The sequence below is a fragment of the Eptesicus fuscus genome, chromosome 8 (assembly GCF_027574615.1).
Source record: "Eptesicus fuscus isolate TK198812 chromosome 8, DD_ASM_mEF_20220401, whole genome shotgun sequence".
NCBI classification, from domain to species: domain Eukaryota; kingdom Metazoa; phylum Chordata; class Mammalia; order Chiroptera; family Vespertilionidae; genus Eptesicus; species Eptesicus fuscus.
The window spans coordinates 104,727,641-104,781,853 of record NC_072480.1 but is presented as its reverse complement, the minus strand read 5'-3'; the positions used below and the strand labels follow the sequence as shown (position 1 = coordinate 104,781,853).

The 54,213-nt window shown below is 47.0% G+C and overlaps 1 protein-coding gene and 3 long non-coding RNA genes across 4 annotated transcripts; 3 read left to right on the top strand and 1 right to left on the bottom strand.

Moving 5' to 3' along the window:
* The first annotated feature begins 4,661 nt into the window (after window positions 1-4,661).
* Window positions 4,662-5,973, top strand: LOC103304244 (beta-defensin 103A-like). Its single transcript, XM_008161175.3, has 2 exons — window positions 4,662-4,856; window positions 5,744-5,973. The coding sequence occupies exons 1-2, from the start codon at window positions 4,697-4,699 to the stop codon at window positions 5,887-5,889; spliced, it is 306 nt and encodes a 101-aa protein (XP_008159397.2). The 5' UTR covers window positions 4,662-4,696; the 3' UTR covers window positions 5,890-5,973.
* Window positions 5,974-15,172: 9,199 nt separating this feature from the next.
* LOC129150133 (uncharacterized) lies at window positions 15,173-17,380 on the top strand. Its single transcript, XR_008556863.1, has 2 exons — window positions 15,173-15,319; window positions 17,160-17,380. It is a non-coding gene; the product is annotated as an uncharacterized LOC129150133 (long non-coding RNA).
* Window positions 17,381-20,214: 2,834 nt separating this feature from the next.
* Window positions 20,215-31,838, top strand: LOC114229522 (uncharacterized). Its single transcript, XR_003615550.2, has 3 exons — window positions 20,215-20,296; window positions 29,951-30,095; window positions 31,656-31,838. It is a non-coding gene; the product is annotated as an uncharacterized LOC114229522 (long non-coding RNA).
* A 10,844-nt stretch (window positions 31,839-42,682) lies between these two features.
* LOC129150132 (uncharacterized) lies at window positions 42,683-48,397 on the bottom strand. Its single transcript, XR_008556862.1, has 3 exons — window positions 48,316-48,397; window positions 43,376-43,458; window positions 42,683-42,703 (listed from the first exon to the last, which is right to left on the bottom strand). It is a non-coding gene; the product is annotated as an uncharacterized LOC129150132 (long non-coding RNA).
* Between the last annotated feature and the right edge of the window lie 5,816 nt (window positions 48,398-54,213).

Here is a 54,213-nt window from a genome sequence, read left to right as displayed (position 1 = left end):
AGGCCAAGGGGTGATCTAGCCTCTCTAAATCTTGGTTTTCTCATCTGTGAAACCTAGACTCTTATAGTAACCTTATTGAATTATGCATGAATCAAATGAAGTTAATGCATACCAATTGCTTAGGACAGTGCCTGGCAAATAGTATATGCTCAACTAATGTCAGCTCTCATGATGATTATCATGATTATCATATGATCATCATCATTATCATTGCTATGATAATGTCAAATTCTTGAAAGTGCCCCCTTCTAAGGGCATAGGGTACAGAAGGAGGAAGACAAATGCCCACACAGATAACAGCCAGAAGGATCAGAGAGAAAAATGGAAAATGTTTGCCTTTTACATTACGTGTTACCCTGACAGCATCCATGTCTTTTCGTTATTGGACTGAGAAAGCATGAAAAGCATGGAGCCCAGGGCCTAAATATTGTCCATCTGTGCATCCTTTCTAGTACCAGGTCCCGAGGCCCTGACACCGAGCACAGCACCAAACAAAGTGTTCGCAAGTCAAAGAAACCAATGGGTCAACAGTGTTTGCTGGTGCCTGGAAGATGCACAGGTGCTGCCTGGAGATGCTCTAAGCATTAGTTCAAGCCCAGGTGGTTAGGAGATGGACAGCTCAGGTGCCCAGGGTGAACAAAGCCTGTGCTTGCCCTCCTTCACTTCCCCGTGTTGAGAAGTAGGTTCTGACTTGGGTTTGGAGAGAAAGATAGTATCTTCTAGAGCAAGACACTCAACCTCTCTAAGCCTCATTTTCCTCATTTAAAACTGAGATAGTGCTTACCTTTGCATCATTTCAACTTATAAAATGGTGGAGATGCCATGATTAAAAGGGCTGAGCCACCCTTACACCATGTTAAGGTATAGAGTTGAAACCTTGGGCCCGGCTGGCATGGCTCAGTGGTTAAGCATCGACCTATGAACCAGGAGGTCACAGTTCACTTCCCGGTCAAGGGCACATGCCCGGGTTTCGGGCTTGGTCCCTCCAGGGGGGTCTGCAGGAGGTAGCCAATCGATGGTTCTCTCTCATATTGATGCTTCTATCTCTCTCTCCTTCTCCCTTCCTCTCTCCAAAATCAATAATAAAATATATATACACTGAGTGGCCAGATTATTATGATCTCTGAACGCATAATCATCTGGCCGCTCAGATGTGTGTGTATGTGCGTGTGTGTGTGTGTGTGTGTGTGTGTGCATATATGAATATGTATGTATTACAGGCCCGGTGCATGAATTCATGCATGGGTAGGGTCTGGCCAGCCTGGCCTGGGGGAGGGGATATGGGCGGTTGGCCAGCCTGCCTGCTGGTTGAACTCCTGGTCGAGGGGACAATTTGCATATTAGCCTTTTATTATATAGGATATGCACTGAGTGGCCTGATGATTATGCGTTCAGAGATCATAATAATCTAGCCACTCGGTTTATATATTAAAGAAGAGTTGAAACCTTGGAATCCCTTGCTGGGAGCCCAGGCCACAATCGTTAAACCCCTTGAAACTGAACCAGCCCTCATTCATTATTCTTGCTGAGGGCCACAGGGGTAATCTGTGGGTCACGTGGCAATTTGCAGTTTACAAGTGAATGTCATTAACTCCCAGGGCTTTCACTGTTGGCAACATAAGACAGCTATTACCTCTGAGCTTTACTGCTTAGGGACAGACACTGAGGACTTTAGTCATTTATTCAAGAAAACCCAAACACTGCATGGGAGTTAAACAGGAAAACATTGCACTCCAAACCTACCATTCACCTCTGCATGGTGCTACTCCTTGACCAAAAACTTGGGTCAACCAAATCTCTGCTCCGTATTTTAACAACAGCCTTCAAAAAAATCAGAGCAAAGTCTGACATGAAATAAGCTGAGTCTCTCTTCTCATAACCTAATCAATGTGGAGCAGACACCCACTTGGAGCTGGGAGAAGCCCAGGCCCCTGTGACAGGTGCTTGCAGGCTCTGCTCATCCAGTGACTCAGAGCCCCTGGGCCAGGGCGAGGGACCAGATGGTGTCCTGCCCTCAGACTCTCTAGGCCAATTAATCGTTCAAGAGTAATCCTAGAGCTGCTATTACTTGAGAAGCTAAAAGTATGTTTAATATTCAAATAAAAAAGGGTATGGGAAGGCGGTGGGAGCGGGGTGGAGGGTCAATGGAGTGGGGAAGGGGACATCTGCAATACTGTCCACAATAAAGATAATTTTTAAAGAAATAATATGATCAAAGGAAGGCAGCCCACAGTTCCCAGTGGCCCCCGGGGAAGAGGAGAAGGAGGAACACTGTCTCATTCTTCTGTTTGAATTTTTACCACAAACATGCACAATGTTTATAATAATTTTTAAATGCATAAATGCTCCTTAAAATTCATTTTGTGAGGGCCATAGTCCAATCTTTAACGCCCAGCTTCCAAATCAGCTGATAAGAAAAAGAACCTCTTACAAAGCAGGGGCATTGCCTAGTAATGTGTCCTGGTCTTGCAGGAGCAGGCGAGACCCAGGATCACTGTGGACGGGATTCTCCACCGGGAAGAGTGAACCCTCGCTGGGACCTGAGGCTCCAAGGATCCCAGCCCTGGGCCCTGGCTGACAGTGTGTCCTAACCTTCAACAGCACCCTCCCCACCCTCTCCATTCCATCCATCATTCACCCCACACTCACGTACCTCCTCATGTAAAAATACCTGCTTCCTATCAAATCCCAAACTTATGAGGAAAGTTAGATTTTTTTTTTAATTTTTATTTTTTATTGATTTCAGAGACGAAGGGAAAAAGGGGAGATATAGAAACATCAATGATGAGAGAGAATCATTGATCAGCTGCCTCCTGCACATCCCCCACTGGGGATCGAGCCCACAACCCAGGCATTTGCCCTTGACCGGATTTGAACCTCGGACCCTTTAGTCTGCAAGCCAATGTTCTATCCACTGAGACAAACCAGCTAGGACTAAAAGTTAGATCTTTAAAATGCCAAGTATTTACAATCACAAATTTTTCTTAAATATGTTACTTGAATGCGTCCTGCGGCATGAATTACCTTCTCACTTTTCCATAGCCCTGTGCTTGACCTCTGCCAGGGCTGACCAGCAGCCCCTGAATGACAGATGAACAGAGTCCTCCAACACAGTTTGACTGTGAAAGAGAGGCCAAGGGGCTCCTGGCTCTAGTGTCCAGGCAGCCTCGATTCCCTGCCTCTTACAGCTTTTATTGTAATAGCAGTTCCAGATAAAGTTTATCTTCAGACACAATCGGTGGGGACAATGTGTTTACATTGTCCTCTAGGCAAGAGCATCCAGGGATTAAGCATAAGGATTCCAGTAAACACACAGAGGTCTGTGTGTGCACAAACTTGTTTGGAAAGGTCAAGGAATAATTAGGGACACTGCCTCTGACACTCCCTTAAGTCTCCCCTAAGTTGGAATTTTGAGAAACAGGGCAGGCGGCCTTCCACACACTTCCGTTTTTTTGGAATCTCCTCCTTACAAACTTTCCAACCAAATCTCTTGTGCTCCCCAACAGACCTCAGCTTGACTCTCATCAAACTCCAACCTGTTGGTTTCTTTGACCACATGTCCATCTGCCTTTACTTCTGTGGGAGAGAAAGAACCCTTTGCTTGAGAGAGAAAACCAGGACTGGTCCCTCTGTGTATCTCACCCCCTTCCATTCCCTCTTCAGCCCCAAGCACATGGAACCTTTTCTACCTATAGCAGGTGTTAGGAGTTTGCTTACAGAATCCGACAGGTACAGCAGGTCCCTGAGCCCACACTCCTGAACCAACACAGCCCTGGAGGTCAGCCAAGCCCTGTAACTGCACTCACCAGGCACAGCCAGGGTCTCTTCAGCTCCCACTACACCTATTGAACAATAGCCCATTGACTGGGCTTATTAACATTCAAGTCTAATCACTGATAAAACTGTAAAAAGCAGTCAGCCCACGAAACATTGACTCTGTGTCCGGCGGACATCACCTGCTTCCTGGACTTCCTGGATCCATTCAGCCATGAGTAACAGAGGTCTAAGGGCATCATCTTAAGCCCCTCATTTGCATGGGGAGTGTCACCAACAAGGAGCAGATGCCAGTCCATCCAATACATCACCCACATTCTCTTTCTCTGATGGAGGAAGATGAGACACCTTCTTGAGTCATGAACCGGGCAGTTTTCAGATAATGACAACGTCTAAGCTGTGTTTTGCCCAAGTTACAGGGCCCGGTGATGGCTGAAAGGCAGGGTCAGCGACCCGGGAAGGCATCCCTTTTTCCTTCCTTTCTTCATCACCTGAAAGCTGATCCTGTCTTATCTCAGTTTCAGAGGTACCTGTGCAGCCTCAGGGGTGACCCAGCCCGAGGTCTGAATATGCCTTATCAAGGCTGGGCTGATGTGGTTGCCAGGTGGGCCTCAGAAACCCCAGGACTTTAGGAGGAAGGCAGACGCCTGGAAGAACCATGGGGGGCTCCAGTCAGAGCCCGGCGACATGCCCTAGGATAGCTTCCCAGAGGAGGCGGGCCCTTCCCACCCGTGCCTACAACCCGATGGGAGACCCAAGGGCCTCAGGACATCAGGAGGCTCCTATCAGACTCCATTTCCCCCTTCAGGTTTGCAATGAACATCCGGCTTAGTGGGTGTGGCCTGTGTGGTAAGAGGCTTTGGCACGAATCACTGGGAACTAGTCATGTTGTCATCACTGTGATATTACAGCAATTGCCGCCATGGCTCATGGCTCACCCTCCCCATGGCTGTGGACCGGGAACCTTTATAAAGTCCACAGGCACAGCTTCCCGGCCAGTCTCCCGCGCTGTGAGGCCGTCAGCATGAGGATCTCTTACCTGGTCTTTGGGTTGCTGCTCCTGTGCCTGGTGCCTGCTCCAGGTAAGCTGGGCTGGGGCGCGGGTGGTGAGGGTGGAGGGCATGCCCATCAGAGCCAGCCTCTCCTCATTCCTCAGGACGCTGTAGACCAGGGAGATGCGTTACACCAATTTTTGTTCCTGATAAGGATCAAGAACCTGAAAGCAGGTTCCCCAACCTTTGTTGATCCACTCTTTTTATTTCTGTGTTTTGGGTTGGTTTTTTCTTCTTCAATGTTATTTTGTATTGGTTTCAGGTGCACGAGACAATATATTCTGTACAAAGTAACCCCCTCGATGTTCCCCAGCTGGCACCATCCATACTCATCTAGATTATTATTGATGTTATTGCCTAGGCTTTGCCTGCTTCCTCGTGACTGCTTTGTGCCACAATTTGTGCTTCTCAGTCCCTTCTCTGCTTACACCAGCCCCCAACCCTGCCCCTCTTAACAGACGAAGTAGCTCCCAACACACACCCTTTAATGAGAAGACTGTTATCCCTGTTAATGAGACATGAAGGAAGTGACACAGACATTTTAGAACCAACAGAAAAGGTTGATTAAATCTGAGAACAGAAGCACAGACTTGCATTGTATTAGCTTGGTGGTGGGAGGGAGGGTCTTTGGGCCGTTGCCAGCCTTCCACGTGTCCCTATCCCCCCCCTCCACCCCACCAAGGGCGCTCCCTGTGGTCACACTTGCCAGCGCCACATGGTCTACGGCTGAGCTGCAGCCCTTCGATACTTTGTTGACTGGATGCCTGTTGCTGCTTCTACTTTACTCCTGATTTCATAGAACAAGAAAGAAAGATATTAAAAAAACCAAAACAGTCTACTTGAGGAATTCCCAAAACCTTGCATTTATACCCAAGCCTTCCTGGAACCTTCCCCTGTATTTTGTTTTCTCCTTGCAGGAAACGGAGGGATCATAAGCACAGTGCAGAGGTACTTTTGCAAAGTGAGGAGTGGCCGCTGCGCCTTGGTGAGCTGCCTCCCCAAGGAGGAGCACATAGGCAGCTGCTCGATCAGCGGCCGGAAGTGCTGCCGGAGGAGGAAGTGAAGGTCCCGGACTCATGGAGAATGTCATGTGCTAAGATGCCTGTGTGGAGTTTATAAAAGCAAAATAACAGTAAATATTTTTTCAAAAAAAACCCCCAGAAGTTTGATTGTGTTTATAAAACCCTGGTTTTTGTGGTGGCTCCTTAGAAAGTGTCACTGACTCTCCTTTCATTCAAGTCAAGTCTAACCTGTAGGGGAATCCGCAGGGACCTGGGCTGAGTTTCCAAGGGTCATCCTCTTTTGACAACTTTATGTCCCAGGCGATGGGACTCTGTGTTTGTCTTGACACTCTCTTTGCTTTTTGTCACCCATGTCTGTGAGCTTTCCGTTCCTCTCCCCAATACAGCTCCTCCCCGTATAACCCATCTCTAGGATGTCAGTGCATCCCCGGGGGCCCTCCTAGTCCTTGTGAACACCTGACACCTCAGAGAAACGAGGGCCTGGCTCTCCCTCAGATGCTCCTGTTTTCTTCTCAGCCATGCCTCTGCTCCGGCCGACCTCACACCTGACGGATAAGCTCTCTCCTGGCTTTTCCTCTAGGCCTCAGCCCTTCCCTCAGGAGCCATCTCCAATTCTACCTCCTTCTTGACAATGCAGCTCATTTCCCACCCAGATGGGATCTTTCCTGTGATTTCCCCACAGGGTTCTCACCGGAGGGCTCTATCTAGGAATCTTGACTGATTTTTTGCATCCTGTACGTTTGCATGTTTCCAATCTTTAAGTTCGACACAATTGTTAAAGGAAATAACCTTGTCTTTAAAATTTTTTATATGTTTTTATGATTTTAGAGATAGAGGAAGGGAGAAGTGAGAGAGAGAAAGAGAGAGAGAGAAGAGAGAGAGAGAGAGAGAGAGAGAGAGAGAGAGATTGATGTGAGAGAGAAACATCGACCAGTTGCCTCCAGAATGCACTCAAACCCACAACCTGGGTGCATGCCCTGAAGGAAATCAAACTGGCGATGGTGCATGGGACAACATTAACCCATTGAGCCATGCTGACCAGTGCCAGGACCTTGTCTTCGTCCGCTCTGCCAGTCTAGTAAAGGGCCTTGCACCACAGAAGGATTACCTGCTACGGGAACTTCCTTCCACAGTTCGAAACTGGAGAGCCAGACCCAGGTGCGACCCAAGTGTTTCAGACAGTAGACAGCAAGCAGTGCAGGGCTGTGGTTGAAGAGAGACTGACAATGTCTCCAGCTTGCTGAGTGCCAGGCCCACAGACCAGCAATCTTCTGAGTCAAGGCACCTGAGGTTTCTAGCAGCAAGAGGCATCCCCATTTCCAGGTCAGGAAGCCAGAAAGGGACAGCTGGGCGGGGATGGAGCAGCTGGGGCCTGTGAATCTTGGCCTGAGCACGGATCTGAGCTCTGAGCTCGCTTAGGTAAAACTTCAGGAACCAGAGGAAAACACCCAGCAGGGGTTAGACAAACAAATCCAAGACCACACACAAGGCTGCGAAAATGAATTCCCATCAGCAAAGAGGAGACACCAGGAGAAAGTCCTCAGAAAGCACTGGCATTCATAGCAGGGCTATTGAGCTCTAAATGAAACTGCTCTGGGACTGCTCTGACAACCTTTTGTAAAACCCTCCCTGAAAGAATCGAGCTGATCTGCAAACAACTTAAATGTGAGCCAGAATAAATCTAACATTCTTTGAAGGAAAATAACAAAGTCCATCACTCAACAAGGTAAGCTTATAATAGACTGAATCCAATCAGAAATACTAGGTTTGCAACAAAACAGGACAATTTGGTCTATAATCAAGAGAAAAGTCAGTCAGTACAAACAGACCCGCCCCGTGACAAAGATGATAGGATTAGCAATAGGGGCTTATAAGAATGGTTACAAATTTTATAAATGTCTGCAAAGTTTAGGGAAAAAAACAAAACATCTCATCATAATAAGGAGAGAAATGAACCCTACATAGAACCAAAACTAAATATCTGAGTAAAAAATATACTGAATTGGATTAATGGCATATGACATTACAGAAGAAATGATAAGTAAGCCTGAGCCTATGTTAATACAAACAAATGAAGAAATGAGAGAGAGAGAGAGAGAGAGAGAGAGAGAGAGAGAGAGAGAGAGAGAAGTTCATAGTGACCTGTGGGAAAATATGAAGCAGTTTGTGATATGTGTTTGGAGTCAGAAAGAGGATGGGTGAGGGAGGATATAGTTGAAGAAAAATGGCCTGCTGTTTTCCAAATCTGATGAGACTATTAAACCAAAACATTTGGTGCTCAAGGAAATCAAGCAGAATAAACATAAAAAAAACCATACGAAGCACATTATAATCAATGTAACTAGTGGGTCAAGAGAAAAAACTCAAAAAGTAGCCTGAGAGAAAGATACATTAAAGTCAGAGGAACAAGAGGAGGAATTACAGCAAACATTTCACCAGATTCTACAAGAGCCAGAATAAAATGTGGCAATACCTGCAAGCACCAAAAGATAAAGATTGTTGCTCTGGCCAGTGTGGTTTAGTTGATTGGAATGTCGTCTCTGTACCCCAGAAGTCAGAGGTTCAAATCCCCATCAGGGCACATTCCTAGGTTGCAGGTTCCAACCCTGGTCGGGGCACATGTGAGAGGCAAACCAGTTTCTCACATCGACGTTTCTCTCTCTCCCCCCTCTCTCTCTCTCTCTCTCTCTCTCTCTCTCTCTCTCTCAAATCAATAAACATATCCTCAGGTGAGAATTTAAAAAAAATTCTTATAAAGAAAAAGAAAGAAAAATATTGTCAACCTAGAATTCGATACTAGAAAAATATGTTTCAAACGTAAAGGTAAAATGAGCTCTGGGTGATGGGGTTATTGGTTGCAGCACGTGTAGCATTTGGTGGGGGTATTGATTATGGGGGAGGCTCTGTATGTTGGGGCAGAAGGTACATATGGGAAATCTCTGTATCTTCTCAATTTTGTTGTGAACCTAACACTACTCTAAAAAATAAACTTTTTAAAAATATTTTTTTATTGATTTCATAGAGGAAGGGAGAGGGAGAAATAGACACATCAAGGATGAGAGAGAATCACTGATTGGCTGCCTCCTGCACACCCAACACTGGGGATTGAGCCAGCAACCTGAGCATGTGCCCCGACCGGGAATGGAATTGTGATCTCCTGGTTCATAGGTCAATGCTCAACCACTGAGACACACCGGCTGGGCAGTAAGGTAAAACTTTTTAAACAACAAAAAGAAAGCTAAGAAAATTCCTCATCAGAAAAACCTGCACTATTAAAAAAAAAACACTCTTCAGGCAGAAGTAAAATGATGCCTGATGGGAATTTGGCTCTACGTGATGGAACGAACCTGGCTACTAAGATTCTAGACACTTAAAGGGAGAGGTTGTCAATTCAGTGAAAAATAAGACTCAGATGCACGTTGTTTATTTTTTTAAAAGAACTATGTGAGATATCATACATAAAGAGACAGATTAAAAATGAAAGGATGGAAACAGATATGCTATGGAAATATTAATCTGAAAAGAAAATGGACTCCATTGGCTAATTGGCTATAAATCAAATAGATTTTAGGATGAAGAGTATTACCAGAGATACACAGGCAATTTTTCCCAATGATAAAGTGTTAATTCACCAGGAACACATATTAATACTAAATCAGAATGTACCTAATAACAGAATTTCAAAAATTTTAATGAAAAACTCACAGAAATGAGAGAAGAAACAGACAAAATAACAATTACAAGTGAATGTTTGAACATTTCTCTGCTTGTAATGGAAAGAAAAGGCAGACAAAATATCAGTATTCAGCAAAGGTGCAGAGGGCTTGAACAACAGTTTCATCCACTGTGACCTAATTGATATCCATAAGACACTCCACCCAACACATTAAAATGTTACACAATATAGCCGAAACTGGTTTGGCTCAGTGGATGGAGCGTCGGCCTGCAGACTGAAAGGTCCCAGGTTCGATTCCGGTCAAGGGCATGTACCTTGGTTGCGGGCACATCCCCAGTGGGGGGTGTTCAGGAGGCGGCTGATCGATGTTTCTAGCTCTCTATCCCTCTCTCTTCCTCTCTGTAAAAAATCAATAAGATATGTATATTTTAAAAAAAATATTACACAATATAGATCATGCTGAGCTATATAAAGCAAGTCCCAAAAAGCAAAGCAATTTCAAATCATTCCATGTCTGTTAACATCTACAGTGAAATTTACAAATATATCAACAACAGGAAAATATCTGGAAAACCTCAAAATATGTGGAAATTAATCAACATGTTTTAATGGGTCAGAGGAGAAATCACATGAGAAATTTGCAAATATTTTAAACGATTCAAAAATGAAAAGACGATATATCAACATTTGTGGGACTGCAGCTAACGCAGTGCTTAGGGATAAATTTATACCTTTAAATGCACTTCTAGTAGAAATGAGAAAGCCTCACAAATCAATAAACTCAATTTCAACTTTAAGAAACCATGATAAAAGGCTGCACCTACATCAACAGGAACAGGGATGAAGGAAAATGTGCCCTCAGTAGGGAGTTAAAAACAGCAGCGGATTCCGTGAGAGTACTCATACAACTGGAAGAGCTGTCACTAGGCCGTGCAGGAGAAAAAAGGAAATTAGAGAATGCCTCAGGCAGAACCTAAGCTCTAGGCAGGCGGGGGAAGTAACAGCTCTGCATCTCAGGGTGACTAGACAAAGCGACGCCACAAGGTGGCAGTAATGTGCACCCTCATTCACCACCTCCCTCAAGTCAGACCTTCCCAAAGCAGCTACACATTCAGTGTAATCCCGATCAAAATTCCAACGACCACTGTCCTCTTTGGCCAGATGTTTGTTCAGTTCCTTCGCCCATCTATCAGGTTGTTTTTTGCTCTTGAGCTCCACGAATTCCTTATAGATTTAGGATATTAACTCCTTGTCAGATCATGGTTTGCAAATGTTCCTCCCATTCCATAGGCTGCCTTTTCATGTTGTTGATTATTTCCTTTGCTGTGCACGGCCAGCAGGATACGAAAAGATGCTCAACATTACTATTCACCAAAGCAACACAAATCAAGCCCACAATATTATATCATACCTGTTAGGACAGCTACTAAGGAAAAGGAAAGATAAAGATAACAGCAAGCCCTAGCCGGTTTGGCTCAGTGGATAGAGCGTCAGCCTGTGGACTGAAGAGTTCCAGGTTTGATTCAGGTCAAGGGCACATGCCTGGATTGCACACGCGATCCCCAGTTGGGGGCATGCAGGAGGCAGCTAATCAGTGATTCTCTCTCATCATTGATGTTTCTATCTCTCCCTCTCCCTTCCTCTTTGAAATCAATAAAAATATATTTTTTAAAAAGATGACGGCAAGTATATGGATAAAGGGCACCCTTGTTCACTGTTGGTAGGACTGTAAATGGGTATAGCCGCTATGGAAAACAGTACAGAGCTTCCTCAGTGTTAGATCACCAAAGGAGGAATTTGTGAGGCCAGAGTGGTGAGGGATTACAAATGTATTTGGTCATCCGCAGACCAGTGGCTGAGCCTGGATGGCTCTAGCACCCAGTGACAGGAGTCAGAGGCTTTTAAAGGACTTTTGGTGGGCTTTTTTCTGGGCGGAGACTTCTTTATGCAAACTGGGAGGGGAGATAATGGAATGTGGTCTCCACAGCGAAATGTGGTCTCAGCAAAGGGAATGCCCATAGTGAAATGACCTGAAAAGCCAGTTCCCGGGGGAGGGGAGTATCAATTTAATTGCTCGATCAAACCTAACACTCACAAAACTAAAAATGCAACTTCCATAGGATCCAGCAATCCCAGTTCTAAATACACACCTAAAGGAAATGGAGCCTGGGTCTCCAAGAGCTCTCTGCACCCCCGTGCTCACTGCAGCATTTTTCAGAGTAGGCAAGATATAAAACCAATAGGAGAGATGGGGGGCGGGGCGGGAAGCACACAAGCACAGATGCTCTTATCCGAAGGAACTGAAAACACTATCTTTTAAAATATATATATTTTTATTGACTTCAGAGAGGAAGGGAGAGGGAGATAGAGACATCAATGATGATAGAGAATCAGTGATTTGCTGCCTCCTGCATGCCCCCTACTGGGGATTGAGCCCACAACCTGGGCATGTGTCCTGACTGGGAATCGAACCCATGACCTCCTGGTTCATAGGTTGACACTCATCCACTGAGCCATGCTGGCCGGGCTGAAAACACTCTCCTGAAAAGATACCTGCACCCCATGTTCCTACAGCATTACTTACAGGGCAAAGACGTGGAAACTATCATCAACGGATAAATGGAAAAAGAAAAACGGTACATATACACAAGGGAATCTTACTCAGCCATTAAAAAGAAGGAAATCTTATGTTTACAACAACATGAGGGACCTTGAGGGCATTATGCTCCGTGAAATAAGGCAGGCAGAGAAAGACAAATGATGTATAATCACACTTGTATGTGGAATCTAAAAACACTGACTCATAGATACGTGATTGCTCAGAGGAGGGTGGGTGGGGTGAAATAGGTGAAGGGGGTCAGAAGGTACAAACTTCTGGTTACAAGAGAAATGACGGGGCGATGTAGGTACGGCAAGGTGACTGAAGCCAATGACGCTGTGTGTATATCTGAAATCTGCTGAGAGTAAATCTTAAAAGTTCTCATTATAAGGAAACATATTTTAACTGCTTGTGATTATGGATGTTAAGTAGACTTACTGTGAGAATCATTTTACAAAATATACAAAAATGAGATCTTCCTGTTGTAACCTGGAACAAATAGGATGTGATATGTCAGTTACATCTCCATAAAATGTGTTGAAAATGCTGTGGCCGGTTCTCTGGAGCTGCAAAATGATTGTGGAGGAATGTCCCCTCTTCCAGTAAACTTCACAACGGCAATGCCATGCTATCCTTCTAATTGCAATCAGGAGTCAGGACTGAGCCCGAATAGGAAAAGCATGAAAACCACTCACTCCCTGCAGCTTCCTCTCAGCCCTGAGCAGCGAGTGGCATTTCCTGAAGAATCTTCCTCAAAGCCACGAAGACACCAGCAACCCAATTCAATCCAAAATGGAGCAGGAATAGGACCAACAGCTACAGAGCAATTCCTGGAACCAGTGGGGAAATGTGAGTACTCAGTGTTAGACAGGGTTATGTTTGCCCTTTTTCAATGTGTGTAAATGGTGCTGTGACTTATGTGGGACCGTCCCTGATCTTCAGGGTGCGTGATGCTGTCATTAGGAGACAGGGCCGCAATGTCAGCATCTTCCTTTAAAAGAACAGAGAAATAGCCTGGCCAGGTCCTCAGTAGTTAGAACGTTGGCCCACAAACTGAAGGGTTGTGGGTTCAAATCTGACCAAGGGCACGAACCTGGGTTGGAGGCTCCATCCCTGGCCCTAGTCGATGCGCATGTGGGAGGCAACCAATCGATGTGTCTCTCTCACAGTGATGTCTCTCTCTCTTTGTCTCTCCCCCTCCATTTCCACTCTTTCAAAAAATCAATGGAAACCATATTTATGGGTGAGGATTAACAAAAAAATAAATAAAAAGATCAGAGAAGTACCTTTAAAACTTCACTAACTTAGGCAGAACATACTAGTACATAGTAGGCTCTCTCTCACACTTAATTGTTCCGTCCCCTTACCAGTCAGGAAGGAAGGGCTTTAGAGTCAGGACTGCAGTGACCTGCTCCATGCAAATCTGCTTTCCACACACGGAAACAAAGTGACCACCAGGGCCATGATTCATGTGACTCCTGAGGAGGAGGCCTTGGCCGCCGCCTTGGTCACAGCCATCGAAACTCCCCCTGCGAAGGCCACCGCCATCCCCACACCCAGGGGCACCCCGCTTTCTGGAAGCACATCCTTGCCAGGTGTCACCAGGATCTGTCAACCTGGCATTTAAATGACAGATGGAGGGGGTGTGGCCAGATTCTACTTCTTATAGCGCCAGCCTGTGGACAGAAGGGTCCCGGGTTCGATTCTGGTCAAGGGTACGTGCCTCTGTTGCAGGTTCCTCCCCAGCCTGGACCCTGGTTGAGACATGTACAGGGACAACCAATCGATGTGTTTCTCTCATATTGATGTTTCTCCCTGTCTCTCCCCCTTTCTTCCACTCTCTAATAATCAATTTTTATCCTCAAGTGAGGATAAAAACAAATAAATAAATTCATAAATGGAAAAAAAAGACCCTGGATTAGGGAGTGTTGCCGGCCAAATCGATAAGCAACACCTGAGCGTATTCTCTGCAGGTGATTATAATGTAGGTAACATGTCTATTGCTCTCGAACATCATTGGACTAAAGAGGAAGGACTCACCATGGATGCACCTTCCTTTGCTTCTGAAAAAGCTACCCTCTGAGCGTGGGGCACTGGGCTCGGTCCAGTCCCTGGGCCACTGTTGCCTTCGCTGGGTCTCAGAGCGTGAAGTTGTGGGAGACAGCGGGAGACCTCGCAGAGCCTGGGGTCCTGGGTGCCTTCAGAAAGGGGTCCCACCGACGACGGGGAGGGCCTGGGGCGGCTGCCGTTCCCACAGGGCGTCCCCCAGGATCCCAGGTCTCAGGGCCGTGAGAGCTGATTAACTGGGGAGCCACTGTTTGGGGCACCTCTGCGTTCCGTCTTCCCAGCTCGAAGGTCCTCCGGACATACTCCTGCCGCCGCTGCTCTTGGCTCAGGGCCCAGCAGCCCAGGCACAGTGGCTCTGAAACCTGGATGCCAGCTCTGAGAAGAGCACAAACCATGGGCTCTCAGCACTGACGCAGGGAGGGCTGGCTATGGCCTGAGTGTCTGAGGGACCCCAGGCTGACAAGTGACCCCCAAGGCCGTCCTTGCTTTGTGACATGGAGACTGAGGAGCCAGGTCTGTCCCCATTACATCCCCCTTCCTTTCTCTGAGGAAGAGACACAGGACCTACCTGCCCCCTCACCTGCCCGGGGCAATGCTAAACTTTAGGAGATTGCCCTGAATGTCACCCTCATGGGCACCCAGGGAGGCTCGGGCCCTGCGTCTCCTGTCCCTCCCAGTGACACCAGCCTGGTTCCTGGTGTGACCTGAGACTGTCCCCAGATGCTCAGCAAACGAGAGGCAGGCAGATTCAAAGGCCCTGGGGCTGGCAGTTGAGCTCCAGAAAGTTGCTTCCCACACAGAAAAGCCTGGCCTTGTCCGTCTATCAGTCTATGCCCCACCTGTGCTGGGCAAGATGGAAAGATAGAAAGACAGGTTCCCTGGGGTTTTCCCATACGGACTTGCATGAAATAATGGGTGTGCCCTGTGCTCCGAGGCCCTTCTTGTGACACATAGGACAGGTGAGAGGAACAATTTAATTGCTCTGGGGTTCCCAAGGCTGCAGCCAATCTGGGCCCTTTATAAGGAGTGAAGCGCGGCTCCCTCAGTCAGCAGCTCAGCTCCCGGCTCAGAATGAGGCTCCACCTTCTCCTGCTTGCGTTCCTCTTCGTGTTCCTGATGCCTGTCCCAGGTAAGAGGGTGGATAGACAGACAGGACAGGACTTCTCTCCCTGTGCCTCCCTCTCTCCCTGTCCGTCTCTCTCTCCTCTCTCTCTTCTGCTTCTACACACACTTTGGATCAAAGAGACTGAACTGCTTATGATATGTAAGCACCTCACCCATGGCCACAGACGCAGGTCCAGAGTCTGACCCTGCAGGGCACAACTGCTCTGCACTCCTGAAGGCACTAGCAAGGGCATACCTGCCAGCTCGCCTCTGGGCTCCAGGACCAGGTGCTGCTAAAGGGACACCTCGGTCAGCTGGCTTTTCTTGTTCAATAAAAGCAAGAAATTAAGCCCTAGCCGGTTACTCAGTGGTTAGAGCATTGCTCCTCTAACTGAAGGGTTGTGGGTTCAATTCCTGGTCAGGGCCACATACCACTGTTGCAGGCTCCATTCCTGGCCTGGGACAGGGAGCGTGCAGGAGGTAAGCAATCGAAGTGTCTCTCTCACATTGATGTTTCTCTCCCTCTCTTCTCTTTCTCCCTCTCCTCCCCACTCCTCCATCCCTTCCACTCTTTCTTAAAAAAAAAAAAAAAATTGATTTGGTTCCAGCCCAGAAGTGCAAAGTGTCACTGTACAGTTCTTTATACTAAAGGGGGAGTCTTTGGTAACCCAGAGAATAGCAAGGCCCAGCCTGGACTGGGGAGCCACTGTTTGGGGCAACTCTGCGCCCCGTCTTCCCAGCTCGAAGGTCCTCCGGACATACTCCTGCCGCCGCTGCTCTTGGCTCAGGGCCCGGCAGCCCAGGCACAGTGGCTCTGAAACCAGGATGCCAGCATTGTCCTTGCTCCTTCGTGTTAGGGAAACGGACCAGAAGGAGAGGAGGGAGGGAGAAGCGGGAGGCACAGTGTAGACCTTAACTTATGTTGGAAAGCTCTTGTTTTATCTGTTTTCTTCTTGGCTGTATTCCAAGACAAGCCTTACCAGGGAGGGAGGCGGAGCGGGGACATGGCCTGGGGAGACAGGAGGAGCAGAAAGATGAGAGGGAAGGTGGGAAGAGCCTCCCAGGGAGGGCCAGGGCCTATGAGAGCCGGACCAGGTCAGAGTTCTCAGAGACTAGAGACACCATCACAAAAGAGGGTTCTTTACACATATTTTTATTGATTTCAGAAAGGAGGGGAGGAGATAGAGAGAGACATCAATGATGAGAGGGAATCATGGATCGGCTGCCTCCTGCACGTCCCCCCTGGGGATGGAGCCAGCAACCCAGTCATGTGCCCTTGACCAGATTCGAACCTGGGACCCTTCACTCCACAGGCCAACACTCTGTCTACTGAGCCAAACTGGCCAGGGCATGAAAGAGGTTTTTAAAACTACCCTTATTTTCCACTGTGAGTCACTTAGACATTAAGTTCTCCTCAAGCAATCCTTGTACCCAAAGAGGCATCTCAGCTCCAACTTCACTGAGGAAATGATGGAGTAACACTGACTCCTGCTGGCCGTGTCCCATCCTAAAAGCACTGGCCTGGTGTCACCTTGACTTCCTGGCCACTCTCTCTCTTTGAGGAACGGAAATGGTACAGACTTTTGTCCGCCTGTCCTGTCCCTCAGCCACCACTCAGAGCCTGTCAGTACTGGTTCTGGAAACGTAAGAAACCTCTCTAACCTCAGCAGTTCTAGTCTCTATCGGGAGACTCTGGGGTCCCTCAAGCTGTTCTAATTTCTATCCTAACGTCACAGCCTCACCTCTTGTCACCTCGATGGCGTAAGCGCCGCCCGAGGTTTCACTCCAGGGACTCTGACACTGCGGGCCTCTCTGAAATGGGGCTTTGATGTCCGACTCTCTTACCTTTTTTATTTTCATTTTAGGTTTTGCTCGGCTTGCTGGTCCTAGTTGCAACGAGAAAGGTGGAATCTGCATGGCATTTCGTTGCTCTGGAGGTAGACGACCAATAGGCGGCTGTCGCGTCCCAGGAATCAAATGCTGCAGAATATAGCAATTGAAGATGAAGAAGCTGCTGTCACTGACGATGCCTGAAGCATGTCCTTCACAAAGATGTGACATTTAAATAAAATTAACTCACATTAGACTCAGAATCTCGCCCTCTTGTTCTGGTGGCTACTGCTCGGTGCGTGGTCACACAGGCCCATCTCTGGAGGGCCTGTTCAGGCTCCCCTGCGGACCTTCAGGGACCCCCTTTGAGGGATCTGTTGTGCTTTTCAGGTTTTTGATGCCCTTAGAGTCACCTGAGCTCCCAGTCCTCCCTGTGCATTCCTAAAAGATGCATTCTGCGTTGCTTCTCCCATCCTGCATGCCCTCATCTGCCCCACGCACTCAACACAAGCCTCCCTCCCCCAGTCCCCACCAAACACCTCCTCCTCGGTATACCACTCCTGATCCCCACAGGAAGTGGCCTCTCCATCCTCCATGCTGCCCCATGCCTCTCACTCAATTGCGTGGGTCACGTTCTAATTCTCTATGTGGCTACAAACCTCCACAGGGAATGAACTTTATCTAGTCACTTTGGAACAGTCTTTGAGAGAAGCACTGCCTCAAGCATTGTTATCAGCCGAGTGGCAACGCGGTGCTGGACAGAGTGCTGCTCTCCAGGTGGACAGGATGGGAGTCAAGAAAACAGTACTTGTTGAAAGGAAATGCACTCTGCTTTCTAATTTTATTTCCGGGCACTTCTGCACAGCAACCATCCATCCTTAATCTTCAGGTTTTCACAAAATCTCGTTTCACTCAATGGCTCTTTGGTGATCAAACCTTGGGAACTGGGGGAGCCTCTGTTGTGCTTGGTGCAAAACCACGGAAAGGAGGGTGGTTGCCAGCAGGAAATGGGTGGGAATCGCTGAGAAGGTCATGGAGAAGGTGGAAGTGGGATTTGGACACAATGTTGTGAGAATAAGCACCAATCGGAGATCTTGAGAGATGTGTATTTGCCTGCATTATAGGGGTTGCAGCTTTACTTGAATTGGACATAAAGGCTGATCTCAGGGGTCGTTACCTGGCACTTCTGCCTCCACTCCCCTTCTGCATTTGGGGTACCTTGTGTTTTCCAAATATGCTTCTCCATAGCCCTGCTGTTCTCCCATCAAGAGGCAGAGACCCTGTGCCCTTCTCTGGGAGATCCTGTGCCCTCCCTGCGAGACCCTATCCCCATCCTGAGCTGGCCTTTGAGACCGCCTCAACCAAGAGGATGGCCAAAGTGATGCCAAGGAGACTCTGATGCCCCAAGTTTCCATCTGGCTTTCTCTTTCTCTGGACCCCATGCCACCCCTCTCTCCCTCTGGTAACCTCCAGACCAAGCATGTCAAACTCGTGGCCCACAACAAATATTTTTGCAGCCCAGCCAATATAATGGTATGTAAGAAACGTGTTAATAAAAAGTTTGTAACTTAATTTTTACAATATTCTGTTATACATAATATATATATATATATATGTCTAAGCAAGCATTACGACTGAACGACTGGTTGACCAGTCACTATGATGTGCACTGACCACCAGGGAGCAGATGCTCAATGTAGGAGCTGCCCCCTGGTAGTCAGTATGCTCCCACAGCCAACCTCCTGGGGCCAGCCAATTTCCCAAGTTCCCTCCCCCTGGCCAGCGGGATCTGCCCCATCAGGACTGGGCAAGATGACCTCGATCAACCTGATTGCTGGCCAGGTCAAGGGACCCCACCCGTGTACAAATTCAGTACTCTATTTATTAATAATGAACTGCAACGTTGGCTAATGACTGATTATTATAATTATGTTGTATTCATTTCTCTTACACACCTTATGCGAAGGTGCACCATTTCTCTCCACTAATACTAGCAGCGAATATTTTAGCAGCTGATTACCACGTCATTAGTCTTGGACTGAATTGTTTGGTGTGAGCAACAGGAAATATTTCGCTTTTGGAGAACAAGAAAAATAGGTTTATTTGTGTTAAGCTTATTATTTTGTGCAGTTATTCAGTGTCTGTTAAGTTAATGTTCAAGAAAAAACATTAATTTTTATTAAAATGTTCTATTATTTTATGTTAATGATTACTCATTTATTTAATCCCTTTGTATTCAGCATGTCTCTATTGAAATAAACCTCCATTTCTACGAAAAGTGAAGCTTCTGTTTTTTTGCAGCCACATAACCTTAAACCTTGTTTGGCTCATGTTAGCCTTGGAGTTTGACATGCTTGCACTGTCTGTGTCCATGAGTTTTGGTTTGTCTTGTTTTTGTTGTTTTTAGTCTTATTTCCCACATACCAGTGAAATTCATCTCATTTGGTTTTGTTGTGATAATTAATACTCACGTCTTACATCCCATGTATTCTTTATTTTAGCTCATTTTATTATCACTTAACTAGTATCTGATTTTAATTATAATTTGTTTTGACTGTTTATTTGACATTTATTATATTCTTCACTGGAATTTTACTTATTTGTTCTAATTTCTATCCTACAGAATCTGGTAGTTTTATTGCCAGAACATGCCCAAGTGCCTTATTATGAGTCTCGCATGGGAAAGATGCTCTCCCCACCAGTCACCAGAAGAGGACGTCTTTTCTATGAATCATGAAAAAATGGGCTCATGCTCCAGCCCAAGGCTAACCTTTCATTGAGTCCTGGATCCCTTCTCTTGCTGATGGATGGACGAGACTCACCTGCTCTCTGTAAAAACTAAATACACCTCTTCTTTGACTATCATTCATCAGCTATTGCTTCTTATCTTTGCCTAGTTTTTTAGCAAAACCATTTGGAAGGAGTGTCTGCACCATCCCCACCTCCCCTCATCCAGCTCACAGGGGTTTGATGCCACTCAAGTCTGACTCGTTCCCACCTCTCCACCAACGAGATCATAATGTACCCTTCATGACCTCACTCAGCCCTTCTTCTGCCCATTGTTGATCTGACCTGGCCCCTAATTGTGTGGCCATGGGCAGCTACCTTAGGGGTCTCTACCAGAGGGATAGGCAGCAGACCACCTGGGAAGAGTGAAGAAACCCATTGCAAGGTAGGTTTTCAGGAGAACCATACATGGTAGAAAAAGCGGTGGGACTATAAGCCTAACATCTAGGGAGTCTATAAAAGTGATTGCTTTCAGTTTATGAGCATGGGGAACGAGAATATGGACAAAAGCTTTCCGTCTATACTTTCTTTTCTATTATTATTATTACTAGAGGCCCAATGCATGAAGATTCGTGCAAGAATGGGCCTTCCTTCCCCTGGCTACTGGCACTGCCTTCGCTCTGTCCTGGAGCCACCTTTCCGCTCTGGCCCAAAGCCACCTTCCCGCCTTCCCATGTTGCCCAGAGGCCCAGAGTGGCTGGGGTGGTGCAGAATGCCTGTGTCATCGCCATGGCAATGATGCAAGCATCCCATCCTGCCCCACCCCCACCACTTGGCACCTGCATATGTAAATTAACCTGCCATCTTTGTTGGGTTAATTTACATATCACTCCTGATTGGCTGGTGAGCATTGTGAAGGTATGGCCAATTAGCATGTTACTCTTTTATTAGGTAGATTATTATTATTATTATTATTATTATTATTATTATTATTATTAAAGTATTATTGTTGGGGTCAAGAAAGTAAAAGCCTTACAGTTACAATGTAGAATTAAACAGATTACTACACTTAGTCTATTTCTAGGTGAATATCACCAAACTACAATAGGTCTCTATTTGGTGAAAAATTCAGATGCTGATGCAAAGATTCAGAAGCCTCCTTTAAACTTTGCTCTAGTAAGAGAGAATGGGAGAAATGGTATAAACTTATACATCCATGGTCCCATATAATAAGTGAAGTTTGCTGGGGAATTGGGTGTACTTACTACAGTTCTAGGTTCTTCTTTAGACCATCTTTCCCTTCCATCCCAGAAATGACCAAAGTTGTACTACCAGCTTTTAATTTCATGGGATCAACTAAGGCACAATTTGGTCAAATTCCAGTTTTAAATTGCAGTGGTTTTCTGAGATATTCCAGCTCTTGATGGAAAAAGCTAACAGCTTTGTGATCTCTGGGACGCAGAAGTCACCTTCTTACATTGGGTTGATCCCCTGGCAGAAATGTTAGCTAGACCACAACTCTGCCTGCAGAGGGACTGGCCAGCCACTGACCCCCCTGATTCTGAGACAGGACTCAGGAGAATGGTACTGTATCATCATCAAATGTAAGGGAGAACTGGAGCTTTGAAAGGTTATTTCAAGATCACCCAGCTAATACGTGGCAGATCAAGGACTTTGATCCAAGGTCTATCTGATCCCAAAGCTCAACTATTAAGTGAAATTTCTTTTGTTTTTATTCCTGAAAAGATCATTGCTGACTTCATGACTCAGATTACTTCTTTGATGTCTGCATCTTGGTCATAATATACCTTTCTACTCACCAATATTAGTGGCCATTGTTTGATAAGTAAGGAACTTGAGTTCCCTGTGTCCCCTTCTTTTCTTTTCTTTTTTTTCAATATTTTTTTATTAAGGTATTATATGTGTACATATCTTACCATTGCCACCCCTCACCCCACTCCCATATATGCCCTCACCCCCCAGAGTTTTGCATCCGTTGGTTATGCTTATATGCATGTATACAAGTCCTTTGATTGATCTCTTATCTCCCCCACCTCTCCCTAACTTTCCCCCTGTAATTTGACAGTCTGTTTGATGCTTTACTGTCTCTGTATCTATCTTTTTGTTCAAGTTTATAATGTTCTTTATTATCCATAAATGAGTGAGATCATGTGGTATTTTTCTTTCATTTACTGGCTTATTTCACTTAACATAATGTTCTCCAATTCCATCCAGGTTGCTGCAAATGATGAGAATTCCTTCTTTTTTATGCCAGCATAGTATTCCATTGTGTAGATGTACCACAGTTTTCTGATCCAGTCATCTGCTGACGGGCACCTAGGCTGTTTCCAAATCTTAGCTATGGTGAATTGTGCTGCTATGAACATAGGGGTGCATATATCCTTTCTGATTGGTGTTTCTAGTTTCTTCGGATATATTCCCAGGAGTGGGATTACTGGGTCAAATGGGAGTTCCATTTTCAGTTTTTTGAGGAAACTCCATACTGTTCTCCACAGTGGCTGCACCAGTCTGCATTCCCACCAGCAGTGCACGAGGGTTCCTTTTTCTCCGCATCCTCGCCAATACTTGTCGTTTGTTGATTTGTTGATGATAGCCATTCTGACAGGTGTGAGATGGTACTGCATTGTTGTTTTGATTTGCATCTCTCGGATAATTAGTGACATTGAGCATGTTTTCATATGTCTCTTGGCCTTCCTTCTGTCTTCTTTTGAAAAGATTCTATTTAGGTCTGTTGCCCGTTTTTTTATTGGATCATTTATCTTCCTTTTATTAAGTTGCATAAGCTGCCTGTAGATGTTGGAGATTAAACCTTTATCAGTGATGCCATTTGCAAATATGTTCTCCCATGCAGTAGGCCTTCTTGTTGTTTTCTTGATGGTTTCTTTTGCTGTGAAAAAGCTTTTTATTTTGATGTAGTCCCATTTGTTAATTTTCTCTTTAGCTTCCATTGCCCTAGGGGCAGTGTCAGTGAAGAATTTCTTTTGGCATATGTCTGAGATTTTGCTGCCTCTGGATTGCTCTAGTATTTTTATGGTTTCCCATCTTATGTTTAAGTCCTGTATCCATTTTGAGTTTATTTTTGTGTATGGCATAAGTTGGTGATCAAGCTTCATTTTTTTGCATGTATCTGTCCAATTTTCCCAACACCATTTATTGAAGAGACTGTCTTGACTCCATTTTATGTTCATGCCTCCTTTGTCAAATATTAATTGAGCATAGTGGTTTGGGTCGATATCTGGGTTCTCTATTCTGTTCCATTGATCTATATGTCTGTTCTTGTGCCAGTACCAGGCTGTTTTGAGAACAGTGGCTTTATAATACAGCTTGAAATCTGGTATTGAGATCCCTCCTACTTTATTCTTCTTTCTCAGGATTGCTGTGGCTATTCGGGGTCTTTTTTTATTCCAGATGAATTTTTGGAGAGTTCTTTCAAGGTCTGTGAAATATGCTGTTGGTATTTTGATGGGGAGTGCATTGAATCTGTAGATTGCTTTGGGTAGTATGGACATTTTAATGATGTTGATTCTACCAATCCATGAACATGGTATGTTCTTCCATCTGTTTACGTCTTCCTCTATCTCTTTTTTCAGTGTCCTGTAGTTTTCCGTGTATAGGTCTTTTATCTCCTTAGTTAAGTTTATTCCTAGGTATCTTAATTTTTTTGGTGCGATGGTAAATGGGATTGCCTTTTTAGTCTCTCTGTCTGTAAGTTCACTTATTGGTGTATAGAAAGGCCATAGATTTCTTGGCGTTAATTTTGTATCCTGCTACATTGCTGAATTCATTTACTAAGTCTATTAGTTTTTTGACAGAGTCTTTCGGATTTTTTATGTACAATATCATGTCGTCTGCAAATAAAGACAGCTTTACTTGTTCTTTTCCAATTTGGATGCCTTTTATTTCTGCTTCTTGTCTAATTGCAATGGCTAATACTTCCAGTACTATGTCAAACAGGAATGGTGAGAGTGGGCATCCCTGTCTTGTTCCTGTTCTTAGGGGAAATGTTTTTAGTTTTTGTCCATTGAGTATGATGTTTGCTGTGGGTTTATTATATATAGCTTTTATTATGTTGAGGTATGAGCCTTCTATTCCCACCTTGTTGAGAGTTTTTATCAAGAAAGGGTGTTGGATTTTGTCAAATGCTTTTTCTGCATCAATTGATATGACTATGTGATTTTTATCTCTCAATTTGTTTATGTGATGTATCACGTTTATTGATTTGCGGATATTGTACCATCCTTGCATTCCTGGGATAAATCCTACTTGGTCATGGTGTATGATCTTTCTGATGTACTGCTGGAGCCGATTTGCTAGAATTTTGTTGAGGATTTTGGCATCTATGTTCATGAGGGATGTTGGTCTGTAATTCTCTTTCATTGTGTTGTCTTTATCTGGTTTTGGTATTAGGGTGATGCTGGCTTCATAGAAGGAGCTTGGAAGTGTTCCTTCCTCTTGAATTTTTTGGAATAGTCTGAGGAGGATAGGTTTTAGTTCTTCCTTGAATGTTTGGTAAAACTCTCCTGTGAAGCCATCAGGCCCTGGGCTTTTGTTTGCCGGAAGCTTTTTGATGACTGCTTCAATTTCATCCATAGTTATTGGCCTATTGAGCTCTTTAGATTCTTCTTGATTGATTTTTGGAAGGTTATATTTTTCTAGGAATATGTCCATTTCCTCCAGGTTGTCCAGTTTGTTGGAATAGAGTTGTTCGTAGTATTTTGTAACAATCCTTTGTATCTCAGCGGGGTCTGTTGTTATTTCACCTCTTTCATTTCTGATTTTGTTTATTTGGGTCCTCTCTCTTTGCTTCTTGGTGAGCCTGGCTAGAGGTCCATCAATCTTGTTTATCCTTTCAAAGAACCAGCTCTTGGTTTTGTTGATCTTTTGTACTGTTTCTTTGGTCTCTATGTCATTTATCTCCGCTCTGATCTTTGTTATTTCCTTCCTTCTGGTTACACTGGGCTTTTCTTGCTGCTCTTTTTCTAGCTCTTTGAGTTGTAGGGTTAACTAATTTATTACCATTGTTTCTTGTTTTTTGCAATAGGCTTGTAGAGCTATGAACTTCCCTCTCAAGACTGCTTTCGCTGTGTCCCATAGATTTTGGATTGTTGTGTTTTCATTGTCATTTGTTGCCATGATGTTTTTTATTTCTTCCTTGATCTCTCTGGTGACCTAGTCCTGGTTTAATAGCATGCTGTTTAGTCTCCATGTGTTTGATTTCTTTGGATTGTATTTATTGTAGTTGATTTCCAGTTTTATGCCACTGTGATCTGAGAAGACGCTTGATATAATTTCTATCTTCTTGAATTTGAAGAGACTTTGCCTGTGACCCAGCATATGGTCTATCTTTGAAAATGACCCATGTGCACTTGAGAAGAATGTGTATTCTGTGGCTTTGGGGTGAAATGTTCTAAAGATGTCAATTAATTCCATCTGGTCTAGTGATTCATTTAGGATTGCTGTTTCTTTGCTGATTTTTTGTTTAGAGGATTTGTCCAGTGGTGATAGTGGGGTATTAAAGTCTCCTACTATGATTGTATTGCTATTAATCTCTCCCTTGAAATCCTCCAGGAGTTTTTTTATGTATTTGGGTGCTCCTATATTGGGAGCGTATATGTTTACCAGAATTATTTCTTCTTGTTGGATTTCTCCCTTTAGTATTATGAAGTGGCCTTCTTTATCTCTTTTTATGGCATTTACTTTGAGGTCTATTTTGTCAGATATAAGTATTGCTACCCCAGCTTTTTTTTCATTTCCATTTGCCTGAAAGATATTTTTCCATCCCTTCACTTTCAATCTGTGTGAGTCTCTTGTTCTGAGGTGGGTCTCTTGTAGACAGCATATATATGGGTCGTGTTTTTTTATCCATTCAGCTACTCGATGTCTTTTGATTGGAGCATTTAGTCCGTTTACATTTAAAGTTATTACTGAAAGGTATTTGTTTGTAGTCATATCTATTTTTGTGTCTGTATTCCTTCTTACCTGTTTATTTCTTCTTTTTACAGTATTCCCTTTAGTAATTCTTGCATTGCTGGTTTGGTGGTGATAAACTCCTTGAGCCTTTTTTTGTCTGCAAAGCTCCTGATTTTCCCTTCAATTTTGATTGAGAGTCTTGCTGGATATAGTATTCTTGGATTCAGTCCTTTGCTTTGCAACACTTTGTATACCTCCGTCCATTCACTTCTAGCTTGTTGTGTTTCTGTTGAGTAATCATTTGACAATCTGATGGGTGTTCCTTTGTAGGTAACTCTCTGTCTCTCTCTTGCCGCCTTTAAGATTCTCTCTTTATCATTTATATTTGCCATTGAAATTATGACATGTCTTGGTGTGGGTCTTTTGGGGTTTATCCTGCTTGGGACTCTCTGTACTTGCGTAACTTTTATCTTTCCCATATCCGGGAAGTTTTCTGTCATTATTTCTTCAAATAGATTTTCTAATCCCTGCTGCTCTTCCTGTCCTTCTGGCAGCCCTATTATATGCATGTTACTTCGTTTCATGTTGTCCCGAAGCTCCCTTAGGCTTTCCTCCTGCTTTTTAATTTTTTTCTCCAATTGCTGTTCAGATTGAGCTTGTTTCTGTACCTGATCTTCTAACTCACTAATTCGGTCCTCTGCTTCTTGTAGTCTACTGTTGAAACTTTCCATGGTGTTTTTGATTGTAGCTATATCACTTTTCATTTCTTCCTGATTCTTGCATAAGTTGTTTATTTTCTCATCCATCCGATGTATAAATTCCACGACCATTACTCTAAACTCCTTTTCAGTCATGTTGCAAGCTTCAGTTTCACTGATTTCCTTTCTTGGCGACTCCACATTTTCTTTCCTCTGTGAGTTATTTCGTTTCCCCATTCTGGCTATCACCAGAAAGCTCAAGCTTCCGTTTGTGTGGACCTGGGCCGTGTGCTGTGGGGACTTTGCTCCACCCGAGTTTCACTGAAGTGCTCTGACACTAGGACGTGTGGCTGCCTTTGGTTGGTGGGAACCAGACTTGCCCAGGGTCAGTGTCCCCAGTGTTGCATGTGGTCTTGTGTGCACACTTAGAATCAGGGGCCCTGTCTGCACCACACTGTTGGTATGTGCCGAATATGAGATCCTTAGCATGTGCCAGGAGTCAGAGTTTCCCTGTGTCTGCACCAAGGCTCGAGTGTCAGAGTCTCTGTTGCCTTGTGCAGTTTCTCGTTGGGAATCAGGGTCCCTGTGTGTGCATGCACCAACAATTGGGGTCGCTGGCTCTTAGTGTGAATGTGCTGTGAGTCAGGGATCCCAGGCAGCTGTGTCCGGCATGCCAAATTCCCTGAAGTGGAGCTGCGTCCTGTGTGTGCTCTCTCTACTGAGCCAAACCGGCTAGGGCACACACTCTTAATTTCCTGAAGGTGAGCTGGCTCCGTGCACTCTATCGGAGTCCCGGAAGGGGGGCGGAGTCTGTCCTGCTTGCCAAATTCCCCAAAGGGGAAGCTCCTCTGTGCAAGCACTAAGATTCCCCGAAGAGGGAGCTGTGACCCGCAAGCCAAATTCCCCCAAATTCTCCGAAGGGGAGCCCTCTATGCGCACTGACAGATTTCCCCAACAGGGAGCTGCTTCTGTCCCGCGTGCGCCAAATTCCCTAAGGGTGAGCGAGTCCCTGCGCAAAGCTCTGCAGCTTGGGTGAGGGGCAGGTCTTTCAGTTACTATGGCGCTGTCTGCGTGCCTGCGGGAAGGGGGATAGGCTCTTTGACTCACGGAATTCTGCCGGGAAGTCTGGATTCTTGTTGTTCGTTGGTCTGAAGCTGTGATAGCAGTTCTCTGTCCCCAGTGGCTGCAGGGTCCTGGTTTGTGTCAGAAGCCAGGATCCGAGTCTCAGACAGCTCTGTTTCTCAAGATGGCGTAGTCTCCGCGTCCGCACCAGCCGCCGAGATGTGTCCGCTTTGTGCGCGGGGCTCCGCCGTCTAGGACTGCTTGGGTTAGGCAGCCCCTTGGAAGATGTGCAGAATCTAACTGACCCTAGCTCATACACACACACACCACACACGTCTACACTCTCCTCTACGGGTTCCTCACTCACACTCTCTCTCTCCCTACCTTCCTGCCGGTCGCCATCTTTTTCCCCCCTGTCCCCTTCTTTTCATTCTTTCTATTTTTCAAAAAATATTTTTATTGATTTCAGAGGGAAAGGGAGAGGGAGATAGAGTTAGAAACATCAATGATGAGAGAGAATCATTGATTGGCTGCCTCCTGTTGGCCCTCTACTGGGGATCAAGCCCACAGCCTGGGCATGTGCCCTTGACTGGAATCGAACCTGGGACCCTTCAGTCTACAGGCCAATGCTCTATCCACTGAACCAAACTGGCTAGGGCCTTCCTTCGTTCTCTTCTTTCCCTCCCTCATTTATTTCCTCCATGCATCCATTTTTTCATTCACCCATTAGTTGGTTCCTCTATACTAGCTCTCAGTCATCTATAATAATAAAAGCGTAATATGCTAATTAGCTGGGGTGAAGCCAGGGCTGCAGCCACAGGATCGAGGCAGCCATCTGGGGTGCGAGGGAGGGATCCAGGCAGCCACCCGCAGATGCAAGGGAGGATGGAGGCAGCCTCGGCTGAGAAGGCCTACTCTTGCATGAATTTCATGCATCGGGCCTCTAGTTTAAACATATATTTGACTGCCTTCTCTATGCCTGCCCACTGTTCAAAGTGCTGAGAATGTGAGATAATAACAGGACTATTTACTTAGTAATCCACGGCATAGTGAAACATAGAGTCATGAGCATTATCAAGTAAAACTGAGATGGAAAGCAGAAAGAGATGGAGAAGAATTTCAATGTTTCACTCTGTATCCTTCTGGCTTTACCACAATAATGCCTTGATGTCAAACCTGTATTAAGAAATACTCTGGGCCCAACTGGCATGGCTCAATAGTTGAGCGTTGACCTATGAACCAGGAGGTCATGGTTCCATTCCCAGTCAGGGCACATGCTCTGGTTGCGAGCTTGATGCCCAGTGTGTGTATGTGTGTGTGTGTGTGTGTGTGTGTGTGTGTGTGTGTGTATGTGTGTGGCGGGGGGGGGGGCGCATGTAGGAGATAGCACATCAATGATTCTTTTTATCATTGATGTTTCTATCTCTTGCTTTCTTTGCCTTTCTCTCTGAAATCAATAAAAATATATATTTTAAAAAAATACTCTGGGGAGAAATACTGCCATTTAGGACAATATAGATGGGTCTTGAGAGTATCATGCTAAGTGAATCCAAGGAGATGGGAAAAGAAAAGAACTGTATGATTTCACTCACATATGGGCTATAAAACAGAACGTGCCAATGAACAAACAAAACAAATTAACTCATGGACACGGACAAAAGTAAGGTGGTTACCAAGGAAGCAGGTTGGGGAGATTGAAGAGGGTAAAAGGGTCAACTCTATGGTGACAGAAGGAGACTCGCCCCTGCGTGGTGAGACACATGCCATGTAAGATGATGTTATAGGAATGTCCACCTGAGACTCATGTGATCTTATTTAACCAATGCCAGCCCAATAATTTCATTGTAAAAAATTTAACATAAAAAGAAAAAAAAATACTCTGGTCCCCAAAGTCTCGCCTGGTTGTAATCTATGCAAGAGGCGGCATGGGTAAGAGCTTGTCCAGAATGGATCAACCTTCTCTTAAATAGCAAGCAAAACAAGTTACTGTTTTGCTTGCTATTTAAGCAAGAGAGATTGCTATTTAAAAAAGGAGAGATTATTTTCATTTACAAAATTTCTCCTCCTTACTAACCTTCTAAAAAAGGAGATTTTCTTCATATTCCTGAAAGGGAAGCTGACATGCAATAAAGATGAATGAATAACTGGATGATTTGCAAAGCAACTGTTTTTTTTCATTATTTTTTTTCTCAAACAGAAAAAGCACCAAATCTCAAAGTCATAAGCAGAAGTGAGAATCAGCTAGAAAATACTGACTTACAATAGAGGTCTTTTTCTTTTCATCAGCCACAAACTTGGATCTGTCTATAGAGAAAACATTCTCAAATGACACCCAACCCCTTGCTGAGCATCTTCACTGGGAATGCAAGCGTTTCCCCTCCTGCTGAATGTTTCAAACTCTTTCCCAGGTCACCTGCCTTCGTGGATGTGCACTGAAGAACCAGCCACTGCCAGACACTACCCGCTCATCCCATAATCCCAGGAATTCACTCACGATGAGGCTCCTGTTCCTCCTCCTCCTCCTCCTCATTTGTCTCTCACAGATGGTGTCAGGTGAGCTGTGGATCCGGCTGGTAGGGTGACATGGTGGCTGAGCTTGGAGCCGGGAGCAGAGAGGGCTGCGTGGTTCCTGATCCAAGGATGCACTGACATGTGTAACAACCAACGAGGATCGTAGCTGAATGAAGCGTAGTACAAAGTCCTTGACCTGCCACTTATTAAAAAGATTTTCCCACGGTTGCCCTTCATTACTAGTTGGTAATAAACCCATAACTAGCCATGGTGATAGATAACATGTACAGGGGGCTTTACAGCTTACAAACACTGTTGACTGCTTCTCTTGACCAACAAAACCTTTCCTCTCCTATCCCACTACATGGCAGCATTTACATTGATGGGGCAGGTACTTTAGGCCTGTCTCACAGATGAGAATAAGAAATGAAGTAAGTGCTCTCAATCACACAGATTGTATGAAGTGAAGCCCTTAACTCAAGCCCAAGTGGCTCTGGTTCCAAAGGCCATGTTTTCATTAAATAGTCAACAAGCCAAGAATGTAAATGTATGTATTAAATTACATGAAAACAATGAATACGTTTTAGTATGTCTATGGCCCAGACAATACATGAAACATCCTTGTACTAAAAGATTTGTTGTTGTTTATCTGGAAGTCAAACTTAGCAGGGTCTCCTGTGTCTACCCTGGCGACCTGATGCATTTGTTAGCTTGTGCCAGGCCACGCTGTGGTGACAAGGACACCCGAATCTTGGCATTTCAAAGGAGCAAAGCTCTCATCTTTGTCAAAGAGGTGCTCTGCTCGCTGGAGCTGCTCAGAACCAGCCACCACCAGCCACCACCAGGTCATCCCATAACCCCAGGAATCCACTCACCATGAGGTTCCTATTCCTCTCACAGATGGTGTCAGGTGAGCTATGGCTGGCTTTTCATCAGATGCATAAAAGATCCATAAACCAATAAAGTAGAAAAGACAGCCGCCACCACCATGAATGCTATTTGTCTCCGTGTCTGAGGAAAGCACTCCAAGGAGTCCCACACTCCGGAAGGGCATGTCATTTCTGCTCAAAATTCATTAAACAAGTCTCACAGCCCCACCCAATTACACAAAAGGTAGATCCTACTTTGTGTCAATAAAATAGCTGGGCCTGACCAGCATGGCTCAGTGGTTGAGCATCGACCTATGAACCAGGAGGTCATGGTTTGATTCCTGATTGGGGCACATGCCGGGGTTGCCCTTTTGACAGAGAAGGAGGTGCTTTAGGAAATAAGTATTTCAGGCTTCAGGCCATAAGGTCTCTGTCAGGACAGCCCATCTCTGCCATTGTAGACTCAAGGCGCCACTGACAATATGGAAACACAGAGCCACTCATCTTCCTATAAAATTAAGTCTGTGATGGATACTCACATTTGAATTTCATGCCATTTTCATTTAAAACATGAAAACCACACTAAGCTCAAAGATCACGTGAAGCATGTGGAGGGCTTTTGCCCTGAGAACGTGACTTGCAGTGTCTTTCTGTGCAAGGTGAATTCCGGCAGTTTGGGGCACTATGCCTATAATTCACTTTGTGTTTTTTCTTCACCTCCCCTGCTTTACAGGCTACGAAAAAAGAAAGAAAAACAAGGAATGTGAAGACATGGGGGGCGCCTGCAAGCACCAGAAGACCCACGGGTGCTCCATCCTGCCTGCAGAGTGCAGGAGTCGGAACAAGCACTGCTGCAGAGTCTAGCCCCTATGCCACGGCGCCTGCTGACTCCACGCAATAAAGGCGTACCACTCGCGCGGGTCCTGGATTGGGTCTTGGGGGGAACATTTAAGTTCTACGGTTGCTTACACCACTAACCAGCTGGTTGACCTCAGACAAGGCCATTCGCCGTTCCCTTTTTAAGTCTCAGTCTCTGTATCTACAACTATTGACACTGTTGTTCTCCAAGCCACCTGCAGTCTGTTCATGTGTCTGCATACCTGTGAGCTACGGTAAGAGCTCCGAGGGTGTGTGTGTGTGTGTGTGTGAGATGTGTGTGAGTGAGCTGTGTGGAGAAGTCCCTGAGATTGCGTTCTCATTTTCACATCCCTCAGTGGCTCTTGGCTATCAAGCCAAGGCTCCCGGTTGATGACTAGGAGCCAGGGAAGCAAGCTAGCTTGGGGCCCTGAGGAGCAGAAAGCTTTCATTTGGCACGTAGGCATCACCCATAGAAGCAGAGATTGCAGAACACAGCCTGTCGTTCCACAGAGAACCAAGACTCAGAGACCTAGTGGTTTTAAAAAAATATATATTTTTATTTATTTCAATGAGGAAAGGAGAGGGAGAGAGATAGAAACATCAATGATGAGAGAGAATCGATTGGCTGTCTCCTGCATGCCCCACACTGGGGATGGAGCCCACAACCTGGGCATGTGCCCTGACTGGGAATCGAACTGCAACCCCCTGGGTCATAGGTCAAAGCTCAACCACTGAGCCCACGCCAACCAGATGTAGTGATTCTTTTCTTCTCCCCCAAGGCGCTGTCCAAATAGCGCGGTTCCTTTAAAACCACCATGTTAGAACCCAAGAAATCATCTCCAGGCCGGATGGGATCTGAATTGTAAAGGAGAGCCTGCTGCTCATACTGAGAAACACAATCTTCCGCCCACGGAGACAGGGTGTCCCCCGTTTTGAAATGGTGGGGACATAGTTTCTTGGCAACAGTTATTCTTGTGAATTCGTTTTTTTAACGAATCAACCTCTCACACATTTCACGCTCTTGGAATGCGAAATGGAAAGGCTGCTTTGGAAGACGGCTGGCAAGTGAAACATGCTGACCACAGGGCTCATTCACCCCTCCTGGGTATTACCCTGGAGAAGTGAAATGTGTGCTCTGACTCAAAACCTGTGAGAAACGCTCATGGAAGCCTTTTCATAATAGCCAACAAGGAGACACTAATGGGTATATGTAGGGTGATCAGTGATTCTGGCTTAAACAATCTGGCTCAGGCTGCTCAGAGTGGCTAGAAGAGATGCTTAGTTGACTGAAACCCTAACTTAGTGACACATTAAAGAAAGTTGGGGTGTCAGGACATCTTAAATACACCATAGAGAAAGGAACCTAGGACCTAGGGAGGAACGTGGAAATTGATCTGTTATGTGTGACCACGGAGCATGCTCTGGCTGGCCCTGAGAGAGCCCCAAGGACATTCCCTTCACAAAGGCATCAGCAACTCGTTCATGAGAAAAAGTCTATAGTGCTTGTCCTCTAGAATCATGGGACACGGGGAAATCCCACCACTGATGTCATTGAGGAGGTTAGACTATCAGAGGCCAAAGGACAATATGTAATGGCCCAGATAATGTACACTCTGAATCTAATTAATTATGGAGTTAAAATAAAAAGTCTATTCTAATTATTAGCTTAGACGTGATCCTTGTAATAGACTTTAGGGTTGGAATGGTGATCAGAATGGCTTGAACTCCAGAGACCTTTTGGCAATTTTGAACAGATGAGGGTGTTCCGGTGTGGAACTAGGAGGGCAGTTTACCTGCAGAGGAGGTGCCCATAGGTTGTATCCCAACCCCCAGGCTTCCTTGGAATATCCACCTTCTAGCCTCTCTCATCTCAGATCCCCCTCATTCTCTGCTGGAAGCCTGGCCTCTGGGGCCACAACCACCACCCCATCCCTCCTGATGTCTCCTAAACCACAATCTCCATTCTTGATCTGCAGACTCCTGGAAACCCTCGACATCCCATGAGTCAAATATAACAACAACCTCTTCTCCCTCCCTCTCTACCTCCAAGGACCAACTCCTCACACTTCTACTCCCGAGTGTCTTGTCCATAACTGACCTCCCCTGCTTATCGCTGGCAATGTCTTAATTCCTACCCTTTACCTCCAACATTTCCACTCCTACTGTTGTATAATATCCTATGTGGCCTATGGATTTCTCATTTCTCCATCTCCTCTCCACACCCTCATTTAAAATTCTCCCATGTTTCCCTGCATCTTAAAAAGTAAAAATTGTCTTTAGAGTCCCCCATCCATTGGCCACACTTTCTCTAGTTTCATCTCTTACCATATTCTGGTTTGAACCCACTCCTAACTGGGGGCACATCTCCAGCGCCGTGCCCTTGCACATTTTGTTCTCTCCATCTTGGAACTTATGCCACTTCTCCTTCAATTTTCCCTGCCTAATTCTTACCCATTTTTTAAGATCCAGCTCCTAGTCACCTTGTTGGGAACATTCTTGACCCACCCAACTGGGATAAGACTTCCATGGCTGTGAGTGTCTCAGCAGAGGAGACCTCAAACCCATGTCCCCAGCTACCTACAGGAGCAGGCAGTCATTGGGTAGCAACAAAGTAAATGAAGACTGATGAACAAGAACAGACCCAGAAACAAGGAGGGATCGATCGGACTGTCGAGCCTCAGAGGGAGGGTAGGGAAGGGTGGGGGTAGGGGGGAGAGATCAACCAAAGGACTGTGTGCATGCATATGAGCCTAACCAATGGTTAAGGACAACAGGGGGGTGGGGTGGGGGATGGGAGTGGGGGGATGAGGACAAATATGTGACACCTTAATCAATAAAGAAAAAATAAATAAATAAAAAATAATAAAAAAATAAAAATATCACAATTAAAAAATAAAAGTAAAAAAATCATAAAACAAAAATAAATAAATTCCAACCTTAACTCCATAAAAAAAAAAAGTAAATGAACCAACGAGTGAAGAAAACGCTATCAGGTCTCAGCCTTTCGAATTACTCAGAGCAGAAGGTTATTGTGAAGTCTCTGTTTATTTAACGTAGGGCCCACACATTGCAGGCGGACCCTTCGGCTCACTTCACTCGGATGCAGCAGAAGCTCCTCCCGGGGCAGAGCCCTCGCATTCGGAAAATGCAATTTTTCTTCCTCTTCAGGCACACGCTTATTCTGGAGTCGCAGAACCCGTGCATGTCACTATACCCACAGCCTGAAGAAAGAACCAAAATGTGGGAGGCAGAGCTCCCGTGCAGGGGAAGGAACCATTCATTCAACCAGAAACCCCCAAACTTGACTGCTCACCATTCTGCCCGAGGCACCCCCTCTTCCCATCTGCCCTTTCCTCATGTTTGTTGGCCATGACAGAAATGTTTGTGCTGCCATGGGATCTGGGAGGAGGCACTGCTCCCGATAGTCCCAGACCCTGATGTGCCCTGGCGGCTGTCACTGTGGAGTGGTCAGCCATGTCCTTTAGACGCAAACACGAACATCGGTGTCTTAACTTCCTGGCGAGAATCCCACTGAGAATAAGATGACACTACAACCCCTCCTCTGGGAAAGGAGGAGCTACAGGAGTGTTCATTCCAACATGTAAACACACATGACACGCCCCAGAGCATGTGAGGCATGTCAGCCACCCTCTGAAGTTCACCCATGTTCCTAAGCATAGAAACGCGCCCCCAACCTGCCTTCAGGATGTAACAGATATGCCTTAAAAATGAAATTAAAGACTTAAAATTCATGTCTCTGAAGAAAAAGACCCAGAGGAATTGGGGACAGGAGCCGAGGTCAGAGGTTTCTAAAAGAGAGAAAAACACTGCACTTGACTCAAAGCCTCCTGGAAAAGACTCCTTTTCCTGCCTCTTCAAAGGTGAGAGGGCTGTACTCGGCCCCAAGGAGGAAGGGTCTCAGCAGTCCCCTGTCCAGCCTGCTTGCTACAGGCATCAGCAGAAGTCACCACCTTTGGGACCCAGGCGTCAGAGGTCCCGGGGTGACTCTTGTTGGCCTCAGACTGGCCATAGGGCTAGAGGCTCTTGCTCCCTGACTTCATCCACTCACAGACCTCAGACTGGTGTCCTTGATGGCACTTGCCCTGTTCCACCCACATGCTGCCAGGGAGTGTGAGGGCCAGGCTTTAGCAGAACTTCAGGACGTACTTGTCAGTGGTCCTTGTAGCCCATCTTCCCGCCGGAAGCTGCCAGGAAAGGACCAGCCTGCCAGCTCTTTCCCTGTGCTTCCCCAAAGGGCCCCTGCCTGCCTCCCACAATCAACCTCCCCTCTCTTTGATTGAAAGGCAGCCCAGCGAGGAAGTTGATGGGGTCACTATTCTGAGTGTCACAACAAAACCCATCACAACTCTCAGGGGGTCACAATGAACAGGTTGTCACCCCTCTTTCTGAAGGAACCTTGAACTCGTCCAAAGCCGAGAGGATGTGGCCAGGGACAGGCCCCTCCCTTCAGCTCCTGTCAGCTCCTGTCTGTCAAAGTGAATTAGCACATGGAGCCGTGAGCCCTGAGATGAGGAGTGAAACGTGTGATTAGATGAATAGGTTTCTATTAGTGCAGCACACAGGGGAGGAACAGAATGGGGGGGACAAGGACTAGTGGGTGAGCACAGCGCACATCAGCCCTCAGTGCCCTGCCTAACCCCATGGGCTGAACCCCTCACAAGCCACCTTTCTCTCCAGATCCAGGTGTCTCACACTCCAACCCTGGGCCGCCTGACACTCGGCAGGGAACGGACAGGCAAGGGGCAGACCCCAGCCTCCCTCTCTGCTCATCTCTCCAGCCCTGGAGCATGATACAGAGCAACCTATAACCCCGTTTCTCCCAGTGCCACAGTTCTAAGTATGCAAACTGCCTGCTTTTGCAAAACTTCTAAGCTTCTCTTTCTGCTCCTGCAGCCAGCCAACACGACACCCATAGTGGAGGCAGAAGCTGAAGAGAGTGTGTATGTAAGGGTGCCATCAGATGTGGACCCAGGTGTGGACCTCACTGACAGGCGTCCAGGTGTGGGCCTCAAGGTGCTAACCCGGCCACTCCCTTGAGAGGCTGCCCTTTCCTCACTGTTCCTGTGTGAGCATCCCTACGCTCGCTCCAGGGCCCGGGTCCTTCTGGGAGTGGAGTGGTGGGAGGAAGGACATGGGATTTAGATATGAGAAGGAGGTGCCAGCGAGGGCTTACCTGGTATCACCTGAGACAGGAAGAAGACAGTGAAGATGAGGACATAAACCAGCTTCATGGGGCCGGTTCCGTGGGGACCGCTTTTGGAACTCCTGGGAGGAGAAAACAGATGCATAACCATGCTATCAGATAAAAAGTAGCTCAAAGCTTCTCCGAACAGATCCGACCAGTGCGACTCACTGCGGGAGAGAATGCCCGGTTCTGGCCAGAGCACTTGCTGAATGCAGTGAGCAGTGAAGCCTGTGAAATGAACGGGCACAATGGTGAGCAAGTTCCATGCAGAGCTGGGCGCTGCCCTCTGTTCCCGCCAAGGACCTGGCAAGCGCAGCAGTGGTCATGGAGGTGAAAGAATGGCTGCAATGGTGGACGTTGCCATGAATGCGCTGACGAGTACATGGCTTTCTCCCCATTTACTCTCCTGGAGCTTGGACGATCTGATGCATGAACTTGGGCACACACAGTGCCCATGCCACCTCCCATCTTCCCACTAAGGGCTCCGGCACTCGGCAGAACGAAGCCGTCACTCACCTCTCAGACTCACCTCCCAGCTCCACTCCCTCCTCAGATCCCTGCAGCCTCTTGTATGCACAGAGAGGCCGTGCCACTGGGTCATGTGTTCTGACAGGGGCCTAGTCCTGCCTGGTCTGACCAATGACATCGGCCTTCCGTCCCAGGTTGACCCTGCTGACTCAGGTCGTGTCTAGGCCACCATGAGATCTCATGACCCACCAACCTCGTGGCCATGGCCCTTGTGTGGGATGCCTGGCTTAGCTCTGGGGAGGTGCAGGCAAAGGGGCTTTCCTCCTGACCCAGAGGCAGAGTCAAACCCAGGCCTCCTCCCACGCCAGGCCCTGGTCTGCAGGCCCCTCATCTGACTTCATCTGCTGTCTGTTCTCTGTCCCAGGTGTGCCCGCCGACCCTACCTTAGAGACCCAGGGAGTTGGAGGTGAGATTTCTCTTGTTTTTAACCAGAAAATTCTGGGCTCCTCATGAGAGGTGACACCCCTCTTTCTGAAGGAACCTTGAACTTGTCCATAGCAAGCATCTTCAGAAGTGGCCAGTGCAGGCATTCTGTGCCTTTCCTTCTCATTTCCAGGTAATGGTTGATGTCTGACGTGTGTTTCTGTAATAAGAGGCCGACCGAGATGAGCACACGGAGGGGCGTCTGCCTTCCTGCAGCCAGAGGCCCACCGTCTACTTCACTCAGGCGCCCACGCCATTCCCAAGTGTACACGTGAGGAAGGGAAGACTGGAGACCCTTGTGTGGTGGTGAAGTTTGCATGTGGCAAAGCCCACATTAGAATCAGGAACCAGGCCCCAGACCCGAGCTCTAGCCTGGTCCCCTGCGGAGGGGACTCCTAGTCTCTCACACGGGGATCAACTTCAGACCACAATGGCTATCAGTTCATATCTAAGAAGAATAAATTGGTTGATAATGTTCCATTGACTCATGAGAATTTAGAAATTTGAGGTTCAAAATAAAGGTTTTTGTAATATTAATGAGCACATTTAAAAATTCACTGTAATGGGGAAAGGTGCAAGAATAAACAAGATTATTTTTATAAAGAGGAACAAATTGTGACTTCCACCATGAGGTATAATAATATACAATGATGCTGAGACTTGTAACATGTGGCATTGGCCCAGGAAGAGAAAAAAGTACCGGGTTCCTGCCCTAGCCAGATTGGTTCAGTAGATAGAGCGACAGTCCATGGACTGAAGGGTCCTGGGTCCGATTCCCGTCAAGGGCACGTACCTCCATTGCAGGCTCGACACCTGGCCCTGGTCAGGGAGCGTGCAGGAGGCAACCAGTCAATGTGTCTCTCTCACATCAATGTTTCCCTCTCTGTGTCTCTCCCCCTTCCTTCCACTCTCTCTAAAAATCAATGAAAAATATCCTCGGGTGAGGATTAACAACAGAAAAGTACTGAGTTCCTTAACAGGTGCTTGCAGAGCCAGTTAACACCTGGCACGTCTGAAAGCCCAGCTCTCGGCCCTGTTTCTTCTGGGCCCGCGTTCCCACAGGTATCCCTGGGGCAGAATTGGAGCGTTTCGGGGGGAGGGGTACATTCTATAACTGTCCCCTAGGTCCTGCCTGCCCTGCCCCCCGGGTTCTAGTGACATTGGTCCTCATGAGGCAAGGGATGTCTGTGCTTGTACCCTTGCTTCTGGTTCTGCTGAGGGTTTGCTTTAGCATAACTGAAGGTGGTGCATGACCTGAACCAGACTCATGGGTGGCTCAGTCTCCTTGAAGCATCTCTTACTGGAACTCGGGAGCCACGGAAGGGATCGTAGGGACTGTCCCAGGGCAAGGCAGGCTAGTACTTTCACTGGACACTGCCCCAGAGCAGTATGGCAGCTGAGGTCATCTCTGTTCATCTCTGCTGCATGCGAGGACTCACCGTGGATCCTTCTGAGGGGCTCGATGTGTCGATGGGTTCCAGCAGGTTCTAGAAGCTGGGAAATAGAGGGTGAAACGAACTCAGGGAGCAGGGCTTTAGTAAATTCTTTTAAGCAATGGCCTCTGAGACTGAAGATGTATACAACTCTTACAGTAGGAAATCGTGTCTTTGAGCTACTGTACATGTTTCTAGTTAATAAGTAAGTAGAGCTAGGTGAAAGGTGGGAACGGCCTGGCTGGTATGACCCAATGGTTAGAGCATCAGCCTGCACACCGAGCGGTCGAAGGTTCGATTCCCAGTCAAGGGCACATGCCTGGGTTGCAGTTTGCTTCCCATCCATATCCCCCCAACCCCCGCCCCCCGCCCCAGGCGCATTCTGGAGGCAACCAGTTGATGTCTCTCTCTCCCCCCTCCCCTCTCTCACTTCCTCTCTCCCCTCCTCCCCCCTGCCTCCCTTCCACTCTCTCTGAAAAGCATTGGAAAAAATATCCTCTGGTGAGGATTAACAAAAATAAACAAATAAATAAAAGGTGGGGGCAGCAGGAGTGTTTTCCAAATTGGGCCAAGAGGAACTGGGCAGGACCTGGGGTCCACACCCTCAGAGTCAGCTCTTTGTTCTAACAGTTCCCAGGATGCTCAAGAGTGAGCACAGGCTAAGGCTCAAAACACTAATCCACACGGACCGACAGACAGACAGACAGACAGACAGACAGACAGACGGCCAGAGTCTGAAAGGCCTTTGTCACTCACATGAGGCCTCGACCGGACTCCCTGCCCACACCGCTCGGTGCTGCAGAGCCTCTGCTCAGTACCTTTGCTTCCCATTTCTGAATTTTTATTAAATTTATAGTGGTGACACTGGTTAACAAGGTAAGTTTCAAGTCTACAGTTCTATAATACACCATCTGTAGTTTGCATTTTGCACTTATCAATATTTAGTGTATTAAATGTTATTTATTTCTATTGTCTTTTCCTCCATTAGGATATATGCACCATGAAGGTAAAAATATGTTTTTTCTGTTTTGTTCACTGCTCAATAAATGAATTGTTGCCTGGCGTGGTTCAGTGGTTGAGTGTTGACCTATGAACCAGGAGGTCACAGTTCTGTTCTGGTCAAGGCACAGGCCCTGGTTGTAAGCTCGATCCCCAGTGGGAGTCGTGCAGCAGGAGGCAGCCAATCAATGATTCTGTCTCATAATTGATGTTTCTATCTCTCTCCCTCTCCTTTCCTCTCTGAAATCAATAAAAATATATTTAAACTTTTTTTAAATTAAAAATAAATTGTTGAGAAAAATGAATGCATGAAAGTTGACATAATCAGTCAAACAACAGGGGCAGTCAAATCTGGGTCACATGTCACTCTACTGACAGGCCGTGACAGAGGTTGTTGGAGCTGGGACCACAAGCACCAACAGTGTTCACTCCTGGTGCTCCCACCTCTGCTCTTTCTCCACCCATGACCATGACTACCAGCATGCCCACCAGGGTCCCTGCCCTCCATTTCGCCCTGGAGTTCTTCTCTGCTTTTCCAAGCCAGGCCTCTGAGCTTGAATCAAAAAGAAATGGGAGACCCAGCCAGCGTGGCTCAGTGGTTGAGCATCAACCTATGAACCAGGAGGTCATGGTTTGATTCCCAGTCAGGACACATGCCTGGGTTTCGGGCTCTATCTCCAGTGTGGGGCATGCAGGAGGCAGCTGATAAATGGTTCTCTCTCATCATTGATGTTTCTCTCTCTCTCCCTTCCTCTCTCTCTAAAAATCAACAAAAACATATATTTTTAAAAAGTAAGAAGAAACAGAAGGAAGAGGGAAGCACAGAGGCATGGGCTACCTGGGGCTGTCCAGAGACTTTGGAACAGAGAGATGTCAGTGACTCTGTGAATGCTGGGAGAATTATGTGACAAAGCAAAGAAGGTTTCGACTTCATAGTGAAGAAACAAAAAATAGAAAATGAATTATTTTTAAATCACACATAGGCTCCTAAGTTCTCCTGGCGATGGTAGACTGTCCCACTCAAGGACAGAGCCCAACGTGGATGCTCCCCACAGACAACGGGCACAGCAAACCCTGCGATGACCCCTGTCCACAGACTGTGAGGAGGCCAGTGCCGATCAGGAATGCGGGGAATCACACTCGTCTGTGTCCATCCAAAGTCTTCACCCACACTGACTGACAGCAGGGACAGCCCATTGTGCGTCCGCACACTGAGCTGAGTCCTAGTGGTTACTCATTGATGGGACCCAGCCATGCAGTCGGCCCGGACTGTTACTCATCACAGTGCCAGCCAAGCTCCATTCTTTTCCATGGACTGTTTAGGTTTTGGAAGAAGGCACGTATAACTTATCTTTTCTCTGTCTCCCAACTTCCTGGGCACCTTGGGCACCTGCTGCCTCCTCCCTCGCCTCCCCCAACTTGTGCTGTAAATTGCAGGTGGCAATACTGATCCCCAGGCTGGCTCCTCACCAGAGGCAGGATGTGGCGTAATGGAGAGATCACTTACTCACGATGCCGCAGTGGGTTCGTGGCCTGGACAGGAATAGTGAGCAGGAAGACAGGAAACAGTCACCCTAACCCAGGCTCCGCCTCGGAGCGGGTGCCTTCTGACCTGCCATTGAGACTCCTTTCTGGATAGTCTCTGTACACTGTGCTTTCGTCCTGCATGTCCCCAACACCACCTGAGCCCTGTGCTGCCCCCAGCTCCTTCCCCACGGCAGCGGCAGGCCCAGGACCAAGCCCTGTCCTCACATCGCTCGCCCACTACAGCGAACTCTCTCATGTGCACACTCCCGGAGGTTTCAGAAGAAACCACTACTTCCCTCCAGGCAGACAGAGAGTTCTGGAACCAACTGCAGCCTTTGTTCCAGCCTTTGATGGCGCTGCTTCTCGTGCTGGCTCCTCACGTGGGTGAGCTGTTGCACCTGGCTGGGTTTCAGTTTCTACGTCTGTGGCGTGGGGCTGCTAACCCAGTGTGGTTCTCATGAAAATGCCTGCAGAACTGAAAGTGGAACATGCACTTAATTCTTAACATTGATTCCCTCCCGACCACCCGTTCTGGGAAGACGATGTTCTAATCAACCCTGAAGACAAAATGATCCATGGACAGACGTGAGTGTTGTGCACTTTTATTTTGCCCTGAGGAGCCACGTGCCAGGTCCCGGGGCCAGGGTCCCTCCCCAGGGCGCTCTCATCGGTTCCTCTTTATGCGGCAGCAGATGGTGAAAGCTCGGCAGGGTCCCTGGAATGGCTCACAGTTTGGGGTGCCCCGCTTCAGGCAGACCCCTCCCCGAAGGTAGCAGGGCCTTTCAAAATTGAGAGCCCCGGTGCTGTCTGCAAGAAGGAAGTGAAGTCTGTGTGAGGCTGTCGTCCCGGGAGAGCTGAGATCTGCTTCCCTATCGGACAGGCCCATCCCTCCCAGCAGAACACCAACCGTAGTCCCTCTTCTCGTCACCTCACATCCTTCCTCAAGATCCCACTGATACTGATACAACCTCTGGCCAAACTGTCCTTCCTGCCACGGGAACCCCTGGGCATGAACTAGGCAAGGAGGTATGCTGAGTCTGTAACAATTGCCCACCTGTTCACCAGTTATCTCACCTGTCCCACCACACAAAACCCATCCCAACTCTCACAGTCTCAAGGGACAGAAGCCTTGCCGAGCTACCCTCTCGGTCACTCCTGTGATATGAGCGGAACGAGGTCTCTAGTCAGGGTCCATCTAATCTTTGTCTCCACTCCAGATTACACTAACCAAGTGATTCGAATAACTGATCTGGTTCTCAGCCATCCAGGTCACTTGCGGGAAGGGGAGGCAGTCGATCACTACCCGCAGGACTTGCAGTAGCATAAGGACACACCACCAGCTCAGAGCTCTTTTAACTTCCCTAGGAGAGCGGGTGGAGGTGCCTGCTGGCAGCTCCGTGAGGCTGTGCTCCCAGCTCTGACTGAGGGGAAGGAAACAGCAAACGGGTGGTAGGAAAGGGCAGCAGGGATGGTATTTACCGGGCAGTACCTGGAGGATCGTAAGGAGAGCAGTGAGGAGGATGTGCAGGAGTCTCATTGTCACTTGTCGTGGTGCCCGAGACCTGGGGAAGGGTCAGAGGACAAGGTCAGTGCCCGGGTTCTCTGTCCCAGGAACTCACAGCTGCCAGGGATGAACATGGAGATGAGCGTCTCCCTGCCCAAGGCCCTGCTCCTCCCAACAGCACTGTGCTCTCACTCCCTGCGCCCCGGGCACCGGTCTTGCCCTGAGGCCCCTGAGGCCCCAGCACAGGGATAGTGACAGGTGCAGCAGAGGCGTCTGAAGGTGAGTGGGAGCCGAGAGCCAGGCTGTCACAAAAGGAGAAAAGGACAGTCCTTCACAGGTGAGGAAGCTCCTCAGAGAAGATTCCGAGGCCAGGGCTCCTTACAAGAAAGATCCAGAACGTCAGGGTCAGCTCTAACCTCCCTGGAGAACCCATGTTAAAGGGAGCGAGTCCACAGCGGTTAAAGATGAGTGGAAAATGTACCTAATCATCTATAGAATTTACTTTCATTTAAATCTATTATTTTTCTGATAATATTTCCACATTGAAAAATTCCAAATAATGAAGAAATGTAAAAGATAGATTAAACGCCCCCTCTAATTATAGCCACAATTTCCAATTCAAGGTATTTCAGTTCTATGACTTTACAAATAAAACTATGTAAATATTTATTTTAAATATAGAATCACACGTTATAGCCAGTTCTATTGCATTTTTCCCCCACTTAAATATTATCTTGGGAATTCTTGAGTATCTATCCATTCAGCTATACTTGTCCCATATATTTGCATGACTATCCCTATATCTTTAGAAGTTTGTGTAGCAATGACGCATAAATCCCTAGGAAGGGAATGGGCACATATATGCAGACTGCAAGTTGCAATGGTCATTTGCCCAACTCCCCACTCCAGAAACGGCTGGGCCACTTGATCATCTGAGCGACAATGCACAAAAGCATCCTTTGACTGTCGATAGTCCATCAGTTCTGGTTATTGTCAATTGTTTTAATCTTTGAAAATCATATAAGTGAGTAAAATACTTTCTGTTTACTTCAATATCTCTTTTAAACATTATTACTGAGGTTGAGCATTCTTAGAGTGTTCATTAGTTACTTTTATCTCTTACCTATCCATGCACTTTACCCATTTTTCTATTTCCCTACTCATCTTTTCCTACTGATTCCTAAGAACTCCAAGCACATGTCAGGTCATTACAAGGATTGCTTCTGGTTTGATTTTACTTAATGCTCACTCATCTAATTGCCCAAATTTACAGCGACCCTAAATGATCATTTTTTACTCTGTTCATGTTTGGTTCTCATTATAAATATTTGTTTTGTCTGTATTTACCTAATTCTGTCTCTATTCCAGACCAGTTTTGTCCTTTACCCTTTCACTCCTGGGATGGAGACTGTTCTGAAAAGCTGTGATGGACTTGAGCGGCCAGCAGTGACAGGAAAACGTTTTCTTGCCCAGAAATAGGAGCCTGCTGAGCCCACAGGAATGCAGCGCTCTCCCAGCCCACAGTCTCTCATAACAGGCAACAGCTGAGTGCATGGCTCTGTTCCCTTAAAAAATTGAGTCTTACACAGAAGAGAGACAACATCATACAATTGGAAGAAATTGGAAGATGAGCAGGGCCATCCTGATGTTTTATGTGCTTTTTAAAATATATTTTTATTGATTTCAGAGAGGAAAAGAGAGGAACATCAATGATGAGAGAGAATCATGGATCAGCTGCCTCCTGCACGTCCCCTATTGGGGATCAAGCCCACAACCCAGGCATGTGTCCTGACCAGGAATCGAACCATGACCTCCTAGTTCATAGGTCGACCCTCAAACACTGAGCCATGCCAGCCGGGCTACCCTGATGTTTTGAGAACAGTGGGGCAATCTGGAGAGAAAGATGGGACTTTTGCACACTCAGAGAACCTGAGACCCAACCTGTCAGGTTGCAATGCCCAGATGTCCCGGGTCACAGCGTGCATTCTGGTCTCACCCATGCTCCCAGCTCCTGGTACTCCTGGTGGTGGGAGCTCCCTTTCAGCCATTCTCCACATTCACCACGGCCACTCTCATTGCTTCACTCTTACAAAGCAACTTCTGGTTCCTTCATCTCGTCAAAACCAATTCTATTGCTTTACTAACATTGCATAGACGTTCCAGGTTTTATTTAAGAAAAATGCCACTGATAATTAAGTCTTTGTAAAAATAAAATCTCACCTTCCATGTTTTTGTCCTCTTTTCATGTCACGTGGCTATTCCTTTAGGAAGCTCTTCATGGCAGCTCAGGGTGTGTTTTGTAACAACTTTCCTTGATAGTGGGTGCTTTTCTTTCTATTTGAATCACATTCTTCTCTCATTGTACTTTATAATTGGCTACAATTTGCATAGAGAAAGATTTTGTGTAATAATTTTGTCAGTTGCCCATGGGCTAAACTCTTATTTTTGATTTTTGTGTAGTTACTTCTCAATGGCTTTTCGATCAAGTCACAACTCTGTAATAATGATTCGTCAACCTCCTGACCACAGCGTAGAGGCCTGCAGTTTTCTTCTCATCGAATCGCAGTGACTAACAACCTCTGGCCTTTGGTGACCACATAACCCACCTTTCACTTCACGGAGGAAGAGGCCACGGCCAAAACACAGAGGTCATGGTCATGTCACGCGGTCAGCCTGTGGCCAAGGCCCCTGACTTTGCAGAACTCTGGGACCACAATAAAAAATTCCCTGTCTGTCCCATCCCCCAGCTTCTACTCTCTTGTTTCTCTTACTCCTCCCTTCTCATGTCAAAAATTGACTTCCTTAATATCCAAAAACCAAGCAAGATTTTATCAAACATAGTTTTTTAAAAAGAAAGTTTTGTGTGTGTGGTGTTTTTTTTTTTAAAGAATGCTTCAGTCGTTTTTTGTTAATGTGATTTCTTCGGAAAAAAACCTTTGATTGTTCTTCCAGGACGTGATGAAGACTTTCAACTCATGCATGAAGTACAGGCTGTAGTGTCAGCCCATGTCTTGGGGGCTCAGAAACAGGGCAGCATCCAGTGAAGGACCCAGGAGAATTTTAATGACAACACAAAACCCCACATCTGGGACCCTCGGACTGAGTCCGCCGCTCTTTTAGGACCCAAAATCGAGTCAACTGAGTTCAAGTTGAGATTTTTTATTGACAAGGTAGAGCCTGAGAAAATCCACTTTGGGTGCAGGAATTTGGGCCACTACTGTTCATAAGCCCTGAGAGAAAGCTCTGGAACATGTAGGGAGGGTGAAAGAAATTGTCAAAGGTAAGAATGGCTGATATTTTTAAAGAAAGAAAATAGTAATGAAGGGAGGAAGGGAAAAAGGGGTAGGAGGGAGAGAGGGGGGGGGAGAGAGAGGGAGGAGAGAGAGTAAAGGGGGGGAGATAATGTGAAACTCTTACAAAAATTCTCCTCACTTTTGGGGACAATAAAGGCCCCCCACCTGCTCCCCTGTGAGGGCCCAACCAGAAGGGCAATGACCCCAAGCAAGTGGCCCTGCCTTAGTGTCACTTCTCTTCTTCCTGATGAGAAAACAGGGCAGGCTGTTCCGTGCTCCCCACTCTCTGACCGAGGAGGCATTACCCTGACTAGACAGGCCACGTGTACAGGAGGAACCACTTCTCTGATGCAAAGACAGAGACATCCCCTCGCCATTAGGAACAGCTGGTGCTCGTCCCTGCTGACCCACTGGTCACCATGAGATGACAAGGTTCTGAAAGCCCCAGCCTGGGTGTGTTTAGGCTTTGTCTCCTCGGTGCTGAGCCCTTTGGCATGAACCAGACGGAACAACTTTAGCCTAAAACCAGGAAACACTGTTCACAGAACCATGGAGCCCAGGATTCCAGAAGCCCTGACCAAGCTGGCCAGGGCCTCCTTCTCTGCCCTGAGCCCCGGAGCTGCTTCTCACCGGGAACCTGGGTCCCTCAGAGGCGGTTGTCCACTGCTGAGCACATGCCAACCTGCCACCATCCTGCTTCACGTGAGAACTCAACAAATGACATCGCAAGCTCCCAGTAGTTTACTTTATGTCAGTTAAAGTGAAACAGGTCATCTGCATATGGAGGCCAGTGGCCCAGCCATGAATCCCAGGATCAGCATCCCCAGACAGTGTGGCTCAGTGGTTGAGCATCGACCTATGAACCGGGAGGTCACAGTTCAATTCCCAGTCAAGGGCACATGCCCAGGGGGAGCTTGATCCCCAGTAGTGGGCATGCAGGAGGTAGCAGATCAATGATTCTTTCTCATCATTGATGCTTCTCTCTCTCTCCCTCTCCCTTTCTCTCTGAAATCAATAAAAATGTGTTTTTCAAAAAGTGCCCAAAGTTAAGTGCCATTGAGCCCTCACCACCAGCACAGCATCGTGCCAGGTGCCCTGGGTGGTCATTTCATCCTAAAAACGTCGTAGAAGGACGCTGTTCTATGAACGAGGCCACAGGACCGATGGTGGTCATGCACGCGGGACCCTAAATCCCGTGAGTCCCACCTAAGCACACAGCCACCTACCTCCTTGCTTCATGCAGCCTGGACCTGGCCACAGAAATAGCTCAGGGAGCTTGAGAATATGACACAGAAAAGAAAAAAAGAAAGGTGCACTAAGATTTTGGATTCCCAGGTTCCCGGTGAGAAGTGTTTTGTGAACAGTGTTTCCTAGGTTCTGGCTCTGCCCCTGACTTACAAGTCACACCACCTGTCTGGGCCTCAGATCCCTCCTCAGCAACATCCCAAGTCCCCTCCTCAGTTCCGGGACCCATGGCTCCAGGTGCTGCTGACAGGGTGCAGGTGGCGAAGGGCAGAGGAGTGAAAGGGGTGGGAATGAGATGTTGGCCTCAGTGTAATGGGACTCAACACAGCCGGCCTTGACCTCCAGCCAGTCCCAAACCCTGCCCAGTCTGCACTCACCTCTTCTCCCTCCTGTAGGCAGCAGGCCGTTCACTCAGCTGATTCTTCATTCTCAGGTCATTGTTCCTGAAGGTGAGGCAAGTGGCCTGTTGGTGTTCTGCTCACACTGCAGCAAGTGAACCGGAGAAACCACTGAGCGGGCAATTCCCAGCTGAGCTGCATGGTCCTGGCAGCTGCCCAGGGACAAGGACAGGCACCCCTTCGGCGCTGGCAAGTGGACTTGGCTAGCCAGCAAATGTCTTCAGGGACAGGAGCCCCAGAGATGCCGGAGGTCAGCACCGTCCTGTTCCTCAGGGAGGTGACAGGGAAGTGACTCTCCCACTGAGAGCTCAGCGGGCACACGGGTGTCTCAGAGCATCTGGTGCCGCATTAGCGAGCACCCAGGCTGGGGACTGTTTGTGTCACCAGGGGAGATTGAGACCATGAGAGCTGGAAGACATGGAAAAGAGGGGGAGACAGGGAACATGTGTTTCTATTAAATTGGGGCACTTCGTTAGGGCTAACTTGATGGTGAACAAGTTTGAAACAAGTGGGTTGAACGTGGCTTGGGTTGGAAACAGCAAATAAATAACACTTGAAAATATGATTAAAAAGTGCTCAAAAAGAAATGATCACACGACTCCCTCACTTCACATTTTTGTCTCCTATTTTCTAATTTTTCTTCTCATTCTTCATCAAAACTCTAGGAAAGAGTGTCATTATTAGGCGAGTCCCCCATAAGTACTTCCCCACACAATGAAAACACACCTCACGGAAGGGTGTAAGATAAGGTGACCAGATCGTCCCGCTTTTGGCGGGACAGTCCCGATTTTTAACAATTTGTCCCGCGTCCCACGGCATTTTAAAAAAGTCCTTATTGACTGTCCCGCCAAAAGCGGGACGATCTGGTCACCTTAGTGTAAGAAGGCTCCTTGCAGCTCTGTGGGGCAGGAGGTAAACTCACACAGGCTCGAAGCCCAGGGGTTAGCACTGTGGGCTCTGAACCCCCAGGCTGCCTCTAACCAGCCTTGTGGCCACACGCAAGTTGTGTAACCACCCTGTGCTTCGCCTTCACTTGTAAAATACATGACAGAACCTACTTCACCAGGTTAATGGAACAAGTAGAGGGGTTAAGCCCACTGATACATGCTGCGAAAAGCAGGTGCTTAAAAACATTAGTTCTCCTGAGGGCGGTGGGCATGGAGGCTGGACTGAGAGGCTGGGGTGTGCATGGGAAGGAGGCCAGTGACAGGGTGTTCTATGCAACTGCTGTGCCCCACAGTGCTCTCTGTGCGACGGCCACCATTCTTGTGATGCATGTCCACATCAAAGGCATCTGACAAGGCCCTTAATATTAATCACAGCTTCATCACTCTGACAAGACATCAGGGTCTTAGACTCCCTCTTTCTTGGGGCTACACCTGGTCACAGTTTTGCAAGCCATGTGCTGTGTGCTCTCTAATGAAGAGGAGGGTGCAGCCCACAGTGCACAACGGGGCTGTAGACACACGTCATTGGGGTGCAAGGTACAGGTTTTGAGAATGGAGGGTCCACCCTGAGGGTTCAGGGCATCACTCCCTGTGGGGAGCTTGTCAGGTCCTAGGGGGTAGGCTCCTTGCGGGGAAGAGGGGACAGTGAGTGACTCAGCTCAGGTGGAGTGAGGGCAGTGGGACACGAGGGAGGAATTGGTCAGAGCCAAGCCAAAAGACAGATTTTTTTTATAAAATACAAAATAATGCAAAGAATCTGTATAGATAAGAGAGCAGGGCCCAACATCAGACAGCAGAGGCCTCTGGTCCCTGACTTACACAATGAAAGCTCGGCTCCCTGTCTTTTCTGAACATTAGAAAGTAAGTGTCCAAGCAGATGGGAAACAGAAAACATGTCAGTGTCCTTATCATTGTTATCAACTTGAAACCAGTGTGGACACTCAGCACACGGACACGTGCTGTGATGAAGGGGCAGGAACAGGGGCATCAAAGGGGCTTTGAGGGCGACAGTGGCCTTGGCCCGAGGCCAGCCAAAGGCACAGCTTCTCTCCTGCATCGTGTGTCTCTGAGCCTCCTCCCCTCCGACCTATAAGTACAGGCTGACTGTGCCCTCCACACCACTCACTCCTGTCCTCTCACCTGACCCTCAGCTCCAGGTGACTCTCAGCCATGAGGACCCTCGCTCTCCTCGCTACCCTTCTCCTCTTGGCCCTCCAGGCCCAGGCTCGGACCCTCCAAGAGACAGCTGACCAGGTTCCTGCCCAGGACCAGCTTTGGGCCGAGGACCAGGACCAGGCTGGGGACAGTGACCAGGACGTGGCCATCTCCCTCACAGGAGAGGAACGCTTTGCTCAAGCTGTAGGTGAGACATCAGCTAACGTGCAATTGGGGTCTGTGGCCCATTAGAGGGGCTTGTGAGAGGGGATGGGGAGTCTGGGCTTAAAATTGGGTGTGAGGATGAGGGGGGATGAGGAGTAAGTACCTCGAGTTGGAGAGGAGGGTCGTGAGTCAAGGGACACTACATAAACATGTACATCAGAGACTAGGATCAGAGGAAGTTCATGATCCTCCATGACCACACAGAGTCAGTGAGATTCCTTGTGATTTATGACAAACACGTGAATCCTTTCACCCTAACCTGGCAGGTATTGTCTGCGGTAAGTAGAGAATTTGTCTTTCAGAAGATTTCCATAAGGCTGGCTGTGCCTCTCCTCCCTGTCCCTTCCCCACTGTGCCTGACCCTCCTCTTCCCTCCACAGAACCTGGGACAGGAACCTATTGCTATTGCACAACCAAAAAATTCTGCAATTTCCCTGAAAAAAAAGCTGGGTCCTGCAAGTTGTATGGCCGTCGAAGAACGCTTTGCTGTCGCTAGGCTTTTGGACAGAGACCCAAAGCCCTGCGAGATCCCACTGCAGACCTGAAGCAGCGTTCAGTCTTTGTACCTGTGCCTTTTCTTCTTTCTCTCGCCATAATAAACTCCAAGCATTAAACTCACTGTTTGGCTTTTCTTTTCTTTTCTTTTCCATAAGACTCGTGTGTGTGGTTCACTTACGTAGAGAATTCTGTCCTGAGTGGTCTATAGTAAGTTGATCAGCCTTTGCATCTCAGTGGTGTACAACTACAGCATCACATGGCAACAACCAGCAAAAATGAGCATAATTCTTTTTTATTGATTTTTGAGAGAAACAACGATTTGTTGTTCCACTTATTATACATTTGTTGGTTGCTTCTTATATGTGCCCTGACAGGGAAACAAACCCACAAGCTTGATGTATCAGAACTATGCTCTAACCAACTGAGCTACCTGGTCAGCACCATAATTCTTAATTAAGACAATTTGAACCTACAAGATTCAATCCATTCGTAATGGAACTCAAAAGTGAAATGTTTCTATGGAGTGTCCAGAAAGTGTTGTTGACTCCAGGTTAGGTGGATCCATTGGGCTATGTCACTTGTTCTTTAATTTTAAGAAGTGGAAGGACATTGATGTGTATGGATATTTTCTGATGATAAGCATACACATTTTTCCTAGCTGTATCTGCAAGACAGAGTGAACTAGTGGTTCAGTGAACCAGTGGTTTAGTACACCAAAAACCAAGGGTACCGAAAAGCATCAGTTGTCTCAAATAATGACCAGAGAAAGGGGAGTGCAGAAACCGGTCAGTATAGATGGTCTTGCTGAATGACCAGTGAAAGAAAGCGTCCTCCTTTTAATCAAAAAGCTAGATTATTCCAATGTCCAAAGAAAGAATTGGTCTCAACTCTCTCTCTCTCTCTTTAAAGAGATCGAGTCTACTAGTTATAATAAACCAGTAATCCTCTCTAATAATAGGCAAATATGCAAATTGACCATACCTCCGACACACCCACAAGCCACGCCCACCATCCAATCAGAGCGAGTATGTAAATTAACCCAAACCAAGATGGCTACAGCCACAGAGAGCAAGGTTTCCTAGGTAACAGAGGAAGCCAAGCTTTCCACCTGCCCTAGCCAGGCCTAAGCCTCCACTCAAGCTACAGAGTTTCAATTATAGAAGGTAAACAAATTCAAACAAATGGCGGCAGAATGGAGCTTGAGAGAGCAGGCCAGGGTTGCCGCCGGCAACAGTGGAAGCAAAGCTTTCTGCACACCCTGGCTGGGCCCACCCGCTTCAGGCAACAAAGTTCCAATTATAACCCCAATACAAATGGCTGCCAGCCGGCCTCGGAGGGAGCCCCAGGCTTGGCTCCGCTCCAGGCTATGAAGTTTCAATTTTATTTTTTTTTTATTTTTTTTTTTTTTGTTATAATTGTTCTATTTTATTATTAGTTATTGTTGTTAATCTCCTACTATGCCTAATTTATAAATTGAACTTTATCCATAGGTATGTATGTATAGGAAAAAACATAGTATATATAGGATTCAGCACTATCCTTAGTTTCAGGCATCCATTGGGGGTCTTGGAACATATTCCCCTCCCTCAAACCCCACCCTCCCACACTTTTTTTTTTTTTTTTTAAATTTCTTTATTGATTAAGGTGTCACATATTTGTCCTCATCCCCCCATTCCCATCCCACCCCTCTCCCCACGCATGCCCCAATCCCCTGTTGAACTTAACCGTTGGATAGGCTTATATGCATGCATACAGGTCCTTTGGTTGAACTCTCCCCCTCCCCCCCACCCTCCCCCTACCCTCCCCTATCCTCCCTCTGAGGCCCGATAGTCCGATCGATGCCTCCTTGCTTCTGGTTCTGTTCTTGTTCCTCAGTCTATGTTGTTCTGAAGTTTCAATTTTAGAAGGAAAATAAATTCCAGATACCAGGGCCTCCACTTGGGTTGCCAGGGGGCGTGGCTGGCCTGCAAACCACCACAGGCCCCTCGATCAGGCCTCCCCACACCCCAAGGGAACCCTCACCTGATCCGGGATGCCCTTCAGGGCAAACCAACTCGCCCCCACCCATGTACCAGGCCTCTATCCTATCTAATAAAAGAGTAATATGCAGATTGATCATCACTGCAACACACAATATAGCTGTCCCCATGTGGTCAAAGATCCTGCCCCTATGTGGACACAAGATGGCCACTACAAGATGGCCAGCAGGAGAGGGCAGTTGGGAGGCACCCGGCCTGCAAGGGAGGGCAGTTGAGAGGGACCAAGCCTGCAAGGGAGGGCAGTTGGAGGTGATCAACCCTGCAGGAGAGGGCAGTTAGGGGTGACCAGGCTGGCAGAGGAGGGAAGTTGGGGGCAAACAGGCTGGCAGCAGAGTGGTTTAGGGGGTAATCAGGCTGGCAGGCAGAAGTGGTTAGGGGCAATCAGGAAGGCAGGCAGGCAAGCAGTTGGGAGCCAGCAGTCCTGGATTGTGAGAGGGATGTCTGACTGCCCGTTTAGGCCCGATCCCACCGGGATCGGGCCTAAACGGGCAGTGGGACATCCCTCAAGGGGTCCCAGATTGGAGAGGGTACAGGCTGGGCTGAGGGACAACCCCCCTCCGTGCACGAATTTCGTGCACCGGGCCTCTAGTAATTTTAATAAAATTCTACCAAGAAACAATATGTTTTTCATAGTACCATTGACAGGCCTTTCACTCCCAAAAGACAGGCTGCTGTCAAGCCATTGAGATTCATAGAAGACATTTTTCTAGAAGAAAAGCAAATCGTTTTGCCCCTCCTTTCCCCTTTTCGAGTTGCCACAGACGTCCTTACAGCCATAACCTGTATTCTACTCTGAACCTGTGTTGTACTGATAGTACCTTTGATTTCTTCTTTGCCCTGTGGCCATTTACATTTAGAGAAATTTTTTTCCTGTAAAGACTGAAAATGAGAAACAATTTTATTTTCAACCTTTATTATCAATCTCCATAGACCCCTCTCAGCTTCCACCACCAGGACACAGAAGCACTACCACATGGAAGACTGCACTCTACAAACATCAGTGGGAAAAACAC

Coding starts and splice junctions, on each gene's coding strand:
- LOC103304244 (XM_008161175.3), top strand. CDS start 4,697: ATGGCTCATGGCTCACCCTCCCCATGGCTGTGGACCGGGAACCTTTAT. Junction 4,857..5,743: donor GTGCCTGGTGCCTGCTCCAG/GTAAGCTGGGCT, acceptor TTCTCCTTGCAG/GAAACGGAGGGATCATAAGC.